General features: G+C 36.2%; 1 protein-coding gene across 2 annotated transcripts; it reads right to left on the reverse strand.

Annotated features, from left to right (window-relative positions):
- Positions 1-7,676: 7,676 nt before the first annotated feature.
- OSGIN2 (oxidative stress induced growth inhibitor family member 2) lies at positions 7,677-28,940 on the reverse strand. 2 transcript variants are annotated; one of them, XM_029223153.1, is made up of 6 exons: positions 28,712-28,940; positions 20,944-21,051; positions 15,469-15,605; positions 14,723-14,914; positions 12,097-12,188; positions 7,677-9,680 (listed from the first exon to the last, which is right to left on the reverse strand). In XM_029223153.1, exons 2-6 carry the CDS (start codon positions 21,008-21,010, stop codon positions 8,645-8,647), a joined length of 1,524 nt encoding a protein of 507 aa, XP_029078986.1. In that variant the 5' UTR covers positions 21,011-21,051; positions 28,712-28,940; the 3' UTR covers positions 7,677-8,644. The 2 variants fall into 2 exon arrangements, with proteins under 2 accessions (XP_029078986.1, XP_029078985.1); XM_029223152.1 differs by having other exon boundaries at positions 8,589-9,680; positions 20,944-21,098; positions 28,712-28,903.
- Positions 28,941-72,089: the final 43,149 nt, after the last annotated feature.

Genomic DNA, 72,089 nt, shown 5'->3' on the forward strand with positions numbered 1-72,089 from the left:
CGTTAATTGGATTGTTTGATTTTTGCTATTGAGTTCTTTATATATTTTAGATATTAATCCCGTATCAGATATATGTTTTGCATATATTGCATATATTTTCACCCATTCCATAGGTTGCCATTTCATTTTGTTGGTTTTCTTTGACATGCAGAAGCTTTTTAGTTTGATGTAGTCCCACTTGTTTACTTTTCTTTTATTGGCTTTGCCTTTGTTGTCAAATCCAAAAAAAACAAATCATTGCCAAGACCTATGTCAAGGAGTTTACCTCCTATGGTTTCTTCTAGGAATTTTATGCTTTCAGGTCTCACAGTCCAGTTTTTAATATATTTTGCCTTGATTTTTGTATATGGTGTAAGATAATGGTCCAGTTTCAGTTTTTTACATTTGGCTGTCCAGTTTTCCTAGCACCATTTATTAAAGAAACTATCCTTTCTCCCCCTTTTTTTTTTTTTTGGCGGTACGCAGGCCTCTCACTGTTGCGGCCTCTCCCGTTGTGGAGCACAGGCTCCAGATGAATAGGCTCAGTGGCCATGGCTCACGGGCCCAGCCGCTCCACGGCATGTGGGATCCTTCCGGACTGGGGCACGAACCCGTGTCCCCTGCATTGGCAGGTGGACTCTAAACCACTGCGACACCAGGGAAGCCCCTCCTTTCCCCATTTTATATTCATGGATCCTTTGTCAAAAATTGACTGTAAATGCATGGCTTTAAATCTGGGCTCTCTGTTATGTTCGATTGATCTATGTGTATTTTTATGCCAATAATGTACTGTTTTGATTGATATAGCTTTGTAATATACTTTGAAATCAGGAAGTGTTATGCCTCTAGCTTTGCTCCTCTTCTTTCTAAAGACTCCTTTGAATTTTTAAGTTTTTTGTGGTTCCATACAAATTTTACAATTATTCTATTTTTGTGAAAAATGCCACGGAATTTTGATAAGGATTGCACTGAATCTGTACACTGCTTTGTGTAGGATGGATATTTTAACAATATCAACTATTTCAGTCCCTGAGCTGGCTTAATTAATGCTGGCTTCATAAAACAAGGTTGGAAGTGTTCCCTTCTCTTCAGATTTTTGGACTCACTTGAGAAGGATGGGTATTAACTACTCCTTAAATGTTTTGTAGAATTCACCAGTTAAGACATTTAGTCCTGGACTTTTCTTTGTTGGGAGATTTTTGATTATTGATTCAATCTCCTTAGTAGTAATTGTAATTGTTTATCACAGCAGGGTATTGAAATCCCCTACTGTTATTGTATTGCTGTCTCTTTCTTCAAATCTGTTAATATTTGCTTACATATTTAGGTGCTACTATGTTGGTTGCATAAATATTTATGTTTGCTATATCCTCTTGTTGGATTGACCCTTAATATTATATAATGACCTTCTTTGTCTTGTATTATACTCTGGATAGAAGTCTATTTTGTCTGACAAAAGCATAGCTACTTCTGCTTTCTTTTCATTTTCATTTACATGGAATATCTTTTTCCATCTCTTCACTTTCAGTCTGTGTGTATCCTTAAAGCTAATGTGAGTCTCTTGTAGGCAGCATATAATTTGGTTTGTTTGTTTATTCATTCGGCCATTTTACATCTTTTGATTGGAGAATTTAGTCCATTTACATTTAAAGTAGCTATTGATAGTGTGAACTTACTATTGCCATTTTGTTTTCTGACTAATTAATTTCTGTAAATTGTTTTCCAGTTCATTTGTTCCTTCTTATCTTGTTCTCTTCCTTTGTTTTTTTGTTTTTGTTTTTTGTTTTTTTTGCGGTATGTGGGCCTCTCACTGTTGTGGCCTCTCCCGTTGCGGAGCACGGGCTCCAGACGCGTAGGCTCAGCGGCCATGGCTCACGGGCCCAGCCGCTCTGCGGCATGTGGGATCTTCCCGGACCGGGGCACGAACTCGTGTCCCCTGCATCGGCAGGCGGACTCTCAACCACTGCACCACCAGGGAAGCCCTGTTCTCTTCCTTTGTGATGTGATGATATTCTGTAGTGGTATGTTTAGATTCCTTTATCTTTTGTGTATGTACTATAGGTTTTTGCTTTGTGGTTTCCGTGAGGCTTACATAAAACATCTTATAGTTACAACAGTCTATTTTAAACTGATAACAACTTTGAATGCATACTAAGCTCTGCAGTTTTACTCTTCCCACCCCCATGTTTTATGTTTTTGATGTCACAATTTACATCTTTTTACCTTATGTAACCATTAATAAATTATTGTAGCTATAATTATTTTTTTCTACTTTTGTCTTTTAACCTTTATACTAGATTTTTAAGTGATTTACTCATCACCATTACATTATTCTAAATTTAACTATATTTATCAGAGATTATATTTTCATATGTTTTTCTGTTACTAATTAGCATCTTTCTTTTCAGCTTGAAGAAGTCCCTTTAACATTTCTTGTAAGGCCAGTTGAGTGGTGATGAACTCCTTTAGCTATTGCTGTCTGGAAAATCTCTCCTTTGATTCAGAAGGACAGAACAATTCAGAACGTTGCTAGGTGGAGTATTCTTGGTTGGCAAGTTTTGTTTTTTGGGGGTTTTTTTGTTTGCTTATTTCTTAGCAATTTGATTATATCATTACATTCCGTTTTGGCCTGCCATGTTTATACATGGTTTATACATGATAGTATATTTAGAAAATCCTAAAGATGCCACCAAAAAAAACCTATTAGAACTACTAAATGAATTCAATAATATTTCAGGATACAAAATTAATATATAGAAATCTGTTGCATAGGTTTCTTTTTTTAATTAATTACTGATGAAAGATATTGAAGATGATACAAGCAAATGGAATTATATACCATGCTCGTAGATTGGAAAAGTTAGTATTGTCAAAGTAACCATACCACCCAGAGCAATCTACAGATTCAATGCAATCCCTATCAAATACCAATGGCATTTTTCACAGAATTAGACCAATAATTTAAAACTCTGTATGGAAACACAAAAGACCTCACATAGCCAAAATAATCTTGAGAAAGAACAAGGCTGGAGGAAGTCTTATGCTCCCTGATTTCAAACTATACTACGAAGCTACAGTGATGAAAAGTTTTATGGTACTGGAACAAAATAGCCCGGAAATGAGCTCATATTTCTATTATCAATTAATTTATAACAAAGGAGGGAAGAATATACAATGGGGAAAAGATAGCCTCTTCAATAAATGGTGTTGGGAAAACTGGACAGCTATATGCAAAAGAATCAAACTGGGCTACTTTCTCCCACCATATACCAAAATCAACTCAAAATGGATTCAAAACTTAATAACACTTGAAACCATAAAAACCCCAGAAGAAAACACACGTAGTATGCTCTTTAACATTAGTCTTTCCAGTATCTTTTGGTGGAGATATGTATCCTCAGGCAAGAGAAACAAAAGTAAACAAACAACTGGGACTACGTCAAACTGAAAAGCTTTGGCACAGCAAAGGAAACTGTAAACAAAATGAAAAAGTTCTACTGAATTGGGAGAAGATATATCTGATAAGGGATTAATATCTAAAATATACAAAGAACTCTTAAAACCCAACTTCAAAAAAAAACAAACCAATTGAAATAGGGGTAGAGGACCTCAAAAAGACATTTTTCCAAAAAAGACATACAGATGCCCAACAGACATATGGAAAGATGCTCAACATCACTAATCATCAGAGAAATGCAATCAAAACCACAATATCACCTCACATCTGTGTCAGAAGGCTGTCATCAAGACAAGTAACTAGTGTTGGTGAGCATGTGGACGAAGGGAACCCCCTTGCACTCTTGGTGGGAATGTAAATTGGTACAACCACCATGGAAAACAGCATGGAGTTTCCTCAAAAAATTAAAAATGGAACTACCATACAATCCAGTAATTCCACGTCTGGGTATTTTTCCAACAAGAACACTAATTCAGTTAGATATATGCACCCTTGTGTTCCTTGCAGCATTATTTACAATAGCCAAGATATGGAAGCAACCTGTGTCTATGGTGTGTGTGTGTGTGTATGTACATATATATATAATTCAGTCATAAAAAAGAATGAAATCTTGCCATTTGTGACAACATGGATGGACCTGGAGGGTATTTTGCTACATGAAATAAGTCAGAGAGAGAAAGAAAAATACCGTATGGTTTCACTTATATGTGGAACCTAAAAAACAAATGAACATATATTATTAAACAGATTCCTAGATGCAGAGAACAAACAGGTCATTCTTACAGTGCAGGGGGCTGGGGGATGAGTGAAATAAGTGAGGGAGATTAAGAAGTACAAACTTCCAGTTGCAAAATAGAGTCATGGGGATGAAATGGACAGCATTGGGAATATAATCAATAATATTGTAATATCTTTGTATGATGACAGATGGTAACTAGACTTGTCGTGCTTATCATTTTGTAATATACAGAAATATCAAATCACTATGTTGTGCACCTAGGAAAAAATAAAAATTTTAAAATGTGTTTTGGTATTCTACTTTACTGCCTCTATTGGCTTTACAGCCACACCTTATAAAATTCTCTAGTTGCTGTAAGGAATACATTTATTGCAGTTTACGTTAAATAACATACCACTTCCAGTGTAACATATACATCTTATAAATGTGTACTTCCATTCATCCCATTACTTATAATTATCACGTATTTTACTTCTACATGTCCTTAGTTCTTAACTTCTGCTTTAAATTTTCTTCTGGTTAAACACTGTCATTTTCATTTTAATAGTCAATTAGATTTTAAATAATTTAAGGAATTAGAAAAATAATTTAAAATTTTCATTTCTGGAATTTCTTTCCTTCATGTAGATATATGTTTCACCAGATATCACTACCTTCAATGTGAAGAACCTCCTTTAAGATTTCTTGTAGTGCATATCTCCTGGTATCAGATTTTTTCAGTTTTCATTATAGGATATTTTCACTGGATATAGAATTTTAGTTTGACACCCTTTTTTAAACTTCAGCACTTTAAAGACATTGTTCCACTGTCTTCTTGATTACATTTTTCTGGTAAGTTGTTCATTCTTATTGTTCACTGCTATGTGTCAAACTCTGACTGCTTTTTAAAATTTCTCATCTTTTTCAGCAATTAATCAGTTTCCTTTTATTTATCCTGTTTACATCTTGAGTTTCTTGGATCTGTGAGTTTTTATTTTTTAAATCAAATTTGTAAATTTTTTAATCTTTATTTTTCCATATATATTTTTCTGCTCCCGTCACTCTTCCTCTCCTGGATCCAACTATACAGGTTAGACCATTTGTTATTTATCTCATATGTCAGGGTTTTTTTTCTTTTTTTAAATAGTTTTGCTATCCTTTAGTTTGAGTAGTTCCAATTAACCTATCAAGTTCATTGATCTTTTTTCTACAGTGTCTTGTATATTTTTATGCCCATGTAGTGAATTTTTCATTTAAGAATGTATTTTTCAGCTGTAGAATATATGGGTTTGTCTGTTTTTGTTGTTCTGAAACTCACCACCTATTCACTCAATGTAAACCTTTTTCTTTAATATTTTAAACATTTATATAGTAGCTTTTAAAGTGCTGTCTGCTATTTGTAACATCTGTGTCAACTCTGGATCTTTTTTTTTTTTTTTTTTTCGTTACGTGGGCCTCTCACTGTCACGGCCTCTCCCGCTGGTGCTCCGGACGCGCAGGCCCAGCGGCCATGGCTCACGGGCCCAGCCGCTCCACGGCATGTGGGATCCTCCCGGACCGGGGCACGAACCTGCGTCCCGTGCATCGGCAGGCGGACTCTCAACCACTGCGCTACCAGGGAAGCCCTCTGGATCTACTTTGATGGCTTTTTTCTCTGGTTATGTCACACTTTCTTGTCTTCACACCTAATAATTTTTTATTGCATATTGTATATTGTGGATGCTGTGATGTTGCTAAGGATCTGGATTTTGCTGTCTTCCTTTAGAGAGTGTCCAGTTCTGTGGTGGCAGGCAGTTAATTTACTGGCAAATACGTGTGATTCTGTTGAGGACTGGTTTTAGAGTAATGTGGATTTATAGTAACTATATTCCCAAGGGTTGGCCTGTTTGGGGTCTCAACTGAATGCCTGGCTTTTTTTTTCTTTCTTTCACTTTAAAAAAAGATAAAGTTGAACAAAGTTCACATACTCAGACTGCTTAAAACACAGAGCCGTGACTAAATCTTATTTTTATTGTATTATTTTCAAAACCCCAAAGAGGTTCTGCTTTTTAATCATTCTTTCAAGAGCTAGACTTTTGAGGGATGAAAGAGATGCCCACATCATGGTATGACTAGTAAAAATATTTAGTGCTTTCCTCCCTCCCTGAATAGGTAGTTGATACTGATGAATAATGAAAGATTTGGAATTATGGGACAGAAATTGATCAACTTAAGAGTACAAGAGTATATTACATCAGAGGATAAGCTTTAATGTTACATGCAACATAGGACAGCTAGGTCTGAGAGAGAATTGAGAAATGTGAGGTTACTAAAAATGAAATTATTCACCAGGTTTATTTAGGGCCTTTAGGGCCCTTCTGAAGTTTTATTTTCCTTGAAGTCTTTTTGTGTGTGTATGTGAATACTCTCATCGCAAAAATGCTATTGGTTGGGTAAAAGCAAACTTTTGAGACACAAGGGGATGTCAACAGTTTTTATCCTTCCCTAGAAACCATCTTTATAACAATGTCATTTTCAATTTAGAATCGACATTAAGAAAAACATCCAATCCAACTCATTCAGAACTCAAAAGAACAAACAAGAAAGTGCTCAATCAAGTGCATGAAAGGATGTTATACCATATCAATAGGTGTGAAACTAATCTGAAAAAGTTACCATTATAAAAACTGGGTAAGTCATTTCTAAAACCAAGTTAATCATACATGACAGTTATCAAGAGTGTAAGAATTCATCTGAAACAGCTAGTTGTAGATGTCTATTCCAAACAATTCTATTTTAAGGTGAATTATTATTCTGTAAGCACATAACATTGCAATAACATGAACAGAAAAATACTTTTAGTCCATTTTTTAATACTAAAAAAAAAAAAAAAAAGAGGGACTTCCCTGGTGGCACAGTTGTTAAGAACCCACCTGCCAATACTGGGGACATGGGTTTGATTCCTGGTCTAGGAAGATCCCACATGCCACAGAGCAACTAATACTGTGCGCCACAACTACTGAGCCTGCGCTCTAGAGCCCGCGAGCCGCAACTACTAAAGCCCACGCACCTAGAGCCTGTGCTCCGCAACAAGAAGCCACAGCAATGAGAAGCCCACGCACTGCAATGAAGAGTAGCCCCCACTCACTGCAATTAGAGAAAGCCCGTGTGCAGCAACGAAGACCCAATGCAGCCATAAATAAATAAATAAATAAATAAATAAAATAGAAATAGACTTTGAATAAACACATTCCAGGTGAAATAAATTTTACCAAAAAAAAAAAGTAACAGAAGAAGACTTCAGAAATTCAATTTGCCATGGAGAACTTCACAAGTAACACTTATCTTGTCTAATACTAAATTTCTGGGGATCTGCATGAAAACACAAGACATTAAGCACACCTAAATATAAATCAAGATAGAACATAATTCAATAAATAACCAAAGGATTAAATGCTATGTCATCTCCAATGAACAAATTTCAAAGTAATCATCTTGAGAATAGAAAAGACAGGTTTTAACTTTTTCAATTTTAATGTTTAATAATTCTGGTAATACTCAAAAAGTATTGCAATATTTTAAGTACTTATGCCCAAATATCTTAAGTTTCAGTGACAGAATTTAACTCAGTGTTCACAAAGGAATAAATTGTTCCATTCAAAATTTATTGAACTGCAAATTAAGTATTATGCTAGTTAACTAGAGAATATATGTCCAAAAAATATCTCAGCAGGTTCCTGGATGTCTCAGTATATGCCAACATTATTGGACTGTTTAAATTAGAAGCTGAAACGATGAATTACCTGTCAAGGTTTCAACAATAAAAAATTTTAAAAGCCCATATTTGTTAATAAATTAGATTTATACAATTGATAATTTCAAAATAAATAAAACCTGAGTAGTATATGCCCTCTATTTCCACCCACCCTCAGCATCTATCTGTACCTTTACATCCCATTTTCTTTTAGACCAGTGTTCTCAAGCCTTAGTAAGCATACATATTCCTTGAGGATCTCATTAAGATGTAATTTCTGATTCAGTAAGTCTGTTGTGGGTCCTGAGAGTCTACCTTTCTAACAAGCCACAAATGAAGCTGATGCTATCTTTGAACCACCCTTTGAGCAGCAAGGTGACCCAATATATAAAGTGAGGGAAACCTCTGGCCTAATGACTGTGGTTTTATAGATTCAATGCTGTCATATTTTGTAATCAAACATAAATAACCAACAATGATCACAAAAAATAAGTCTTGGAAGAAAAGAATGTTTTAGTTAAGTGAGAACTTAAAGTATACCAAATTGGCAGTGCTTCTATTTGTCTGACAATTGACACCTTTGATACATTATAATGTAATCAGGACACCAAATTCTGGTAACTTTAAAAAATAGTTACTATAGCTTGAGGCTCTCTCAGTTAATTCAAGTTCAGAAAATTCAAGCCAGTACACTGTAAAACCACTATTAAAAATCTTTAATGGTAAAGTGTTCATATAAATTACTTGTAAACCTGCTCTAAGCTATCCCATCTCCTCCTCCTCTTTCAACAAATAAATGCTGCTTTTTTTTCTTCTGTCTTGTAGCTAAACAGCGTGTAACACCCAGTGCCCCTCCCTTTAAAAATCGAACAAAATTGTCTCCAACCAAAGGACCCAATGCAAAAAGGTTGGCTTCTTTAACACACTCATATGTATATGCATCTATTTCCACAGGATTACCCTTACATGTGATTGGCTGGCTTGAGTTGTGGCCCAGGTAACACCCTTGCTCCTTCAGAAAGGACAGATTGGGATGAGAACCTATCAATACTACTGCTGCAGAGAGCTTAAATATTTTCTTTAATCCAGAGATATTTTGAAGAATGCATTTCATGTCCGACTTAAAGGAAAGCACATGGTGCTCAGGAAAACTGGTATAATCAGATAAAAGATTTGAGTCTAAAGAATATGACTGAGTACACATCATATGATAGACTTTATGGTATTCTGGATAAAGCTTTTTGGGAAGCTGTTTGAAAATTAAGCTTGGATCAGTTACTCGTCTGCGAAATACATGAATCACAGGGACATTATTGTTGTAAGCACACAGTACTGCATCAGCTGCGGTAAGCCCAGAACCTACAATTAACACTGGATCCACTTTGCCACACAACTGTCCTTTGCTTATAGCGGCTCCAAATTCAGGCATTGAATGAAACACAAAAGGAAAATCTTCCCCATCAATTTCCAAACGGCCAGGAGAATCCAATGTTCCAGTTGCCAGAGCTACATTTTCAGCAAAGAGACAGAAGGGAATATGGGAACCATCTCTTATTCGCTGATAACCCCTGATTTCCCAGTTTCTCTTGGTAAATTTTGACTTCTCTATCTGTAAATGCTGTGTTGAAATATCTCTGTCTTGACCATCATTATCAACTTGATCTCTGTAGAGTCTTGATACAGAGGTAATGTAAGTATTCTCTCTGAAATTCTTCTGAAGACCCATGACTTTTACATAATGTTTATAGTAGCGAGCTATTTCCTCTGGCATAACTCGATCCCCTTTTAGGTTCCTATAAAAAGAAAAGGAAAAATATTCTATGAGGATAATACTTTTAGTTTCCATGATTAGCACTTCTCCATCTAGTAAACTATTACATCTTTTTAATTCCTCCGGACTGTCCAAGCTTACCATAACACTTTACAAAGAAAGAAAGCCTTTCCTTTTCTTTAAAAATGTTAATAAATTAGTTTATCAATGGAGGAAGTCCCATGAGGGTAGAGATTGTATTTAATGCATCTTTGTTTCCCCAATGCCTTGTATAAGTATCTGTTCAGATTAGCTGCCTTTATCAATAAACTTTTATTAAATAAATGGATTAAAATGTGGATATCTGAAAATTAGACTATTTTAGTCTATGTCACAATTGTAATCTAAATAATTCAGTCTATAGCTATACTATTCAGTCTGTATTCTATTTAACTATTGACTGAATTGTTTACAACCACTGAGATATTACAGGTCTGACTGCAATACATATACTTCTCAAACATAATATCTAGACACGATTTTTAATAAGTTGCTTTCTGTTTTCCTAATGACCAAAAATAATTCAGATCAGTCTTTTGCTGAGCAAAATCATATTTAAGTAGGTAACAGTTCTCTCTCTGTGTTTTCCTACTCATAAAGAGATCCATAAATATAAGCTGCTCTTTATGAAAAAAGCACGTTAATACATCTTTTATTTTCCACTTGAAATTTAAAGCAATGGGCGTTAGTATCCTTAAACAATGCCCCAATTAGAAGTAAGTAGAAATAAAAACACCAAATCAGGGAATTCCCTGGCGGTCCAGTGGTAAGGACTCCGTGCTTTCACTGCCGAGGGCCGGGGTTTGATCCCTGGTTGGGGAACTAAGATCCCATAAGCCATGCAGTGGGGCCAAGAAAACCCAGAAAAAAACACCAAATCATTTCACATAATTCAGTGTAACTTGTAACTGGAAGAAGTTCAAAGTTTAATGACTATAATAAGTAAGATTTAGAATGTATTAACTCTCAATTTGTACAGAAACCCTATGTAATAGTTACTATTATTATTATCTTCATTTTGCAAACTAGGAAGTTGATAGCTAGTTTAAGTTATTTGACCAAGGTCATAACATTAGAAGGTACAGAGTCAGGATTTAAACCCTGCCAATCTCTAGAGGTCTAAGAGTCTTAACACTATGCAAGGGCAGGAACTAAAGCTAATATTTATCACAAGATTCATTTTCACATATTACTTAAACACACAATATGCTCAATTTAGAAGAATGAACACTCTGGTATGTAAATCATAAAGCTTTCTTTCCCTTTCTTACCCACATCATAAAGGGAAAAATATGTTGAGCAATTTCACTTTCTTACTTATGAAAATCAAGAACTTGTACAATTTGCCTGATTTTGCAACTTAACATTTCAAACCCATATAAAATTCCTTTTTAAAAACCCAAAAGTCATATTTGAAAGGTTTAAATTTACTCTGGTCTAAATTTACTTTCCTTAAATCTTCTTAAATTAAGGATAATTACTGTAGATTAACATGGTTTCTATCTAGCAGAAAGTCAAGCATTCAAACATTACAGCCCTGTTCTAACAAAGGTTGAGTAACTTCCTGCTTTAATTTATTGTTTCTGGCAGCAGTCAAAGTAGAGTAGATTCTGTGTATTAGTAGTTCCTATCTATAGGAATGAAAATGGCTTGAAAATGATAGGGCTTTTCATATTTCTCTTTTTAAATTTTGGGTTCTTTCTCCCAAATAAATACAAAATAAACTTTTATTCTTTCAAGTTGAGATTTTCATATTTTCTTTTTTTTAAAATTAATTTTCATTGAGGTATAGTTGTTTTACAATGTTGTGTTAGGGGATTTTCATATTTTCTATTCTCATATTTTAGTATTCTTATTAAATATTTACCTCTACAGCCAAGTAGGCAATCACATCACGGATTCTATTTTATTCCATCATTCTAAATTATTCATTATATATATTCTGGTTTCTCTTCAGATCATATAAATCTTAAGTTTTTTAAAATTATTCATTATATATACTCTTCTACTCTGAAAAGTCAAATACTTTAGGTATGTATACATGAGATATGCATACATGAAGTTATATATCCATTCATAAAAATAAGTTATATATATCCACTCATAAAAATAAGTAAATAAGGAAAGGATATGTAGGTGGACAAGAAAGTAACAAAACAGAGTGGTTTAACAGGAGAGTGGGATAAAACTATGATTAACAATCTGTAGACAAGCCCTTACTTCTGTGTGCTTAGTTTTATAAAATCTAAATAGAAACTAGCTCATAACCACTGCTGCAAAGAGGTTTTATTTGAAAGACACATGCATCAATATTATTCATCTAAGACAGATCACAGCTAGTTTGAGATCTGCTGACAGACTCCCATTGTACACCAAAATTTTAATAGTTTGATCTTTACCTTCGTTTGCTAGATACCCAATCTTTAAATTTAAGTCCAGGTAGCTCCATCCAATTTCCAAAGCTGATTGTCAACATCGAGCCTTCCATATTCTATTTGAATAAAAAATGTACTATCAAAAAACACATTTTTTCAGTAACAAGGTGTTTTGTTTTTTTTTTTAACCAAAGCCATCTCATTTACTATAATTAAGTCTGGATAAGCAGAGCTCTAATAAATCCTAAATGGTTGTGTAAATCACCTCTGGAAATTTATTCCAATTAACTTTAAAATATTTTCAACACTTGGTAGTATCTATATTCCTTCTTTCATGTAACTATATATTTATAAATCAGATTTACAATATTACCCAATGCCTATAATCAACATAATTAGATGCAGAATATCGTGTTAGAGGAGCAAATCAGTATTTTCATTTTAAACAAAAGGGGAAAAGGTCATTCATTTCTAACACTTTAAATGTCTTTCCATTTTAATATTATTAACAAATCTTTTTTTTTTTTTTTGCGGTACGCGGGCCTCTCACTGCTGTGGCCTCTCCCGTTGCGGAGCACAGGCTCTGGACACACAGGCTCAGCGGCCATGGCTCACGGGTTCAGCCGCTCCGTGGCATGTGGGATCCTCCCGGACCGGGGCATGAACCCGTGTCCCCTGCATCGGCAGGCAGACTCTCAACCACTGCGTCACCAGGGAAGCCCAACAAATTTTTTTAAATGGGCAGCAAAATGGCTTCCCCCCCCAATCAATTATGATTGTGAAGTCTAAGCTTGTTTCAATAGAGCAGGCATCGCTTTCTAAAACTAGGGAAATAAGTAAGTGGTTGCCTGATTAAGAACAGACTCACTGCTGAGGCTAATGCTGCCTTTAAGGAAGTGAGCCCCTTCAAGCTTGCCCTACTTCTACTTTGCTCAGTACAAAGCAAGAAAAGCCCAAGGGCCAAAAGCACCTTTCCCAATGACCTCAACGATCTCTTTCAACCAACTCTTTTTGGCTATGCCTTCTTTTATCTGAACCCTTCTTGCCCTGTTTCTACACAGCCCAGTATTGGGAATGGGACTTGTTATTATTATTAGCTAACATTTACAGAGCACTTGCTATGTGCTACGGCTTATAAAGTCATATTATTTGTGACAGTACAAGATCACCACAGGAAGAGAATGCAGCAAGTTGCCACTGCTTTGAAGCAGGCTGGGCCTGATACTAGGATTAGAACCAAGTTTCAGGTATATATCGCTTTAGCACTGATTCAAATATGTTTTTAGTAATCAAGGCTTATCCATACTTTAACTTTCCTAAATGTAAGTGGGAGAAATGAAGTAACAGAGATCAAATATTGCCTGCACATTTTTCCAAGCAGAAAATATATATGTACAATAAAACCTCAGGAATTTATAGAAGGTTCTCTAAAAACTTAAACAATATATTATGGCTTTTCCAATAAATGCAGTTTTATTAAGAATGCTACTTATTAACAAAGCAAATATAAACATGTAAGCTAAAAGGCACAGATATTTTGATAGTTGCTATCCATTACTATAAAGGTAATTAAGATGAAAAAGTCAGTGATATAATCTATAAAGTCCCCAAATACTCTGAAACAATCGTTTGATAAATGTAAACAACTTTTAGCCATATAACATTGCACTAATATAGGAATATCCAACTGAAGTTTATACTAAAGATTTGATATTTAAAGTTAAAATTCCCATGAAGTCTTTATTTCATAACATAGCAAAAATTATTTAACATTTATTTGTACAAGTGAGCACTCACCACACACTAGACACTGTACTAACTGCTAAGGACACAGGAGTGAAGAATAATTATTAGTTGCTGCCCGCTAATGAAATATGCTGAATCTTTATGTTGATAGTCCTCTGGTTTAACCTCTGCTATGGACTGAATTGTATCTATCACCCCCCAAATCCACATGCTGAAACCCTAACCCCCCAACGTTATGGCACTTGGAGATGGGGCCTTTGGAAGGTAATTAGGGCTAGATGAGGTCATGAGGCTGATGCCCTCATAACAGGATTAGTGGCTTTACAAGAAGAGAGTTCACACTCTCTTTGCTACATAAGGATATGCAAGAAAGCAGCTGTCTGCAAGCCAGAAAAAGAGCCCTCACCATAAACTGAATCATCTGGCACCTTGATCTTGGATTTTCCAGCCTTCAAAGTGTGAATCTGTTGTTTAAGACACTCAGTCTATGGTATTTTATTTTAGCAGCCCAAGCAGAATAATACAAATTTTTTTCTTTTACATTTTTCATTTAAGATCTTGAAAATGTAGGGAAATAATACATATTAGAATGAAATACTGTGTGAAATTTTGTAAACTCTACAATGAATAAATTAAAAATGTTGTACTATGCAAAACATCTTGAAATATTTTCTGTATAATTCTTAGAGAAACACTTATTGTAAGACACTATCACTAATCAAATTTGGCTTAATTTCTACTAGTAATTAATTCATATTTATCCAAACACATTAAAATTCTCAGATAAAGATGTGGTAATCATCATATATAATATTATATCATAATGTTTAAGAATTAAAATGGTCTTATCAAGATGACATATAATAATTCACATTCACTAAAATGCTAAGGAAAATATACTCACATGCCAAGCTCCACCAGGTGGACCTTTACCAAGAACTAAGTGAGGGATATAATGATGCTGTTCTAATTTCCAATGCAAAATGGATGGATAATCATACCCAAAGTCAGCATCTGGATGAAGAAGTGCGTCGAAAAGTACTGCAACAGGATTGGATGATCGACCCTCAAGGCCCTCAGACAAGTACTCTAAGTCCTGAATTTTTTTTTTTAAAAGAAAGAAAAAAGGCAGATAGAATTTGGAAAAACAAACAAAAAAACTCCAGCTAACATAATAATAGTGAAGACCATTATTGTAATCCAGCATTTCCCATAGAGTGTGCTACAAAACACTGACATTCCTTGAGATCTTAATAGATTCTCTGGTCAAATAAGTATGGGAAAAGGTTGGGTTTCAAAAAGCTAATCAGATCATTTTACTATAAAACTTGAAGATGCCTTTAATATGCTAGTATGCCTTACTATGTCTACCATGACACTCTAATAATAAAAAGCAGCATTTCCCAAACTTACCAGAGCATAGAGCACCTATTAAACTCCATCAGAAAATAATTTGTGAAATTCTGCTCTAATTAATTCAGGAAAATAAATGGAAGCAACTCAGCAGAATATATTTACAATTCTAAAATTAAAATGTTAGGTGTTACTTAGAAGAAAAGGTTTTCAGCTAAGAAATACAATGCTTATATAGTAGAAAACTAACCTTGTCTCAGTATAAATTTAAAAGCATCAACATGTGAAAAATAATACCTGATCAACAATGGAAAGATGTCTCGCTTCTTCTAATTTGCTATGTAAGATTGTGTTTGGATGTATTGCTTCTGATGATAAATATGGTCTGTAGCCTGACAGCATATAAGAAAGGCAGATTCCTGAGGGTCCATTTCCTATTAAAAAAAAAAAGGTGGAGAGGGGTGTATCTTGCATCTTAATACTCATGTTCTTTGGCTTTACTGTTTCACAGATGGTTTTTCTCCTTCACCAATTCTTCTTTCTCTAAACTCTCAAAGCCAAGTATTTACAAGAGAAGATTTTTGTCTTCTCTCCTATTTTCTTTTGGGAGTCTCACCTACTCAAAGCTTCAACTCTCTATGCTACTAACCCTCAAAATTAGATATCTAGGCTGACCTCTTACCCCAAAAATATATCCCAAATTTCCATATGCCACTTCTTCACCTCACTGAACCACTAATAACTTAATCACAATGTGTTCAAAAGCAAATTCATGAGTTCTTCCATTTTGGTGGCCTCTCCTTTAAACCTCATTCCTTTGCTGGTATGATACTTACCAGGAAAATCCTAAGTTAATCAGGTTCTGGTTTAAATGTATTTTGTCACGTATATCCATTCAGTTGTCTTTGTTATTCTCACTCATATATTCTCACTCAGAAGACAAAAATCCCTTCTTGTTTCTCTTCAAGATTCACCTACTTCAAATCATTTCACATTCTACATTCAAATGAGTTCTCATAACAGAGTTCTCATTATGTTACCCACGCTATGTTACCCACTCTACCCAAAGCCCTTCATTGCTTGTTTCTTCTATCCAGTGTTCTCCATGTTCTGGTCTCAACCATCTTTCAAGTCCCACCTCCTAATAATTTCCCTCCTGTATTTCTATATCCTTTACCCCAAACCAAACTGGATTTTTTGTTGTTGTTGAACTCCAACAACTACTTTGATTTCTGTAGTTCTTTTAGTCTGGGTTGCCACTTCTCTATTATATCCATCTACCAAAAATTTAATCTATCTGGGACAACTGTAAGCCATCAGAAAAATATCCTGTTCCTTATCTAATATTTTGCCCCAAATAAAATAAGCTCAAAGATATAAACATGAAAAGTAACATCATAATATTAGGAAAGAGGTTACTATTTCTACTTATAATGCTGTAGCAAGAAGCCTTTAAGTACAACACAAAACTCAAAAGACAGAAAGGAAAATAAACCATTTGACTTCATAAAATTTTTTTTTTAAATGGCAAATACTGGGAGTTAAGATCTGAGGTAAAGAGCTAATTTCCTTGAATCAAAAAGAAAGAGACAAAACTAAAGAAAAGTCATAATACCAACAGAAATAGAAAAAAACATTTGAGAAAATCCAACACTTATTCATGTAAAAACTCTCAACAAACAACAGAGGGGAAATTCCTTAACTTGACAAAGAGTATCTACAAAAATCCTACAGCTAACATCATAATTAATGGTGAGAAATTAGGGGGGTTTTCCCTCTAAGATCAAGAAAAGGATGTCTCTTCTCACCATTCCTACTCATCACACACCTTAATGGAAATCCTAGCTAATGCACTAAGACCAGAAAAGGAAATTAAAGGTATACAGATTGGGAAAGAAGAAACAAAACTGTCTTTGTTTGTAAATTCCATGATTATCTATGTCAAAAGTCCCAAAGAATTGACCAAAAAAACTCCTGGAAGTAACAAGCAATTATGTTGCATGAAAAAGGTTAATATATACAAGTCAATTGCTTTCCTACAGACCAGTAATGAACAAGTGGAATGTGAAATTAAATACACAACCCCACTTATATTTGCAAGAAATACCTGGGTATAAATCTAACAAAATTCACATAAGATCTAAATGAGAAAAGCCACAAAACTCTAATGAAAGAGCTCAAAGAATATCTAACTGATGGAAAGCTATTCCATGTTCATGGATAGAATGATTCAATATTGTTAAGATATCAGTTATTCCCAACTTGATCTACAGATTTGATGCAATCAAAATAAAAATCCCAGCAAGTTACTTTGTGGATATTGGCAAACTGATTCTAAAGTTTAAATGGAAAGGCAAAAGACCCAGAACTGCCAATATAATATTGAAGAACAAAGTTAGGGCTAATACCATCCAACTTCATCTTACTGTAAAACTACAGTCAACAAGACAGTGTGGAAATGAAAGAATATATAAATGAATGGAACAGAATAGACAGCCAAGAGATAGATCCTCACAAATACAGTCAACTTATTTTTGACAAAAGAGCGAAGGCAATGCAATGGAGAAAGGATAATCTTTTCAACAAATGGTACTAGAACAACTGGACATCCACATGTAAAAAATGTGAATCTAGATACTAACTTTATATCTTTACAAAAATGAATTAAAACAGATTATAGACCTAAATATAAAACATAAAATTATAAAACATCTAGAAAATAACTATGAGAAAATCTAGGTGACGTTGGGTTTGGTAATGAGTTTTTAGACATACCACCAAAAGCAAGATCTATGAAAGAAAAAAACTGATATGCGGACTTCTTAAAATTTATGCTCTGCCAAGTCACTGTTAAGAGAATGAAAAGGCAAGTCACAGACTAGGAGCAAATATCTGCAAAACATGTATTTGATAAAGTACTTGTTTCTAACATATACAAAGAACTCTTAAATCTCAACCATTAAACCACCAACACAATCAATTAAAAAGTAGGGAAAAGCTCTGTACCTCAAGGTATAGAGATGGAATATAAGCATATGAGAAATTACTCAACATTGTATATCATTACAGAACTGCAAATTAAAACGAGATACTACACACCTATCAGAATGGCTAAACCCCAAAACACAGACAGTATCAAATGTTTCCAAGGATGTGGAACAACAGGAACTCTCATTCATAGTTGCTGGGAATGCAAAATGATACAGTCACTTTGGAAGACAATTTGACAGTTTCTTAAAAAGCTAAACATAGTCTTACCGTATGACCCAGCAATCACACTCCTAGATGGGTTGAAAACTTAATGGCCATGCAAAAATCTGCACATAAATGTTTGCAGCACTTTACTCATAAATGTCAAACACTGGAAGCAACCAAGATGTGCTTCAATAAGCGAATGGGTAAACTGAAACATCCATACAATGCAATAGTATCCAGTGATAAAAAGAAATGAGTATCAAGCCATGAAAAGACAGAGAGAGGGATCTTAAATGCATATTGCTAAGTCAAATAAGCCAGTCTGAAAAGCCTGCATACAGTGATTCCATATATATGACATTCTGGAAAAGGCAAAACTATAGAGATAGTAAAAGATCAGTGGTTACCAAGGTTTGATAGTTGAAGGAAAGGATAAATGGGTGGAACACAGGAGGTTTTTAGGGCAGTGAAACTATTTTATATGATGTTATAATACATGACATTATACACCCAGCAAAACCCATAGAACTGTACAACCCAAAGAGTGAACCCTAATGTGCACTATAGATTTTAGTTAATAATAATGTATAAAAACAGTGGTTCATCAATTGTGACAAATGTACCACACCAAAGCAAGATGTTAATAAAAGGTATAAAAGGGGGTTGGGAGAGTATTTACAGAAATATTCTCTGTAATTTGTTTCATTTTCCTATAGACTTAAACTGCTCTAAATAAAGCCTATTAAAATAAATACTGACTATACAAAAAATAGTGGGAGTTAATATCTCAAAGAATCAAAAAGAAATAACACTCAAAAGACAATACAAAAAGAATACAAATAAACAGTTCATAGAGAAATATATACACAGGCAGAATGTGCCCCAACTCCCAAAGATTTCCCATTCCTAACCCCAAGAACCTGAGCGTGTTACCTTACAGAGAAAAACGACTTTGTAGATGTGATTAAATTAAGGACCGTGAGCTAGAGAGAGTAGCCTGGATTATCCAGGTGGGCCCAATCTAATCACACAAGTCCTTGAAAACGGAGACCCTTTCCCACCTGTGGTAAGGAGGAACCATAACTATGAAAGGTTAAAAGAGAAACAACACTGCTGGCTTTGAAGATGCAGAAGGGGTCCAGGAGCCAAGGAATACTAGCCTCTAGAAACTGGGAAAGCAAGGAAACATTCTATCTACCCTAGAGCCTCCAAAAGGAATGCAGCCCTGCTGATACCTTGATTTTAGCCCAGTGAGACCACTGTTGGACTTCTGTTCTATAGAATAGTTAAATACATTTATGTTGTTAAAGCCACCAGGTTTGCGGTAATGTGTTATGACAGCAACAGAAAACCAATTACATACATTAAGGAAATTAGCCCTTTATTATGATCATCTGGCAGTGCTACTGCCAGCAATAATAGCCCTATATACATGAGGTTAAGCTACGCTTTGGCTAGCTGAGGCAAAATAGGAACAGATTGTTTTGGGGGAAGTAAGGTGCAGATGAAAGTAGTTTTTCCTTTTCTGACCCTGCCATAGCCCAACTAGAACAAGAAGACATAGGTTCCTTTGCCTATGGCAATACATCCAGGATGGAAAACCAGGGTTGGATATAAGTGGGAAATGAACGTGAGATTTAGTTTCCAAGATATCTTGGATGAGAAATACTGCAAACACTGTCAGCTCCCCTAGAGGGGAATCTAGTGTAGAACTATCTTGCTTTCCTTCCTTCCTTCCTTTACTGAATCTCCTATGGAGAGATGTCAATATGCCAGACAGAGCACAGGACTTTCCTCTCCATTAACTTGAAACAAGTCAAAGAAACTAAGGAAGTTGTATGCCATCAAGGTACATTATGTCCCATAATTCCTTCCTTTGGCTTGGTTTCACACTATAGTACTTGTCCAACTTCATGAGTTTGAATATTAAAGATACATATGACAGGTAATTAAATACATGCAATAAAACAAAATAATAAAATTTTATAATTTTGAATTAGGTTTTATTAATAACAATTTTTAATCTTATATACCTATCTATTGAGGTGGTACAATAGAAATATAATAGTAACATATGGTTAAAATATTATAAACCTAACTGTAGAGTACTATAATGTTCTTTACTAACTGAGCACTGACTACTAACTTGCACAGGTTACTCAACTACTGAGTTTCCCTGTCTGTCCATACCCTACAACCTCAGAGGGCTATAGGGTTTTAAGGCATAATCCAATAATGTACACAGAATGCTCTATACAGGGCTCTAATAACATTGGTTATCATCATTATCATGACACTGTCATATAAGTAACACAACTAATAGACTACTGATATTTTAAAATAATAGAGTAATATCAACCCTTCAATGAAAAAATGTTATATTCTAACACAGAATCTAATACCAGATCAACCAATTCCTCTCTCCAAGGATTTGGTTATTGGTTATTTAAAAATATTAAGCAACCTAAGAATACTTTTCAATACAATCCTAAGGACTTATGCTATGTAACTGTGCATTTATAAAAGTAGTAAGGATCAGAACTGTAATTTTAAGAGATAAAATGCAATAAAACTTACCTATTACTACCACAGGCAAAGTCACTGATGAATCTTCAAGTAAAGAAGTTTCTTCAACTAATGGCATAGCTTTAACTTTTCGCCCCAAATTATCACCAAAATATTGCACTAAGGAATTAAAAATCTCTCCTTCAGTTTCAGGGTCACTATAGTTTCTTTTAAAAGGAAAATATGGAACAAAAACAAAACAACAGATATACAGTCAATATAGCCTTTATAAAAATCTGTCTTTATTCAGATTTTATTTAGGCCATAAAATATTCAATAGTTCCATAAAAGGAGAAAAGGAAATCCTTTTGATTAATGCTTTCAAATTAGTACCTTAGCCACGTCAATGTACACCACTTTGCTAGAAATCCTAAATACAGTGGTCCCTCGGTATCCAAGGGGGGTTGGTTCCAGAATCCCACCCTCACTCCCCAAATACCAAAATCCATGGATCCGCAAGTCCCTTATATAAAATGGCATACTATTTGCATATAACCTACCTACATCCTCCCACATAGTTTAAACCATCTCTAGATTACTTATACCACCTAATACAATGTAAATGCTATGTATGTAGTTGCCTGCATGCAGCCAATTCAAGTTTAGCTTTTTGGAACTTTCTGGAATTGTTTCTTTCCCAAATATTTTCCATCTGCAGTTGGTTGGATCCATGGACGCAGAACATATTGATATGGAGGGCTGAATGTAGCTGCTCATGTCTCTTTAATGCCTTGAAGGCAAGTCTTAAATAAGAAGCTATTTTTAATGACCAAAGACATAACATTGTATTAGGGATTTTTATAATTCTGAGATCTCCTAGGACTGGAAAGTTTCTCCTTCACTTTTTTCTCATTAATAAAAAGATGAGTACAACAGAGGTAGTATATTTGGGAAAAAACAGTCACATAATATTTTAAGGAAAAGTTACTGAACTTATATATTACAAATGGTGCATTTTGGTAAAAAAAATAAGGTTTATACATCTTATTCTCAAAGAGATACTGAAAAATGCAAAGATCTTAACGTTAATTTCCAGTCTACCTTCTTTCCCAACTGCCTCCCTAGAAACTAGTTTTGTCGTTCTGACAAGCTCATGTAATAAATGGAGTATCCTTTGAACACAGTTAATGTTTTGCATTATACTAGAGATTACTTCAGAACAGAATTCCTGAATTATTTTTCATTTTCATATAGTCAGAAACAGGCCAATGTCTGAAAATATTAAACAGTACTGACCAGTGGGTGAGTGTGCTTATTCCTATTCCTAAAATGATAAACATGGGAATGGATCAGTTATTTCACAGGACTCACTGATCCTTGGGCGAGGATGACACATGGAAAGAATTAGGCAGAGACCAAAATTTCTCCTTCCCTATAACCTTCCAAGTTCCCGAACCACCCCAGGATAGGGCAGAGTTCCCCAGGATACACTGATAGATTTCCCACCCCCAGTAATTGGGCTCCCCTAACAATACATGGCCCCTTTTGGCCAGAACTGATACCCTTTGGATATGGCTACTTAGGAAAGCCCCTCCTCACATTGCAAGCCTGCCCCTGAAAGAAGTCTTATGCTCAATCCATCCCTTCCAGAGCATTCCAACTCCCACCACTGATCAGATCCAGATGTACTGGCTGTCTTGCCTTCTGCTTCTTGACAACTGAACTCAACAAGAGTATATTATACTTGAGCCTGTCCCTGATATTTCTCCAAAGTGTGTGCCCAGGACAGGTTCCCCAGCTTCCTTTGGATGCTTCTGATTAATCCTTTTAGGTATCCAGGCCTCATTAATATTATGGTGGTTGTAAAGGCCACAGTTCTTTTTCAGGAGATGCAGACATCATGGCCAGTCTCCTCCTGACATCCCTATCTCAAACACTGTTGCTTCCATATATATAACCTGGAATTTAATTAATAAAAATGATCATCACTCTAAGATTCTGATAATTAAAAAGATGTCTCCTTCTTCAAACCCTAACAAATGTTTCACATTAATAAAAGGGCAGATATGCTGGGGGTTAGAGTCAACTTGAGACTATATAAATATTAAACTAGATACTTGAATATTATCTGATATCCTGTACACTCTGAGAGCAAACTGATAATCCTCTGAATGACTGAATGAAGGTACTTTAGCAGTTACTACCATATTTGATTTTATAAGCAAAACTCAATGATCTAAAATGCCTTGGTCAGTTTAAGTCTACAAATAAACGCTGTGAAACAAATATTTAATATTTAAATTCCTTAAGAACAAAAAAATCATGGCTAGAAGTGTTGGCTTAAACTCCGAATCACTTTTACTTAAAGGTACAATAGAATTCATTTTTTTAATAACTTATTAAGAAGAATTTAATATTCGAAGTCAAGATGTCTCAAGAAACCTTTTTTTTTTTTTTTTTCCTGGCAGGCCTCAGAATTTTAATATAGCTATCAATTCTATAAATTGACTATACATTTTGTTTTGAATTTTATTTATTTTTGTACAGCAAGTTCTTATTATTTATCTATTTTATACATATTAGCCAATCCCAATCTCCCAATCATATATGTCAATCCCAATCTCCCAATCATATATGTCAATCCCAATCTCCCAATTCATCCCACCACCACCAACCCCCTGACTATACATTTTACAAGGATCTTTCATTACACTGGACTAGTCTTCTCAAATAATTGGTTTATACTTAAGAAAAAAGAGGTTAAGACAATTAGAAATAAAATGCCTCCTCTGTTAGGCTTCTATCAAGAAAGACAAAGTTTTCAAGAGCTCAAAAACATCAGAAAAACAACAGATCATCTGATCAGGCCTTAAACCAAGGTAAATAAATAGAGGGAACTTGGTAATGCTTTGGAAAAAAAAAGACCTTTAATGAGATATAATTCACATATAAAATTCACCCTTTTATTTATTTTTTTTGGCGGCACCACTTGGCATGTGGGATCTTAGTTCCCTGACAAGGATTGCACCCACGCCCCCTGGAGTGGAAGCACGGAGCCTTAACCACTGGACTGCCAGGGAAGTCCAAAATTCACCCTTTTAAAGTGTACAATTCAGGGTTCTAAGTAGTCACAAGGTTTTTCAATCACTACCAATAACTTCAGAGAAATTTTATCACCCCAAAAGTATATGCTGCACCCCTTAGCACTCATTCTTCATTCTTCCCTCCCTGCAGCCATTGGCAGCCACTAATCTACTGTCTTACTGATGCCTACTCTGGAAATTTCAAATAAATGGAACTCCTCATACATTATGTAGCCTTTTGTGTCTGGCTTCTTCCACTTAACATGTTTTCAAGGTTCACCCAGGTGGTAGGATATATTGGTACTTCATTCCTTTTTATGCCTGAATAATATTCCATTGTATATTACCCACTCACGAGCTGATAAACATTTGGATGGTTTCCACTTTTTGGCTATTACAAATACGCTATGAACATTCATATATAAATTTTTGTGTGGATAAATGTTTTCATTTCTCTTAGGAGTGCATGCAATGGCTGGGCCGTAAACTCTATGTTTAACATCTTGAGGAATTAGCAAACTATTTTCCCAAGTGTGCATCATCTTACATTCCCACCAGTGATATGAGGGTCCCAATGTCTCCACATCCTCACCAGCATGTTATTTTTTGTGTTTTTTAGTTTAGCCACTCTAGTAGGTGTAAAGTAGCATCTCATTGCAGTTTTGATTAGCATTTCCCTAATGACTAATAATGTTAAGCATCTTTTCATGTGCTTACTGGCCATCTGTATATCTTCTTCGGAGAATAATTCAAATTATTTGCCCACTTTCCAACTGGGCTGTCTTTTTTATTGTTGAGTTAAAAAAATTCTTTATATGTCCTGGATACAAGTCCCTTTTTGGATATATGATTTGTAAATATTTTCTCCCATTTTGTGGGTTGTCTTTTCACTTTCTTTATATTGTCTTTTAAATCACAAAAGTTTTAATTTTCGATCAAGTCCAATTTATTTTTTTCTTTTGTTGCTGTACTTTTGGTGTCATATCTAAGAAAGCACTGCCTAATCTAAGATTACAAACCTGTTTTCTTCTATGAGTTTTATAGTTCTAGTTCTTAAATTTAGGTCTTTCATCCATTTTGAGTTAACTTTTATATATAGTATGAGGTAGCAGTCCAACTTCATTCTTCTGCTTGTGAATATTCATCTGTCCTGGCATCATTTGTTGAAAAGACTGATATTTCCCTTTTGTCTTGGGATCCCACAGAAATCAACTGACAACAAATGAAGGGAATTATTTCTGGACTCTCAATTCTATTCCATTGATCTATGTTTATCTTTATGCCAACGTAACACTGTCTTGATTACAGTTTCTTTGTGGTAAGTTGTAAAATTAGGAAGTGTGAATCCTCCAACTTTGTTCTTTTTTCAAGATTGTCTTGGCTATTCTGGGTTCCTTGTAATTCCATGTGACTTTTAGGATCTGCTCATCAATTTCTGAAAAAAAAAAGGCAGCTAGGATTTTGATAGGATTACACTGAATTTGTAGATAAATTCAAGGAATATTGCCATTATTGCCATCTTAAGAATACTAAGCTTTTCAATCCATGAAAATGGGATTCCTTACCATTTATTTAGGCCTCCTTTCATTCTTTTCAATGTTTCTAGTTTTCAATGTACAAGTTTCACATTTCTTCTGTTAAATTTATTCCTAAATATTTCATTCTCTTTGATGCTAGTATAAATTGAATTGTTTTATCAATTTCATTGTCAGATTGTTCATTGTAAGTGTACAGAAATACAACTGATTTTTGTATGTTGATCTTGTATTCTGCAATATCACTGAATTCATTTACTAGATCTAGTAGGTTTTTTTTTTGTGTGTGGGCCTCAAGCAATTTGACACTAGTCTCTCCCAAGACTCAAGTAGAGTATATAGAGCCAAAGTTTTAGCTTATCTTAATTCTCCAGAGTATACGTAATTTGTTCTGATTTTCTACTAACTGGTCATAGGTATAATCTTTGTGTATATAATCCATAATATTGGTATAAACTATTTGTAATAAACTTGCATGGTACTTGATAAATACTGGTTTAACACAGGCATGAAAAACTGAATCAAGAGAAGAAATGAAAATAAGGTTCACTGAATTTACATAAAGCAACAATGAAACAAAGACCTATTAGTAAGTATTCTTTCTAAAAAATTCAGAGTCTAAACTATAAATTTAGTATTGCTGTACATATTTTACAGTATATGCATACTATATGCATACTGTGTTCACAGGTCTATGAACAGTGAAAATTTCCACTGCAGATATCCAATTTGCTGAATGTTTGTTCTATTTAAAACAAGTATTTGAGTAATAAAAAAATCTACTTTAAAAAAATCTACTTTTCCTTTATTTGAGGCAGTAAATTGGAAAATATAATTAAATTTTAGGAAATAGTAAAGAACAGCACTTTACACATATGCAGAAATAGTTACCTTATTCTTAGGCATCAAATTAGAAGACTATTTGAAATTTCAGATGATTTTAGATGCCTTCCATGTTGTGTTTTTGAAACATTATGGTCCAAAGACTCAAAACAAATTTAAAAGGATGGCACAGACATAATATTTGAATAACAAAACACTTTTCTCACACCTAGCAATACTTTTCTAAATGATCCTTCAAAATGAAATGCTTTACTACCTGAGTTTAGTCTTTGGAAGCATGAGCTTAGATTTTTACCAAATTGATACTACCATAAGAAAAGAAGGTTCTAAAGTCACAAAGGAAGTCAGTCACACTCTTTATCTTCTAGAACAGGAAGTATGGAAGTTTTCTTCCTTGGAAAGTTAGGAGACAGTTCTCTCACAATATTTATTCTTTCAGATATAAGGCAAGATCCAAAATGTAGACACTGTCACAATTGGTTTTAAAATGTGTTCCTAATGAAATTACTCAAAAAAAAAAATTGTGCTAGTAAATTATAAACCTTCTTCTAAGGAAATGTTTTAATTATTAAATAAACGTTTTCTTTTTTAAATTTTAGATAAGATAGAGCTGTTTACACAATGGAAATATGGTTTATCAATCACAATTTTTATTCTTTGGCTAGCAGGCTTGTTTTCCCTTATCCCTCAAGATCAAAATATAGCAAATACATTGTTTTCACCTCCTCCTCCACATTTCTGTACAAGGACGTAAGCACATGATATTTACTACCTAGGGTTAGTTGAACACGTATGAATCCCAAGCTGTGTCCTTAGAATTCAACTGTACCAAAAGGTGTCAAAAGGCTTTTGGACAGTACTTTCTATAAAAAGCATATTATTTTCTCAGGGGCTTCAGTTTAACAAGTTTTCACTAAGCAAACTTGTTTTCTAAAGTTCTCCAAAGTGGATCTGATACTCTCAAATCACTATCAAGTAGGTAACACACAAATTTGCCTAGAATTTAAGATCCAGCAGTTTATTACATAATTTTTAATATCCAGAATTTAGAGACTCCTACAAAACTCACTGAGAAGGTAGGCAAGCCTGGACTGCTGCTCTAGTTCAACAGGAATTCTGAATCTTTTCTGTGCCTTACACTCCTTTTGCAATTTGGTGAAGCCTCTGGACCTCTTCTTTGAATAATATTATTAAATACATAACAGGATTTACAAGGAAACTAAAAAGTAAACTTGGAATATGTTTTTATGTATTCCTCTATTGTATTAAATAACAAGTTCAGTGATGTAAAATAATTACTGTAATCTTGAAGAAATAAATAAACAGTATTTCTAGGTATCTGCAACAATTAATGTGGTATGAAAATATTTGTGATTTCTATTGATGACAAAGCCACAAATACTACTGTGATTTACTGCTTATATTCACAGTTGAAGAAAAGAGATTTTGGTTAAAGTTGAGTGAAAATTCCTGGTACCTTTCTTTACATCCAAGTTCACTGGCCACCTAAAGTCTATATATGCAGCCCAATTTAAGAACTCTGATCAGAATTTCATATTTTACAAAAGAAGTTTTGCATATCATTATTCTAGCACATTCGTGTATATATAAGGCAAGGCACTTCACTAAAGTCTTCGCTAAGCTTATCTTTTCTTCACCACAAGGTTAAAACTAGTTTCAAATTGCTTTCAGTCTTTCTCTCCATAACTGAATGAAATGTTGGCCAACTGTGCTAGATCTAGTACATAAACTTTTATTTTAAAATGTATTATCCGTATCACCCCTAAAAACGTTCCTCATAATGTTAGTCTAGAATCGCGACATTTTTCAAATTTCTACAATATATATGACTTACAATGACTGACATCTTAAAAGTCAGAAACGTATTTGTAGCTAAAACATCACATTTTAAACATAGCTCCCTGCCTCCCTTCAACCCAGTAACTTAGGTTATTAGATTTTTTTTTTAAGAAAAAAAAAATGTTTAAGGTGTGTGGGGGGCTGGGAGAACCTCACAACCCTTCACTAAAACTTTGCACTACTTTTAAGTCTCAGTTCGCCGTAACCGACTAGATCCGGGCCTAGCCGGTCCCGCAGTCCCGTGACTAGTACGGTCCAGGGAGAGGAAAAGGGGACAACAGAGGAGAGTCCCCCAGAGCCAGGAGCCAAGGCGGGGAACCTCGACTAGACAGGAACCAGGAGGAAGCAGCAGCCGAGGCGGGAGGCCTCTGCAATTCAGGCGCTTGCCTTCCACCCCCGACCCGTCCCCGACTCCCTAACCCGCGCGGCCTCTACCCATTTCGGCCCCTGCCCTGCCGCAGGGCGCCGCAGCACTCTAACCTCCGCCTGCCCCCTTTTCTTCCACGGTGGAGAAGTCACCTGAAATGACCGGCCAGGGAGCAGCGGCAGCACCACACGGGCATGGAGCGCGGCGCACGGGGCGCCCGAGCGCGACCGCCACGGCCACCTCCCTCGGCGGGGTTGCCCGTTCAGGACGCCCGCCCGGTTACGGGGTCCTCGGGGCGCCCGCGCCCCGCGCCTAGCCGTTGCAGCGGCTGCCGGAAACTGCGGTTTAGCAGCCGGCCGGGCTTTGGAGCACCCAAGCCCGCTTCAGGAAAGCGGCTTCCGCTCCTCGACTAGTGGCAGCAGGACGCCGGCGGCCTATGATCTCTGGGCGCCGCGAAGGGGGCGGAACGGGGCGGGGACGCTGCGACGGCTGCGGCGGAGGCGGGCGGGCTTCTCCTCGCAGGTGCGGAGGCGGTGGCGGCGGGCGAGGCCCGGGATTGGTGGAGCCGCGGCCAGAGCGAGGGGCCCGGCCTGAAGAAGTGTTGGCTGAGAGGGCGGGGGGCCGAGGTAGTCCGCCCACCAGACGGCTGGCGGTGGCTACTGGGGCCCGGGCCTCGGCCTGCGCCCTGCGGCCCCTCCGCGTGCTCCCGACCTGCGGCGTGGGAGGTTGGCGAGGCTGGGAGGATGTGCGTCCTGAGTGCCGGATGACAAGGGGAAGAGGAAGAGCTACTAACCTCGGTAGCGGGACGGATAGGGGGAAATCCCTGCGTGCTGCGCGGCCTCTGCGACCCGAGCACCCCAGTGTCTCCAGAGTCGGTCCACGCGGGCCTCTCACTGAGGACGCCCGGCAAGACCGAGATTCCCGCTCGACGAAAACCACTTTGGCGCCTTACCTCGCGCTGGCCTGGGCGCAGACGCCCGGAGCTTGCGCGCGCTTTTCGTTCTTGACCCTGCCTCACAATCGCTTGAGAGAACTCACCAAACCATGGGTGCCCGGGCCCCACCCCAAGGGTTCTGATGGGGGAAGTCTGGCTTTCCGACTGAGGCCCCCCTTCCTTAAGTGGCATCGCTGGTTAAAAATACAGGTGCTCAGCCCCGCCCCAGATTCACTGAGTACCTTTCATGGAGGGGGAAAGGGCAGGGACGTGTATTTTTTAAGTCCCTCCAGGTGGTTATAATGCAAGAAAAATTAGAAAGTACCGAGTAATGAGTGTCCCTATTCGGTATTTTCAAGAAATGAAGGGGGGGAAAAGACCTGGGAGAAGTGATTAATTGCATATACTGTTATATAGAGATGTCTTTCTATCCCTCTTTCCAAAGAGCGCTAATTATTTTTGCAGTTAAAATCTGGGCTACGTAAGTTTCTGGTTTTAAATAATTTTTTAAGTTCTCAATTTTTGCTGAATGTTGTCATTGAACAAACTTGGACTTAGCAGGTATTTTAGAGTCTGTGGAGATTAAAATGAAGTTTTAGGACTCAGACTGACTCCAGGATTATACAATCTAAAATAATATATTCATTCCTACATATACACTTATATTCATGTTACTCTAATGTTTATTTTAATGTTTCAGAAATTGAAGCATAATTTTCTGTTGATATTCATAACATTATCCTTTTAAAGGAACTAAATTCGTAATAGCTATGCCAATCCAGAGAATTGAAATATTTAAAACTGTAAGGTTTATGAGTACTTTGTATAACTTTTTCTTTTCTTTATGGCTTTGTTTTCACTTTGAGTATCTTGTGGTATTTTCAGATGAATTAATAAAGTGAGCATATCAAATTTTAGCCTTAAGCAGATGTGTATTTAAACCTCCGGAACTTGCTATCATGGTTTACCCTTGATAAGGGCTAATGATTAAACCAGGTCACAATAACTACATAGAGGATTTTTCTTATAGCAAATGGGGCACATCAGAATTTTTGTTTCTGTTTTTTGAAATTGTAGGGTGAGGTGCTATTTAAATATAAAATCCAGGTTTGATGAGGTCATGGAGCAACAGACTCAGATACTGCTGGTGAGAGTGTAAATTAGTATGTAATCCAAACTCCCCCATTTGCATAATAGACTCTCATTCCTCCTTTCAGCACATGCAGTAGCACATTTAGGGTGGAGCTTATCTCACACTATCAACCATTCCAAAACAACCCTCCTTACTGGTGTATAATATACCAGTATTTTATACATTAAATTATAGTATAGTAGTTAAAAGGACTGTCTATTGGAATCTTCACTGTGCTAGCAGTGTGATCTTGGACAAGTTACTTAGCATTTCTGGGCTTTGATTCCTCATCTGTAAAATGAGATAATTAGTTCATTGGTTATAAGAATTAAATTAAAAAATACTTATAAAGCACTTACCACAGTACCTGGTTCATGTTAATAAATATTAAAATAAATATAAAATATTAAATAAATATGAAAATAAATACTTTTCATTATTATCAATAATATTGTAAAATATTTTCACATTTTCTAAAATCAGGAAGTATGTGTATGGATTGAAATGTGCTCTCCCCCACTCCACCCCAATTCATATATTAAAGCCCTAACCCTAATGTGACTGTATTTGGAGATAGGGCCTGTAAAGAGGTAATTGAGATTAAATGAGGTCATGAGTGTGGAACTCTAACCCAGTAGGTTTGGTACCTTAGAAGAAGAGGAGCGGTCTCTTTTTGCCAGATGAGGACACAGGAGAGGGTGGCAAGCCAGGAAGAGAGCTCTCACCAAGAACCAAATCAGCAGCCTCCTTGGTCTCAGAACTTCCAGGCTCCAGAATTGTGAGAAAATAAATATCTGTTTAAGCCACCTACTGTATGGCGTTTTGTTTTGGAGCCTGAGCTGACAAAGATAGTATGTTTTTGCATTTTCTAGAAGCAAACAAAAAATTGTAATGGAAATTATTCAAAATAAACTGTTGCATTTTGTATACTAGGTAAACCTGTCAATGTACCATTTCATATGCTTGGTAGTATAAGACTAAGTTTTAGAGGGGTTTAGAAAACATTCTAGAAAAACAGTTCCTCCTTTTTTGAAACTCTGGGAAGTTCAGATACTGTTCAGATTTCTTTATCCTCAGGCCCACTGACACTTTTTGCTACAGAGAATTACCTCTGTTTAGCTGCCAATTTGGAATTCTCATCAGCTCTATTCTCTATCTAGATAGCAAATTTTTAAAAAATGCTTCCCTGACTACATGGGAAATTGGGGACTTACTGGTGCTGGGGACTTAAGATAAAGTTTGTTCCTGCAATTTGAACTCAGGGGATTAGAAAATTCTATACCAAGAAGGCTGCTTGCTAAAACTACAATTTATTTTTGTGGCTATTGTAGCAGTCAGATTCAGTTGCAGAGAACAGAACTCATAAAGTTCACTCTAGCTCTTAAGAATCACTCTTAAGAGTTGCTTTCGGAGAGGAACCAAGATGGCGGAGTAGGCAGACGTGCTCTCACTCCCTCTTGCAAGAACATCAGAATCACAACTAGCTGCTGGACAATCATCGACAGGAAGACACTGGAACTCACCAAAAAAGATACCCCACATCCAAAGATGAAAGAGAAGCCACAATGAGATGGTAGGAGGGGTGCAATCACAGTAAAATCAAGTCCCATAACTGGTGGGTGGGTGACACACAGACTGGCAAACACTTATACCACAGAAGTCCACCCACTGGAGTGAAGGTTCTGAGCCCCACGCCAGGCTTCTCAACCTGGGGGTCCTGCAACGGGAGTAGGAATTCCTAGAGAATCAGACTTTGAAGCCTAGTGGGAATTGATTGCAGGACTTCAACAGGACTGGGGGAAACAGAGACTTCACTCTTGGAGGGCACACACAAAGTAGTGTGTGCGTCGGGACACAGGGGAAGGAGAAGTGACCCCAGGGGAGAATGAACCAGACGTACCTGCTAGTGTTGGAGGGTCTCCTGTGGGGGAGGGAGGGGTGCTGTGGCTCACCGTGGGGACAAAGACACTGGCAGAAGTTCTGGGAAGTACTCCTTGGTGTGAGTCCTCCCAGAGTCTGATGTTAGCCCCACCAAAAAACCCAGGTAGGCTCCAGTGTTGTGTTGCCTCAGGCCAAACAACCAACATGGAGGGAACCCAGCCCCACCCATCAACAGTCAAGTGGATTAAAGTTTTACTGAGCTCTGCCCACCAGAGAAACAGTCAGCTCTGCCCACCACCAGTCCCTCCCATCAAGCCTTTTAGATACACTCATCCACCACAGGGCAGACAGCAGAAGCAAGAAGAACTACAATCCTGCAGCCTGTGGAACAAAAACCACATTCACAGAAAGATAGACAAGATGAAAAGGCAGAGGGCTATATACCAGTTGAAGGAACAAGATAAAACCCCAGAAAAACAACGAAGTGAAGTTGAGATAGGCAACCTTCCAGAAAAAGAATTCAGAATAATGTTAGTGAAGATGATCCAGGACCTCCGAAAAAGAATGGAGGCAAAGGTGGAGAAGATGCAAGAAATGTTTAACAAAGACCTGGAAGAATTAAAGAACAAAGAAACAGAGATGAACAATACAATAACTGAAATGAAAACTACACAAGAAGTAATCAATAGCAGAATAACTGAGGCAGAAGAACGGATAAGTGACCTGGAAGACAGAATGTTGGAATTCACTGCTGTGGAACAGACTAAAGAAAAAAGAATGAAAAGAAATGAAAACAACCTAAGAGACCTCTGGGACAACATTAAATGCAACAACATTCATATTATAGGGGTCCCAGAAGGAGAAGAGAGAGAGAAAGGACCAGAGAAAATATTTGAAGAGATTATAGTCAAGAACTTTCCTAACATGGGAAAGGAAATAGCCACCCAAGTCCAGGAAGCACAGCGATTCCCATACAGGGTAAACCCAAGGAGAAACAGGCCAAGACACATAGTGATCAAACTGGCAAAAATTAAATACAAAGAAAAATTCTTGAAAGCAGCAAGGGAAAAATGGCAAATAACGTACAAGGGAACTCCCATAAGGTTAACAGCTGATTTCTCAGCAGAAATTCTACAAGCCAGAAGGGAGTGACATGATATACTTAAAGTGATGAAAGGGAAGGACCTAAAACCAAGATTACTCTACCCACAAGAATCTCATTTGGATTCGATGGAGAAATCAAAAGCTTTACAGACAAGCAAAACCTAAGAGAATTCAGCACCACCAAACCAGCTCTACAACAAATGCTAAAGGAACTTCTCTAAGTGGGAAACTGAAGAGAAGAAAAGGACCTACAAAAACAAACCCAAAACAATTAAGAAAATGGTCATAGGAATGTACATATCAATAATTACCTTAAACGTGAATGGATTAAATGCTCCAACCAAAAGACACAGGCTTGCTGAATGGATACAAAAACAAGACCCATATATATGCTGTCTACAAGAGACCCACTTCAGACCTAGGGATATATACAGACTGAAAGTGGGGGATGGAGAAAGACATTCCATGCAAATGGAAATCAAAAAGCTGGAGTAACTATACTCATATCAGATAAAATAGACTTTAAAATAAAGAATGTTACAAGAGACAAGGAAGGACACTACATAATGATCAAGGGATCAATCCAAGAAGAAGATAAAACAATTATAAATATATATGCACCTGACATAGGAGCTGCTATGTCAATACATAAGGCAACCTCAATACATAAGGCAACTGCTAACAGCTATAAAAGAGGAAATTGACAGTAACATAATAATAGTGGGGGACTTTAACACCTCACTTACGCCAATGGACAGATCATCCAAAACTAAAATAAATAAGGAAACAGAAGCTTTAAATGACACAATAGACCAGATAGATTTAATTGGTATTTATAGGATATTCCATCAAAAAACAGGAGATTACACTCCCTTCTCAAGTGCACATGGAACATTCTCCAGGATAGATCACATGTTGGGTCACAAATCAGGCCTCAGTAAATTTAAGAAAATTGAAATCGTATCAAGCATCTTTTCTGACCACAACACTATGAGATTAGAAATGAATTACAGGGAAAAAACGTAAAAAACACAACCACATGGAGGCTAAACAATACGTTACTAAATAACCAAGAGATCACTGAAGAAATCAAAGAGGAAATCAAAAAAAAAAAACCTAGAGACACATGAAAATGAAACCACGACGATCCAAAACCTGTGGGATGCAGCAAAAGCAGTTCTAAGAGGAAAGCTTATAGCTATACAAGCCTACCTCAAGAAAGAAGAAAAATCTCAAGTAAACAATCTAACCTTACACCTAAAGGAACTAGAGAAAGAAGAACAAACAAAACCCAAAGTTAGCAGAAGGATAGAAATCATAAAGATCAGAGCAGAAATAAATGAAATAGAAATAAAGAAAACAATAGCAAAGATCAATAAAACTAAAAGCTGGTTCTTGGAGAAGATAAACAAAATTGATAAACCATTAGCCAGGCTCATCAAGAAAAAGAGGGAGAGGACTCAAATCAATAAAATTAGAAATGAAAAAGGAGAAGTTACAACAGACACCACAGAAAAACAAAGCATCCTAAGAGACTACTACAAGCAACTTTATGCCAATAAAATGGACAACCAGGAAGAAATGGACAAATTCTTAGAAAGGTATAACCTTCCAAGACTGAACCAGGAAGCAACAGAAAATATGAACAGACCAATCACAAGTAATGAAATTGAAACTATGATTAAAAATCTTCCAACAAACAAAAGTCTGGGACCAGATGGCTTCACAGGTGAATTCTATCAAACATTTAAAGAAGAGCTAACACTCGTCCTTCTCAAACTCTTCCAAAAAATTGCGGAGGAAGGAACACTCCCAAACTCATTTTATGAGGCCACCATCACCCTGATACAAAAACCAGAGAAAGATACTACAAAAAGGAAAATTACAGACCAATATCACTGATGAATATAGATGCGAAAATCCTCAACAAAATACTAGCAAACAGAATCCAACAACACATTAAAAGGATCATACACCACGATCAAGTGGGATTTATCCCAGGGATGCAAGGATTCTTCAATATACACAAATCAATCAATGTGATACACCATATTAACAAATTGAAGAATAAAAACAATATGATCATCTCAATAGATGCAGAAAAAGCTTTTGACAAAATTCAACACCAATTTATGATAAAAACTCTCCAGAAAGTGGACATAGAGGGAACCTACCTCAACATAATAAAGGCCATATATGACAAACCCACAGCCAACATCATTCTCAATGGTGAAAAACTGAAAGCATTTCCTCTAAGATCAGGAACAAGACCAGGATGTCCATTCTCACCACTATTATTCAACACAGTTTTGGAAGTCCTAGTCACAGCAATCAGAGAAGAAAAAGAAACAAAAGAAATGCAAATTGAAAGAGAAGAAGTAAAACTGTCACTGTTTGCAGGTGATATGATACTATACATAGAGAATCCTAAAAATGCCACCAGAAAACTACTGGAGCTAATCAATGAATTTGGTAAAGTTGCAGGATACAAAATTAATGCACAGAAATCTCTATTCCTATACACTAATGATGAAAAATCTCAAAATTATGGAAACACTCCCAGTTACCATTGCAACAAAAAGAATAAAATACCTAGGAATAAACCTACCTAGGGAGACAAAAGACATGTATGCAGAAAACTATAAGACACTGATGAAAGAAATTAAAGATGATATCAACAGATGGAGAGATATACCATGTTCTTGGATTGGAAGAATCAGTACTGTGAAAATGACTATGCTACCCAAAGCAATCTACAGATTCAATGCAATCCCTATCAAATTACCAATGGCATTTTTTATGGAACTAGAACAAATCATCTTAAAATTTGTATGGAGACACAAAAGACCCTGAATAGCCAAAACAATCTTGAGGGAAAAAAAACGGAGCTGGAGGAATCAGACTCCCTGACTTCAGACTATACTACAAAGCGACAGTAATCAAGACCATATGGTACTGGCACAAATACAGAAACATAGATCAATGGAACAAGATAGAAAGCCCAGAGATAAACCCACGCACCTATGGTCAACTAATCTATGACAAAGGAGGCAAAGATATACCATGGAGAAAAGACAGTCTCTTCAATAAGTGGTGCTGGGAAAACTAGACAGCTACATGTAAAAGAATGAAATTAGAACACTCCCTAACACCATACACAAAAATAAACTCAAAATGGATTAGAGATCTAAATATAAGACCGGACACTATAAAACTCTTAGAGGAAAACATAGGAAGAACACTCTTTGACATAAATCACAGCAAGATCTTTTTTGATCCACCTCCTAGGGTAATGGAAATAAAAACCAAAATAAGCAAATGGGACCTAATGAAACTTCAAAGGTTTTCCACAGCAACGGAAACCATAAACAAGACGAAACAACAACCCTCAGAATGGGAGAAAATATTTGCAAATGAATCAACGGGCAAAGGATTAATCTCCAAAATATATAAACAGCTCCTGCAGCTCAATATTAAAGAGACAAACAACCCAATCCAAAAATGGGCAGAAGACCTAAATAGACATTTCTCCAAAGAAGACATACAGATGGCCAAGAAGCACATGAAAAGCTGCTCAACATCACTAATTATTAGAGAAATGCAAATCAAAACTACAATGAGGTATCACCTCACACCAGTTAGAATGGGCATCATCAGAAAATCTGCAAACAATAAATGCTGGAGAGGGTGTGGAGGAAAGGGAACCTTCTTGCACTGTTGGTGGGAATGTAAATTGATACAGCCACTATGGAGAACAGTATGGAGGTTCCTTAAAAACTAAGAATAGAATTACCATACGATCCAGCAATCCCACTAGTGGGCATATACCTAGAGAAAACCATAATTCAAAAAACACATGCACCCCAATGTTCATTGCAGCACTATTTACAATAGCCAGGTAATGGAAGGAACCTAAATGCCCATCGACAGAAGAATGGATAAAGAAGTTTTGGTACATATGTACAATGGTATATTACTCAGCCATAATAAAAACGAAATTGGGTCACTTGTTGAGATGTGGATGGATCTAGAGACTGTCATACAGAGTGAAGTAAGTCAGAAAGAGAAAAACAAATATCGGATATTAATGCATGTATGTGGATCCTAGAAAAATGGTACAGATGAACTGGTTTGCAGGGCAGAAGTTGAGACACAGATGTAGAGAACAAACGTATGGGCACCAAGGTGGGAAAACCGTGGTGGGGTGGGGATGGTGGTGTGCTGAATTGGGCGATTGTGATTAACATGTATACACTGATGTGTATAAAATTGATGACTAATAAGAACCTGCAGTATAAAAAGACAAACAAAAAAACAACTAATACTAAACTTTCTTTGGGTTATTTGTATGGAAATATGTTAATATAAATGTCTCAGACATTACATGAAATTTCTAAAAATCTTATATGTTCTTGATGTTATAAGTCATAATTCTAGTTATTACTTTAAAATGTATATCTCAGAAATAACTAAATTTCCTTGTCAATTGCATTATTATGAACGTTCCTCAAATCTTTATCCGAGGTCATTGTTAAGTCTTCTGTCATTTTCAGACAGTTCTGGGTGTACTCTGATGCTTTTGCAAAAATGTTCCTGTAAAAGCGTTTCATCTTCAAGGAATTCATGGAAAAGACTCTGACAAGTACAGGTTTCTGGTAACTGACTATACTGCTGAACTGAATGAATAAGTATTTTCAGAACTCTAATGGAAAACTGATGAATTCATAAAAGTGCTAACAAAAGATCAAGATGAAAAAAATTAATTACGTGGGGCTGAGTGAACTGATGATGATGATTATAATTTTTGTGACTTCCTGTTTGAATAAAAAAATAAAATCCCACAAGGACTCAGAGGCAAAAAATATACAAATCAATTTTCACTGCAAAATAATGGAGCTGTTACAGTGGAGGATTCCTGGACTGAATGTCAATATTATGACATAGTATGAGTGTGTTTCGTGTTTGGTAATTGCAATCATTGTTGCTTTTGTTGTGGTCATCCATTTACAATGCTTGGTGTCAGTTTATTTATCTCTTGTAAAAATAAAATACAGTGTGTGTGTGTGAAAAAAAAAAAGAATCACTCTTAAGAATAAGAAGAATTTTTACAGGATATTGCAGAAGCATAGGAGAGCTGAAGACACATAGGTAGAATTATGAGAAAAGTACCCAAAGTCACACTGCAAGAGCAGTTCACTATCAGGAGGGGGGAATTTTCCCCCTCTGCCCCTCTTGCATCCTTGTGGCTATACTAATACAATTGATACAAGACAGATCAACAGGAGAAAAAGAAACAAATTTTAATCATGCACATGGAGGTCTTGTAGAAATGGGTCCTAAGAAGTGGCTGAAGCAAGCAGCTTTTATACTTTTAGGCAAATAAACAATAAATTTGTAAGGAATTGATAGGACAAAAGAACTTAGGTTTTGGGTGTCCAATTAGTGAAAAATCTAAACAGAATTTGGGTTTGGGGTAGTAAATTAAAGTGACAAGTTTTGTTTATATAGGCTTCTCAGCCCCAAATTCCCTATCTTTGGTGAAAAGGTATCACTCTACCTCCAGATGCATGAGTGCACTTGTCACAATTTATTTCCTCTTTTCATGGAGACAGGAGAGTATTTTTTGTGTTGGCTGTTTAGTAACTTTAATTCAAAATAATCAGTATGCCATTGAGGCACGTTTTGGGGCTGCCTAACCTAGTACCCCAAACCACCAAGGGAGCTGCTGCCTATCTGTGACCAAGATGCTGCCTGCCTACTTGAAATCTTCAGCTACAGCTGCTCACTCTAGAACTACACCTGAAATGCAACCCTTTATTACTTTTATCCCTCTAACAAAGTAAGAACAGGATGTCAGGAACTTTGTTTCTCTGTTCACTATTTTATACTCCAGTACTGAGACCAGATATTTGTTTGTAGTAAGAGTGAACACACACCACCATAGGTGACACTCACTCACTGATTCAGGAGGACTGATGTTGGATAAGCCTTTAACTAAATGGAAGGGAGAAACATGACTTATGACTCATTTCTCTGTCTCACTGCCTATAAGGTTGACTTGTAGGCTATATTTGCATTACTACAAGATTAGAGCAAAGGAGAAATGTAGAGAACAGTAGTCAGAGACAAAATATGACAGAAAAGATAATTCATACAGAATTAATTGTGGTTTCCAACATGAATAGAAGTTCCAGAAAGAACAGTGAAAATGATTGGAGAAACTTACAAGAAAAAAAGAATTCAGAGCTAAAGGGAGATGTGAGTCTGCAAATGTATAGTATCTACTGAGCAGGAGAAAAGAAAAAAATCTATGTGTGGGCATATACAACTTAAGGATAGCAAGAATAAAGAGAAGATCCTAAAAGTGTCCAGAGAGCTAATACAGGTCTTCCATAAGGGAATTAGAATCAGGCTGGGAATAGACTTCTCAGCAATAGGAGAAGAGGTTAGGAGAAAAGCAATTCCCTGAAAGTTCCACTTTCCCAAGTCAGGGAAATGACTTTGAAGCTAGAATTCTATACCAAGCCAAACTATTGACAAAATATGAAGGCAGAATGAAAATGAAAACTAAACATAAACTGAGGAATCTTTATATCTCAAATACTCTTTTTTAGGGAGTTACTTGAGAATGTTGACTGGCAAAACAAGGGAACTGTCCTAGAAATTGGAACAGGTTGGCTCTATTAACAATAGAACTAATTCAGCAAAGCAATGAGGGCAACTTCCAGGGAACGACTGTGCAGCAGGCCTGAGAGCCACCCATCCAAATTGAAAGGAGACTACAGAGTTGTAAGAGAATTTTCTGTAGCAACGAAAGAGCCCCCAGATGTGAGAGTAAATGGAAGTGTTGGAGAACCTGTACTAATGATGGCATACAAATAGACCATTCAAAAAAAAAAAAAAGGCAGAAGTCTAGTAGGGTGGGGGTGTATGGCAAAAAGTATACAAAAAACATATATAGTCATAGAATACAACTTGGCCGGGTAGATGTAAGATATACACTGTTTACTGATTTTCACATTTATAGTCCACCTGTAGACAAATCAAGAATCCCTTAACTATGGCTACGAATCAGATTATAAATGTCATCCACGATAAGGTAAAAGAGAACAAGACATGAAGAGTAGGGTATGGGATACAATATTCTTGTTTGACGAAGTGAAGAGGTACTCCTTATAGTTGAAATAAGAAATACAAATTTAAGTATATTAGTTAACCTAACAAATGTAAACAATGGAAAAGCTAACAATAGTGATATAATTTATTAGGTATTGTAGGTCGGGGAAAATTGGAGTGGTTAATTTAGTAAAATCCTTACCTATTTTAGCAGAAAGTGAGTATGCAAGATCTAACACCGATACATCTAGAATGAACAGCATAAATATATAATTTAGAACTAGTAGGGTAACAAATGAGGTAAATGCGACTGCCACTGGGGAACGAGATTGGAGGGATCAGGAAAGGATGGGTTGGAGGCTTGGTGCTTTTTGTGTTCAGCCCACTTGAATTCATTCATTCATTTATATAACAAATATTTGTTGTGTGCCAAAAATATGCCAGACACATAAATGAAACAGATGAGTGGGGGAGACAGGGTATTTTCTACCACAACAATGCCAAAATTTGAAACTGAATATTAGGCAGCCTTGTTCTTAAAATGTTTTATTAGGCAATTGATGCCAACATGTTGCTCTCCTCTCCTCTTACCCTTCCTCTTACATTGTCATTCTGTATCACAAACTTTTCAGTCATCTGGCGCCCACACCCAGTCTTGTTTTTTGGTGTTGTGAGGAACTTATGAATGGGGCAGTAAAGGAGAACTCTTACCTCTCTTACCTTTCCCCTCCAATGGTACGGCTAGGAGAGGTCCCAGTATTTCTGTGGAGGGAATTTGTGGTTGTGGAGTTCCAGGTAGTTATTAGACATTGCAATGAGCTGAAGCAGCAAGGATGATAAGCATACTGAGCAGACTACTTTGGAGCCGGAATGAGAAAAAGGTGTCTCTTTTTTATATATACAGATACCAGAGTAGTGCATATAGAACCACCTGGGAGCACTTAAAAAGCTCAATGCCCAGGCAAAACCCCCTCCCTTCCCACCCTCACCACTACCAATTAAATTTAAAAGTCTCTGGCAAAGGGACCTCAAGCACATGATTCAAATCATTAGCATACAGTTCATAAGTGATTTCTGCACAATTGATTGAGTTAAAAAATTAGAGCTTCAAACCACTTTTCATTCTGATATTCATAATATAAAGTCCAAGAAAGAACAACACTCACTTCCTTGACCTTATAATACATAGTTATAGTGTAAATAGAAAATGTATAGCTTTTATTTCATTAATAAGGTTAATTCTGTAGTCAAAAGCCCCCCTCCCACCAACAAACATACTAGTTTACAGTTCTATTCTCACCTCTTACCCTCAGTGTCCCCATGCTGTTCTCCAAACATACCAGGCAAGCTCTCCTCCTTAGAATTTTTCACTGGCTGCTCCTACTGCCTGCAACACTATTTCCACCATATCCATAGGGCTAAGTCCCTCACCACCTTAGAGTCTACTCAAATATTACCTCCTCAATGAGGCTGCTGATGAAACAAAATTATTTTAAGGCAGGAAATAAAATTTAACGTGAAATTTTCTCTGCTGTTTGAGCCACTATACCTTCTCCTTAGTGTGCATTGTGCATCTGCATTATACAGTAACTAGATTCCCTACGAAGATGCAGGAATGCCTACACACACACACACACACACACACACACACATCAATTTCCTGCTGGCAGCAGCAAGGAAACTCCTTAGGAGATAGCATTCCCTCCTTAATCATGTAAGGTGTTATGAAAACCCACTACTCACTTTGTTGAGCTATGTAAACTGTCAATGTCACCTTGATGTTTAACACTTTGATGTATAACCCTTTGTCTCAAAAACTTATATAACTGTGCTTTGACCTCTAATGGGCAGAACAGTCCTCAGAGCTTTCTGAAAGACTATCTCCCTAGTTACAATATTCAGATTGGCTTGAATAAAATTTTCCATTTCTTTCTTAGATCGCTTATTGATTATTTTTTCATCAACATTTGCATAACATAGTTGGCAGGATATCAGAGATACCCACCAGAGGACACCTGGAGTCTACCCTGAACTGGTGTTTGGTATCAGCATGGGCCATTTGAGCCCCACTGACTTCTTGGTACTCCTCAGATGTTCCAGTGAGTTCTCCTGATATGTGGATCTCATTGCTTTTAAGTGATAAACCTAAAAATTTTATTTGAGCTATTTTACTTAAGACTTGGAGTCTTAAGTGGCACTGATGTATTTCCAAGGCAGGGACCTTGGGGGATCTTGGTGGGAGGTCAAGGGAAATATAGGTGTTGGTTTTTGTTAAATTTGGCTGAAACTGAAAAAAAAAAAAACCAAGTAGATATATGGTCTGAAAAAACTATTTGCTAGTGAAATGAGAGATTGAATTATTTAGCTCTAAAGAACAAGGGATGTTGGTTCCTTCCAGCCATAAGGTGTCCTCAGGTGACTGATAACCTAACAGATGTATCTGAGGATCAATCCTGTGACCTGCAGTAGTCCCACAGAGACCCCACTATAACCATTAAGTAAATACTCTTCCTCTAACGATGCATAAGATAAAGACTGATCATCCAGTGCTCCAAGCACCCACAATGGTTTTAGACTGTCAGAGGGAAAAACTATGACACCTAAAAGAGTTGAACCAACCCTTGGGGAGCTGGACTCAGATGCAGCACACATCCAATCCACCACACTGTCCTCAGAAAGTTGTTCATACCATATCTCATATCTAAATTAGGCTACTAAACTAATAATGGGAAATTGTGCCCCAAAGGACAATCAGCTCCCTGATGGACAGCCACCTAAGAGGATACTAGCTGGGTTTATGTATCACACTTAGCGAACGGATAACTTGCAAGTGCTTAGTTGGGAAGAGAGGGAAGTCTCGAACTGAAAATGGCCAAGATGGAACTCTTCTGACATTCCAAAACAGGCTTTGGTACACAGTTAGAGAAAGCTGGCTTGATGAAACACCTTTTCAGAATTCTGACCCTAGGAACAGAGCTTGTTTTCTTCTCCCTGTGCCTTGAGATGTAAAGGTTCTATCAGGGCTCTCAGGAATTTTTATCTTACTCTTATCTAGAGCATCTCCAATTCCTGAGACTAAGAAAAAGAAACGGGGCAGGGAGGGGGACTTTTTAACCTGAATCAGGAAGACTGTGAGATTTCTGTGTCTATATGTGTGTATGTATGTATGTCTGCATGTAGATAGATACATATAGATATGTCTTTACCTCCAGATGGTATTACCAAAATTAATTTGTAAAAGAGCTCTATTTAATTGGCTTAAATAAAATTGGCTTATATAAACACTCAGAAATATAAAAGAAACTAACCCAAAAGAATTTCAGGTTCATGTGATCTGGTAAATATTCAGTATTAAAGCAATATCTGGTATTAAAGTTAGTTTAAGTTTGTTGGTTTAATTAACACAAAGATATCTTTAGAGTCATCAATATTAAGTATAATAATTTCATTGTACCTAGGTTTACTAGAAATCAAATAAGATCTTGTTATATCTGTTGCAAAATTGTCAGCAAGAAAAATAACTTGGTATGATGAAACTTTTAAATAACTTAAATATAAATGAGACAAGAACTTTTTAGGTGAGCCCTTTAAGAATAATTATGTTTTAGGTATGTCTATCTAAAATAGTTTCTCCATATTTTTAGTAACTTGAAACTTTAGAGTTTTGCTAAATTAAGTGATGGGAATTCATTGAATATCCAGATCATTTCCTAAAAATTCCTGGAAAATTAATTGCCAAACAAGTTTAAGTTTACCTACTTTTGTCTTATTAGAGAAAAACTAGAGATGTTTGAGCTTATTGGACACATGTCTTGTGCCACAGTGAGGAAAGAAATTATGCTTTGAGAAAAATGTATGTTTCTAGAGGTTATAGAATATGTTCATAAGTTTGCCAATCAGGAAATGCTAGTATGACTAACAGTTCACAATTACTTGCTTCTTGGGTTTTGATAGAGATTAATTAAGGTTTTCAAGGTTAATATTATAATATATAAGTAATTAAATTTACTAGAAATAATAAGGGAAATATTTCAGTATTCAAGAAAAGGAGGATGTGTGTTTTCAATAAAAGAAGGTATGATAAATGGAAATGCATTCTGTTAAAAGAACAGAAAGTAATTATGTACTAAAGCTGGTTATTTCTAAATGGGAAAGAAAATAAGGAACAAACTAATACAGATATAGAAAGTTGTGGGAGGTTTGTGGAAAAGGAAACCTGAGAAAAGAGTTTTGTGCATGATCAGGACTGGCTAAAACTAGATTGAACTAAATAAGTAAATGTCTTTTGTTATTGAAAGTAAGTTGGTACAAGACTGAAGTTTGGTTTTCTCCCTCTGTAAAGAGAACAAAGTTTTCTTGGAATATTGAGCTGCTTTTATGGTCACTTTGATTATGTGAATAAGTATTGTTTTGCAGCACCCTATTATCTATTTGACCAAATGTTAAAACGTTTTTAAAATTTTTGACAAACTTCTTCAAATCAGATTCTAAATGAAATTCTTTTGACCTCTAGCTAACTTTGGGATATTTCAGAGGGTCCCTGAAGCATCTCAAAGAGAGATATTCAACTAATTAGGATATTTGATATGATAAATTAATGGGAAGCATTGTCAAATAGTGATGATAAAGCTTCTCAGGTTATATTGTATGGGTAAATGTCATTAATATAATGTTCTAGAAATTATATGAAATTTCTAAAATTGGATATGTCCCAGTATAATATTATCAGTCATAATTCTAGTTATTATCTTAAAATGTTTATGTCACAGCCATAATCAAGTTTCTTTGTCAATTGCATTGTAATCAAATCTTTGTCATTCATAGAGAGTTGTTTTACTCTGATACTTTTGCAAAAATGCTTCATCTTCAAGAAGATTCATAGAAAGGACTTTTTGACAACTACAGGTCTCTGATAGCTTTCAGGTCATACTGCTGAAACAGGTAAGAAATTTAAAAGTTCTAATGGAAACCCCAATGGCTTCTAAACTCTTAACAGATAATTAAAATCAAGAATTAGTTACATAGGACTAAGTGAACTGGTGAATATGGTTATAATTTTTATGGTTTTTGTTTGAAGTATTACTTTTAATCTTTGTTTTCCTGATATAAGTAAATCTTTCCCCTTACACTAATTGTGACTTACAGCAATTTGGTAAATTATATTTTTGTAATCAGAATTGAAAATTTTATCTTTTCTCTCTACCTGATCCCCCCAGATTTTGGAAACTCTTAATGAGTATTCTTATTTTATGGCAATATAGTTATTTCCATAAGATCAATAAGAATCTGTTCTCCTTATTAAAGGACATAATTGGAAACATTAGTTATATTACCATGGCTCTGACTGGAATGTCATATTTTGAGAATGTACATAGAATCAGATATGACCAGACAGCTTTAAAGAACTAAGGTGAACTTTATGGAGACATAAAGCCCCTTGGAAAAATTACTTGATACCCCATTTACAGGGTTCTCAGAAGCCTTACCAGGTAAATGAGGAAGGCCACCTCTTGGCAGGCGAAAGAATCTCAAGATATTTTGGGGACCTTGAGAAGAGAGGAATTCACCCAAATCTGTAGATGTTGCAGGCGGAGTCTGATAGCAAGCTCTTGGTGTGGATTTCCTGGCCTTGAGATGCCTTTTAAAAGTTCAATCTAAGATTCCTTATGAACAGTTCTAGCAAAACCAAATTTAAAAGAGCCTATATGATCAATTAGACTTATGTAAATAAAGAGACCAAATTTATTGAAACCAGACTTATTTTGCAAACAGATTAGTCTTAATTTAGCTATATTTGGTGGAAATGAGGACAATTTTAGAGAAAAAATTATGTTTTAGCAATATGGTTTTGTGGATATTAAATTCTAACAGTGTTCTAATTGTCTTTGAGGTTCTATATTTACTGCCTAAGACTCACTTCCTGAATGGCTCCTCATTACTGTTACGTTATTGTAAAGTTTAATTGAATTATTAAAAGGACAGTCTAAGTTTGTTTCTGAAGCTTATCATAGTAAACTATTTTTGGATGAAGATCAGATGCCCCATGACCTGCAATCAGGAGATTATGCATGTTGGAAAAGACATCAAGTACAGGACTCTTTATAGCCACATTGGAAGGGGCCATATCAGGCATCCTCTCCTGAATGGACTGCAATTTCTATTTCTGACAACCAGCTTCGACTAATTGAGACCAGCAGTACCAGACCAGGACAAGAAGAAGACGACATCTGAAGGAGACAGCTGACCCAAGATGCCGAACCAGGCCTGTGTACTTGTTACCTTGATGGTTGCTCACACTTTTGCTTATGAACCAAATGTGTTACTTTCTTGGGCTCAATCATATGCATTTCAAAAATCAGTCCAATTTCTGCGTTTGTGGACAATTACCTGCGTCTAGTACTCCTGGGTTACTTTGGTGGATTTCTCCTCTCCAAGGCTCTAATTGGATGGCCCTTAGGAAATTTATTCTAGAAGAAAGGGCTTATAGTTCTGTTGGGGCCATTATTGATATTTCTAGATGGGACCCTCCTCACTTGGCCAGTTAACCATACTTGCTCTGACCATGGCCATAAATATGGATTTTTTTTCCTTTTCTAAAAATTTTTATTGAAGTATAGTTGATTCACAATGTTGTGATAGTTTCAGATGTACAGCAAAGAGATTCAATTATACATATATATATATAAATATATATATTCTTTTTAAAATAAATTTTTCATAATTCTCTTCCATTATAGGTTATTACAAGATACTGAGTATAGTTCCCTGTGCTATATAGTAGGTCCTTATTGATTATCTATTTTATATAGTAGTAGTGTGTATATTTTATTTTATTTATTTTTTTATTGGAGTATAATTGCTTTACAATGTTGTATTAGTTTCTGACATACAATGAAGTGAATCAACTATATGTATACCTATGTCTCCTCCCTCTTGGACTTCCTTCCCACACACACCCCCCATCCCACCCATCTAGGTCATCACTGAGCACTGAGCTGAGATTCCTGTGCTTTATAGCATATTCCTGCTAGCTATCAATTTTATGCATGGTAGTGTATATATGTCGATCCTAATCTCCCAATTTGTCCCACCCTCCCCTTCCCCTCCATGTCCACATGTCCGTTCTCTATGTCTGTGTCTCTATTCCTGACCTGCAAATAGGTTCATCTGTACTATTTTTCTAGATTCCGCATATATGCATTAATATACAATATTTGCTTTTCTCTTTCTGGCTTACTTCACTCTGTATGACAGACTCTAGATCCATCCACATCTCTATAAATGACCCAATTATGTTCCTTTTAATGACTGAGTAATATTCCATTGTATATATGTACCACATCTTCTTTATCCATTCATCTGTCATTGGGCACCTAGGTTGTTTCCATGTCCTGACTATTGTAAATAGTGCTGCAGTGAACATTGGGGTACATGACTCTTTTTGAATTATGGCTTTCTCAGGGTATATGCCCAGTAGTGGGATTGCTGGGTCATATGATGGCTCTATTTTTAGTTTTTTAGGGAACATCCATACTGTTCTACACAGTGGCTGTATCAATTTATATTCCCACCAACAGTACAAGATGGTCCCTTTTCTCCATACCTGCTCCAGCATTTATTGTTGTAGATTTTTGATGATGGCCTTTCTGGCTGGTGTGAGGTGATACCTCATTGTAGTTTTGATTTGCATTTCTCTAAGGATTAGTGATGTCGATCATCCTTTCATGTGCCTCTTGACCATCTGTATGTTTTCGTTGGTAAAATGTCTGTTTAAGTCTTCCACCAATTTTTAATTGGGTTGTTTTTTTGATATTGAGCTCTATGAGCTGTTTGTATATTTTGGAGATTAATCCTTTGTCCGTTGCTTCCTTTGTAAATATTTTCTCCCATTCTGAGCATTGTCTTCTCGTCTTATTTATGGTTTCCTTTGCTGTGCAAAAGCTTTTAAGTTTAATTAGGTCCTATTTGTTTATTTTTGCTTTTATTTTGGTTACTCTAGGAGATGGGTCAAAAAAGATCTTGCTGTGGTTTATGTCAAAGAGTATTTTTCCTGTGTTTTCCTCTAAGAGTTTTATAGTGTCTGTTCTTGCATTTAGCTCTTTAATCCATTTTGAGTTTATTTCTGTGTATGGTGTTAGGGAGTGTTCTAAATTCATTCTTTTACATGTAGCTGTCCAGCTTTCCCAGCACCACTTATTATAGAGGCTGTCTTTTCTCCATTGTGTGTTCTTGCCTCCTTTGTCATAAATTAGGTGACCATATGTGCATGGGTTTATATCTGGGCTTTCTATCCTGCACCATTGCTCTATATTTCTGTTTTTGTGCCAGTAGCAAACTGTCTTGATTACTGTAGCTTTGTAGCATAGTTTGAAGCCAGGGAGCCTGATTCCTCCAGCTCTGTTTGTCTTTCTCAAAATTGTTTTGCTATTCAGGGTCTTTTGTGTTTCCATACAAATTGTTAAATTTTTTGTTCTTATTCTGTGAAGAATGCCGTTGGTAATTTGACAGAGATTGCATTGAATCTGTAGATTGCTTTGGGCACTATAGTCATTTTCACAGTATTGATTCTTTCAATCTGAGAACATGATATATTTCTCCATCTGTTTATGTCATCTTTGATTTCTTTCATAAGTGATTTATAGTTTTCTGAGTATTGGTATTTGCCTCCCTAGGTAGGTTTTTTCCTAGGTATTTTATTCTTTTTGTTATGATGGTAAATGGGATTGTTTCCTTAACTGTCTGATCTTTTGTCATTAGTGTATAGGAATTCAAGAGATTTCTGTGCATTAATTTTGTATCCTGCAACCTTACCAAATTCATTGATTGGTTGTAATAGTTTTCTGGTGGCCTCTTTAGGATTTTCTATGTATAGTATTATGTCATCAGCAAAGAGTGACAGTTTTACTTCTTTTCCAATTTGTATTCCTTTTATTTCTTTTTCTTCTCTGATTGCCATGGCTAGGACTTCCAAAACTATGTTGAATAAGAGTGATGAGAGTGGACATCCTTACCTTGTTCCTGATCTTGGAGGAAATGCTTTCAGTTTTTCACCATTGAGAATGATGTTGGCTGTGGGTTTGTCATATATGGCCTTTATTATGTTGAGGTATGTTCCCTCTATGCCCACTTTCTGGAGAGTTTTTATCATAAATCGTTGTTGAATTTTGTCAAAAGCTTTTTCTGTATCTATTGAAGTGATCGTGTGGTTTTTTTCCTTAATTTGTTAATATGGTATATCACATTGATTGATTTGCGTGTATTGAAGAATCTTTGCATTCCTGAGACAAATCCCACTTGATCATGGTGTATGATCCTTTTAGTGTGTTGTTGGATTCTGTTTGCTAGTATTTTGTTGAGGATTTTGCATCTATGTTCATCAGTAATAATGGTCTGTAATTTTCTTTTTTTGTGGTATCTTTGTCTAGTTTTGGTATCAGGGTGATAATGGCCTCATAGAATGAATTTAGGAGTGTTCCTTTCTCACAAATTTTTGGAAGAGTTTGAGAAGGATAGGTGTTAGGTCTTCTCTAAATATTTGATAGAATTCACCTGTGAAGCCATCTGGTCCTGGACTTTTGTTTGTTGGAAGATTTTTAATTACAGTTTCAATTCATTACTTGTGATAGGTCTGTTTATATTTTCTAATCCTTCCTGGTTTAGTCTTGGAAAATTGTACCTTTCCAGGAATTTGTTCATTTCTTCGAGGTTGTCCATTTTATTGGCATATACTTGCTTGTCATAGTCTCTTATAATCCTTTGGATTTCTGCAGTGTCAGTTGTAATTTCTCCTTTTTCATTTCTAATTTTATTGATTTGTATCCTCTCCCTTTTTTTCTTGAAGAGTCTTACACCAATGGACAGATCATCCAAACAGAAAATAAATAAGGAAACACAAGCTTTAAATGACACAATAGACCAGATATATTTAATTGATATTTATAGGACATTCCACCTGAAAGTGGCAGAATAAACCTTCTTCTCAAGTGCACATTTAACATTCTCATCACATCTTGGGTCACAAATCAAGCCTTGGAAAAATTAAGAAAATTGAAATCACATCAAGCTTCTTTTCCAACCACTACACTATGAGATTAGAAATCAATTACAGGAAAAAAACTGTAACAAACACAAATACATGGAGACTAAACAGTGTGCTACTAAATAACCAAGAGATCACTGAAGAAATCAAAGAGGAAATTTTAAAAATACATAGAAACAAATGGCAATGAAAACACAATGACCCAAAACCTATGGGACACAGCAAAAGCAGTTCCTAGAGGGAAGTTTATAGCAATTCAATCTCACCTCAAGAAAGAAGAAAAATCTCAAATAAATAATCTAACCTTACACCTAAAGCAACTAGAGAAAGGAGAACAAAGAAAACCAAAAGTCAGTAGAAGGAAAGAAATCATAAAGATCAGAGCAGAAATAGATGAAATAGAAATGAAGAAAACAATAACAAAGATCCATAAAACTAAAAGTTGGTTCTTTGAGAAAATAAACAAAATTCATAAATATGGATTTTATTTAAAATTACTCAAGCTCAATCAGAGCAATGAGCTAAATTTCAGTCAAAGAATATAACTTCCCAGTTATTGGGAGGGACCCCCCCTTCAATTATGGCATGGGTTTATATGGCTAACACCAGGCTATGGTCATTTAAGTTTAAAGGCCCTTATATTCAGAACAGTTAAATCATACTGAGGATAATCAGCCTAATAACACTAGGAAATTGGGCTGAGTGCCTTATGAACAATGCCAATACGTCATTACCCTTGAGAAGCAGTGACTGGTTTGGAACTGATTGGTTGAGATGACCAGGAAAATATTAGGTAGTTCCTAGGAGGACCCGATGGATTTATGGAGCAAATTTACAGCGTTGGTTCTTCCCAGGTTGGTTAGAAAGATGCACAATTGATTTCTCTTGGGCTCAAGATAAGCTATGGGCAATACTGAAAAGAGCCACTGCCACTCTACCTTTAATGCAGGCACACTGTGTTCAATCATTTTTCCAATGGTATGATAATTTGGCCATGGTATTTGTTCCTTCACTTGGAATAGAAGACGTCATTACTCACATAGAGGCTTTAACCAAATTTATTCAGCAACCTTTGAATTATAATAATCAAGCCATTAATTGCTCAATTCAGAAGTTTCCATTATAAGAAAAGCAGTCCTATGGGATCACATGGCCCTTGATATTCTCACAGCTTCCCAAGGGGGAACTTGCCTCTAATACATACTAAATATTGTGTTTTTGTATCTTCTGAGTCTTCTAATGTAACCCACCTTATGATGTTTATGAAAAATAAAATTTCCACTCTGAATGATTCGCTTCCCAGTTTAGGGGGAAAATGGGTTGTTTCAGTTTTTAAGAAATAAATCAAAATTTATTTATTTGGTTTAAATATTGATGCTTTTTTGGGATAAACCTATCCAATCAGCAAATATGATTACAGATGTCCTTTGCACCTAATCATCCTCTTCAATACCTTTCTGCGCATTAAATCAGAGAAAATTCTAAGATGCCTGGCAAAGTTATTTTTGGAAAGGGACCCATTTTCTACATTTTCCTCCAGTTACTTCAGAGTTTCAATTTATGTCACCACATAGGATAATTTCATAAGGACACTGACATTATTATTTCACTTTAAAATGTAATTTCATTATTTTGCTCCTAACTTTATTCTCCTTTAGTTTTAAAAGACTATTTGGCCTCCCCAATTAATAAAATGTTTTATGATATGGAAGTTATTTTGTATGTATATTCATTGTTAAAATGCGTCTTGACATGGATCTCAGAGTCATAAGAGGTAACTAAGAGTCTTATTTGGAGATTCTTATTCTTATTGAACTTTCAGGCCATTTTGCCTGTAGATTTATTTCCTATAGATTTGAAAGAAAAAGCTGTAATATCAAATACATCACAAATCAGATTATTTGGGAAGAAGACTTAGACTTTCCAACATTATATAATTTATTCTAAATATGTTTCAATGGTAAAAGAAGAGGAACTAGTAACCTGGCATTTTAAGGCATTCAAAGTTATACAACTATTTTAAAATAAGACAAATGCCCTAAATTTATGTAATAGTGGTATTCTCAGATAATAGTATTATTAAAACAACTATCATTTATTCTTGTTCTCAATCTTAAAACAAATTATAAATCACAGAAATAATGGCATTAATCATAAATGTGAACATAGTTCTTCTTAAAAATTTTTTAGAATATATACTAGTAATGACATAGTTAAAATAATCATTTGATTGTCTAATTGCCTATTTAACTGCTATAACTAGAATGTTTGATTGGATTGTTCTTTTGGGGGAGTTGCCAGGGAATGTGCTTATTTGTGTGCAATTTTATGTTAATTTATGAACTGCGATAAAAATCAAGAAAACTAGGGCTTCCCTGTGGCCCAGTGGTTGAGAATCTGCCTGCCAATGCAGGGGACACGGGTTCGAGCCCCGGTCTGGGAAGATCCCACATGCCACGGAGCAACTAGACCCAGGAGCCACAACTACTGAGTCTGCGTGTCTGGAGCTAGTGCTCCGCAACAAGAGATGCCACGACAATGAGAGGCCCACACACCGCGATGAAGAGTGACCCCTGCTCGCCACAACTAGAGAAAGCCCTCACACAGAAACAAAGACCCAACGCAGCCAAATAAATAAATAGCGTTCCCTTTAAAAAAAAAAAAAAAGAAAACTAATGCTAAATATTTTAGAAATTTAGTGTGGTATACAGAGTTCAGAACTAGGGTTTGGAATTAATTTCCTTAAAAGAATGTAGAACACATCTAGCTTCTTTGTGCAATTCCAAGGGGAAATTTTATTTCCTGTTTAAAAATATATGGATGTAAGAGTTAATCTCCAAAGTTAACTAACAAGACACCAGAGCTTTAGATAAAAGAATTAAAAGAGATTTGAAATCTACCTACTCAGTAATTTTTTTTTCTTATGAGTATATATTTTATTTGCAGAAAGATTCTGTTTGGCTGTTTTTTACAAATCTGTCTGCTCTTATTTAAAATACTCTCTTATTCTTTCACTGTGATTTATATTCCTTCCTTCCTTATAAATATTTATTTCAAAGTATCTTTCAGAGTAGATTATAACCTTGGTGTGTATATTCTTCTATTTGTTGTGTCTGCTAATACTTTCTCACAGTGATTCATTTCCTCAAGTAGATTATAATCTCTAACTATAAATTCATCTGCAGTGGGGGTTGATTTGGTGGCTTATGCTGCATACTCAAGATGTAGCCTCTTAACCACAGCCCAGTTTCAAATTTGCCTCTACTTAGACTGGATGGGTTTCACCATATCTAGATCAGTTTTCATGAAAATATCTTAATTTAGAACCATTTGAGCCAAGCAGACAAAATGAATTTGGACTCTACAGCTACCCACTGGCTGAGGTACTGGCTTCTTTTCCACCCAAGCTTCCTTGCAGTTTCCTAGGCAGGGTTAGTGGCTGATGTTTTTCTGTTTCATGGAAAGGTCAGCTCCTTATGACTCCTGGTCATATACAGGAAGTTTATAGTTAGGTCTTTTGGCCAAAACCCTACTCTCAAGCATAATACTTGCTGTCAACATGTTCATTAACCAGGAAAACCTTACCATTTATCATTTAAATCATAACACTTAGAAACTTGGGAGGGGGTTTATTATTAATTCTGCAGAAGCAGCAGGTGCAAAGAAAGCCTATCTTTAGAAAACTGTAACCAAGCAGGACCCTATGGGGCCTTCCCGGGACAGACCCTTCCCCCCATGTCCTCTGCCTGTTTCTTGTTTGTAGAAAAGCTGTAGTCTTCCAGGCCTCCCCTGAGTCACAAAATCCCGGCTCAAGAATGAATGATTGAAAGGATGTGAACGTATAGTGACAAAAGTAGGAGATGGGCCAGAAGAACTGGTAACAATTTAAATAGTAAATAAGCCATATGGAAGTATAGAATCTTTAGTTTCTCCCTGAAGTACATAGATAACAGTATTTGAAGCACATTCCTGAGTTATTTTATAGATACTAAAACCCCCACCAAACGGAAGAAGTTAACTACATGATGACCATGAGCACATAACCCCAGACCAGCTGGAGCCTGAGGCTTGGTAATGTTAACCCCTGTGACACCACCCTTTTACCTCACCATTAACCAATCAGAGATTGTGCACGAGCTGAGCACACACACTGTGACCCCCCTCCTTCACCTTGCCTTTAAAAATGCTTCCTTGAAACCTATCAGGGAGTTTGGTTTTATAGAGCATGAGCTGCCTGGACTCCTTGTATGGCACCTACAATAAACGCTGCACTTACCTTCGCCACGCCCCAGTGCCAGTAGCTTGGCTTTATCACATGTGGGCAAGCACACCCAAGTTTGTTTTGGTAACAAAGCCAGTACATATATGGTAAACCTGCACTCACGCTAAGGTGGAAGCTATTTTGTCTTTGCTCCTGCCCACCAATTACAGTCCCTCATTTTCTGTTCCTTTATTTCTAAGTCTGGAAATTTTCCTGGTAATTTATAGTTTGACAGTACATCCAAAACTTCCATTGTTATACTTGGCCCATGCATTTTGTATTGGAATAGGTCCTTCCAGTATCAACTTTTTCTGATATGTTAACCTAAATTTTATTAATTTAATAAATTAACCTTCTTAACCTTTCATTATTTCACTGCTCCTTGTGAGTTCCACTTGAGTTTATTAGCTACTTCCTTACCATTATCACTACATTTACTTGAATGATGGATACAAAGATGATAAGTAAAGAATTTCCCCCTTTTTCTCTCCCTGGAAATAGTTGGCAGAACTTTGTGTAATATTATATGCTTTCTGAATGTTCATCATTCCTAGGTTAAAGTAAAATAATTCTTTTATTTCTTTCAAAGGGATCAAACTGGTACTTTGAACTTAAATTCACTACTGATATGTATAATACTTAATAAAACTACTTTATTATTACTTGGCATCCAATTATGGCCAGTAAAACTACTTTGGGAGTAGAATTTACATCTAACTGCTCATTACTCAGAATCAGGGCTCCATTCTACAAGAGTAGGACTAGCAAAAGCCAAGAATGTTCTAAATAGACGGAAGTGCCAAGAAAACTAGCAGAAAATGCTAGGTGGACAAGCTCAGCATGTCATCAGAGCCCACACTTCTGCTGAGTTTAGATATACATGGCACAGCCACAAATTCAATGAAGGCAAATGGATCATGAGCTCTTAGAGAAGAGGTAATAACATATTGGAACTGATGCATTATGTTACACCTACTCTTAGTACCCTATTTGTTGTTCATTCTTTAAACATACGTCCCTTCCTTCCAACATGATAATCTGTTTATCTCTTTAAGGTTTTATAGGTCCAGAAGAGCACTGAGGACTGCCAAGGAGAAACTTGGTGCAAAGGCAGAAGCTGGCAGTAAGCCTCGATTAATGTAACTTGGCTTTATTACAACTCTGGTAAACTACCTCCTCTACCTCTTTCACTTCTTTGGCTCCAACCTTTCCCTAGCGACCACAATACAGCTTTTCTTCCTATGTTATATTTCCATCAGCCACACTCCTAATTGCCAGCCCATTCTGATGGATTTTGTTCCGCAAACCTTTTTACTTTCTTACACTGAGGAGTGGTCTGTAAACCCTGTGTGGTTTATTGATGCCTTAAACTTGTGGCTTCATCTTTTGAAGGTCTATTTTAGAGTCAAAATCTGGAGGAAAATAGAGTTAAAATTTTATTTTGACAGAAGAAAATATTATGCTCTTTTTTCTTGCATAGTCTTTTGATTATATGAAACGTATTGTATTTCTGATCATGTCAATACAGTCACTACTCTGATTTTAACAATATGTTAACCTGAACATTGAAAGAGAAACGTTAAATCTAATGCAAGCACACAGAAATGACATAGAAACACATTGGTGGAGCAGAAGCAAGAAGAACTACAACCCTCCAGCCTGGAGAACAAAAACCACATTCACAGAAAGGTAGACACCATGAAAAGGCGGAGGACTATGTACCAGATGAAGGAACAATATAAAACCCCAGAAAAACAACTAAATGAAGTGGAGATAGGAAACCTTCCAGAAAAAGAATTCAGAATAATGATAGTGAAGGTGATCTAGGACCTTGGAAAAAGGATGGAGGCAAAGATGGAGAAGATGCAAGAAATGTTTAACAAAGACCTAGAAAAATTAAAGAACAAACAAACAGAGATGAACAATACAATAACTGAAATGAAAACTACACAAGAAGGAATCGATAGCAGAATAACTGAGGCAGAAGAATGGATAAGTGACCTGGAAGACAGAATGTTGGAATTCACTGCTGTGGAACAGACTAAAGAAAAAAGAATGAAAAGATATGAAGACAGCCTAAGAGACCTCTGGGACAACATTAAACGCAACAACATTTGCATTATAGGGGTCCCAGAAGGAGAAGAGAGAGAGAAAGGACCAGAGAAAATATTTGAAGAGATTATAGTCAAAAACTTCCCTAACATGGGAAAGGAAATAGCCACCCAAGTCCAGGAAGCACAGCAAGTCCCATACAGGATAAACCCAAGGAGAAACACGCCGAGACACATAGCAATCAAATTGGCAAAAATTAAAGACAAAAAAAATTATTAAAAGCAGCAAGGGAAAAATGACAAATAACATACAAGGGCACTACCATAATGTTAACAGCTGATTTCTCAGCAGAAGCTCTACAAGCCAGATGGGAGTAGCATGATATACTTAAAGTGATTAAAGGGAAGAACCTACAACCAAGATGACTCTACCCACAAGGATCTCATTCAGATTTGACAAAGAAATCAAAAACCTTACAGAGAAGCAAAAGCTAAGACAATTCAGCACCACCAAACCAGCTCTACAACAAATGCTAAAGGAACTTCTCTAAGTGGAAAACACAAAAGAAGAAAAAGACCTTCAAAAACAAACCCAAAACAATTGAGAAAATGGTCATAGGAACACACATATTGATAATTACCTTAAACGTGAATGGATTAAATGCTCCAAACAAAAGACACAGGCTTGTTGAATGGATACAAAAACAAGGCCCATATATATGTTGTCTACAAGAGACTCACTTCAGACCTAGGGACACATTCAGACTGAAAGGGAGGGGATGGAAAAAGATATTCCATGCAAATGGAAATCAAAAGAAAGCTGGAGTAGCAATACTCATATCAGATAAAATAGACTTTAAAATAAAGAATGTTACAAGAGACAGGGAGGAGACTACATAATGCTCAAAGGAGCAATCCGAGAAGAGATAACAATTATATCTATCTATCTATCTATCTATCTATCTATCTATATATATATATATGCACCCAACATAGGAGCACCTCAATACATAAGGCAACTGCTAACAGCTATAAAAGAGGAAATTGACAGTAACACATTAATAGTTGGGGACTTTAACACCTCACTTACACCAATGGACAGATCAACCAAAATGAAAATAAATAAGGAAATAGAAGCTTTAAATTACACAATAGACCAGAGAGATTTAATTGATATTTATAGGACATTCCATCAAAAAACAGGAGATTACACTCCCTTCTCAAGTGCACATGGAACATTCTCCAGGATAGATCACATGTTGGGTCACAAATCAGGCCTCAGTAAATTTAAGAAAATTGAAATCGTATCAAGCATCTTTTCTGACCACAACACTATGAGATTAGAAATGAATTACAGGGAAAAAACGTAAAAAACACAACCACATGGAGGCTAATCAATACATTACTAAATAACCAACAGATCACTGAAGAAATCAACGAGGAAATCAAAAAATACCTAGAGACAAATGACAATGAAAACACGATGATCCAAACCCTATGGGATGCAGCTAAGAGGGAAGTTTATAGCTATACAAGCCTACCTCAAGAAACAAGAAAAATCTCAAATAAGCAATCTAACTTTACACCTAAAGGAACTAGAGAAAGAAGAATAAACAAAACCCAAAGTCAGCAGAAGGATAGAAATCATAAAGATTAGAACAGAAATAAATGAAATAGAAACAAAGAAAACAAAAACAAAGATCAATAAAGCTAAAAGCTGGTTCTTTGAGAAGATAAACAAAATTGATAAACCATTAGCCAGACTCATCAAGAAAAAGAGGGAGAGGACTCAAATCAATAAAATTAGAAATGAAAAAGGAGAAGTTACAACAGACACCACAGAAATACAAAGCATCCTAAGAGATTACTACAAGCAACTCTATGCCAATAAAATGGACAACCAGGAAGAAATGGACAAATTCTTAGAAAGGTATAACCTTCCAAGACTGAAACAGGAAGCAACAGAAAATATGAACAGACCAATCACAGGTAATGAAATTGAAACTGTGATTAAAAATCTTCCAACAAACAAAAGTCTGGGACCAGATGGCTTCACAGGTGAATTCTATCAAACATTTAGGGAAGAGCTAACACTCGTCCTTCTCAAACTCTTCCAAAAAATTGCGGAGGAAGGAACACTCCCAAACTCATTTTATGAGGCCACCATCACCCTGATACAAAAACCAGAGAAAGATACTACAAAAAGGAAAATTACAGACCAATATCACTGATGAATATAGATGCAAAAATTCTCAACAAAGTACTAGCAAACAGAATCTAACAACACTTTAAAAGGATCATACACCATGATCAAGGGGGATTTATCCCAGGGATGCAATAGTCTTCAATATACGCAAATCAATGTGATACACCATATTAACAAATTGAAGAATAAAAACCATATGATCATCTCAATAGATGCAGAAAAATCTTTTGACAAAATTCAACACCATTTATGATAAAAACTCTCCAGAAAGTGGGCATAGAGGGAACTTACCTCAACATAATAAAGGCCATATACGACAAAAAAAAAGAAAAAGAAACACATTTGTGGATTTCACCTATCCTACATAATAAATCACATGCTCAGGAACATTCTAACAGATGTCACTGTTCTCTTTACTGTCTTTGACTTCTTTGCCTACCTGCAAAGATTAGGACTCCTTGACAGTAAGTCAATTCATGGTCTGTTGAACAAATGTTTTCTAGTTACTTTATCTCAATACCTGCTTGTTTGCCTTATGCTGCCCAAATCAAATTATAGATGTTATCCCTTGTCAAAAATATGTCTTAAGCCTTAGCATAGCATATGTGGTCCAGTTTAACTGCTGCTTAACCTCTTATTCTTAACCCTCCAGTGAATTTCAAGTCCTAGTAGTTACAGCAGTACACCAAGTTACTTCTTTTCTTGAGCCTTTGTGTCTGCTTTCTCTCTGGAATATCCTTTATTTTTTTACTGGTTAGTATTCCATTATATGAACTACCACAACTTATTTACCAGTTGATGGACATTGAAGTTGTTTCCAGTTTGGGGCTATTATGGATAAAAATTTTAAAATAAAACTGTTAGAAATCTAAAAAAGAGTAGATATATGTATATGTATGACTGATTTACTTTGGTGTACAACAAGAAACTAACAAAACATTGTAAAGTAACTATACTCCAAAAAATGGACAATACCAGGTGTTATTAAGGATACTGAGCAACTGAAACTCTCATGCACTGCTGTTGAGGATGCAAAGTAATACAGCCACTTTGGAAAACAGAAGTTTCTTCTGAATGTAAGGATACTCTTACCATATGACTCAGTAATTCCAATCCTAGGTATTTCCCAAAATGAAATGAAAACTTCTCTATAAAGACGTGTCTGCAAATGTTTATAGCAATTTAACTTTTTTATAAAAATAGTTTTATTAGATTATTTAATAATTAGATTTTTACAAAGTCATTCTCCAAAACTTTAATGTTTTGACCACCATTTGGCAAATTGGCATTTTATTTTTTGAAAAGCCTCTCAAATTTGTATGGGCTAATTAAAGCAGAGATATCTTATTTATTATTATTATTAATTTTTTTGGAGTATAGTTGCTCTAGAATGTTGTTAACATTGTGAAGGGTCTGTGCAAATGTAATAGAATTAGTACTAGTAGCAGTAGTAGCAGAAGCAGTAGTAATACAAGTAGTAATTAGCATTGGTCAGCATTCAAATGTGCTGCCTCAGGAAGGTCTGAGCTTCCTGCCTCCTGAGGTAATATTAAGGCAGTGGCTGGACAGCCCTTGGCATGTTATGGAAGAGAATCTGTTGGATGTAACTTCAACTATCTGGTCTCTAAAGTTCTTTCCAAGTCTAAGTCTCTGTATCTTTGTTATCATTAAATCACTGTATGCGTTTTCTGGTCTCTTGGCAATTTACTACAGTCAGTACCATAGGAAGCAGGGACACAATGTAAAATAAAAGGTAGTGAGATATTTTAAGTATTGTCATTGTATCATTGTTCATTTAATTCCTATCACCTCCTTCACACAGTGTCAATGAATGTCAAATAGTTTTCAGCATTAGTCACTTTCAGGAACTCTGATCTTTGTTAAAGATTAGGCATGGATTTAAATTGTAGACACACAGCTCACATCCTGGAATTCTTGGGAGGAAAGGTTTTCAGAGTCACTGATATTTTTCATAATGTTCTTATGCTGATAGACTGCTCTAAGTCAGTAATCAAGCAGTAAATAAAAAGCATAAGCTAAAATGCATATATTTGTAAAAGTATAATTTTTCATAATACCTGAATACATGGACAATTAAGAGGGAAAACAGAATATTTCAGAAATGTGCAGTTTAAATGATTTATTTTTTAAAAATTCCATAAGGAACAGGCATTTTGGGTTTATCAAATATCTGGAAAGTTTTATAAGCATTTATAGTTAAATAATTTTCAAACATATTTAACTAATAACCCTCATCTTTTAAAAATACAGAGTAATTCCTGGTCATTATAGAAAGTTAAGAAAATGGGTATACATTTCTATAAAAAGAAGAAAATGAGAGTTATAAGAATCATACCACTAAATGTAACCACTGTTAATATTTTTGTATATTCTATTCTATAATATACTTATATGTACCCATATAAATACATAATAAAATTATAGATACATGTACATTCTTTTAAAATCCTGCTTTCAAAAAATATTCTTCAAAGAGTGCTTTTTTTTTAACATCTTTATTAGAGTATAATTGCTTTACAATGGTGTGTTAGTTTCTGCTTTATAACAAAGTGAATCAGCTATACATATACATACATCCCCATATCTCCTCCCTCTTGCCACTCCCTCCCATCCTCCCTATCCCACCCCTCTAGGTGGTCACAGGGCACCAAACTGATCTCCCCGTGCTATGTGGTTGCTTCCCACTAGCTATCTATTTTACAATTGGTAGTGTATATGTGTCCATGCCACTCTCTCACTTTGTCTCAGCTTACCTTTCCCCCTCCCCATGTCCTCAAGTCCATTCTCTACCTCTGCATCGTTTACTCCTGTCCTGTCCCTAGGTTCCTCAGAACAATTCTTTTTCTTTTTGTAGATTCCATATGTATGTGTTAGCATTCGGTATTTGTTTTTCTCCTTCTGACTTACTTCACTCTGTATGACGGACTCTAGGTCCATCCACCTCACTACAAATAACTCAGTTTCATTTCTTTTTATGGCTGAGTAATATTCCATTGTATATATGTGCCACATCTTCTTTATCCATTCATCTGTCGATGGACACTTAGGTTGCTTCCACGTCCTGGCTATTGTAAATAGAGCTACAATGAACACTGTGGTACATGACTCTTTCTTAATTATGTTTTTCTCAGGGTATATGCCCAGTAGTGGGATTGCTGGGTCATACGGTAGTTCTATGTTTAGTTTTTTAAGGAACACCCATACTGTTCTCCATAGTGACTGTATCAATTTACATTCCCACCAACAGTGCAAAAGGGTTCCATTTTTTCCACACCCGCTCCAGCATTTATTGTTTGTAGATTTTTTGATGATGGCCATTCTGACTGGTCTGAAGTGATACCTCTTTGTAGTTTTTTTTTTTTTTAATTGACAAGCATTTACTTAGCTCACAGTTTACTGGTATGCAGGGCCCAGTGAGCCTTTCTTCTGGTCTCTGCTGGGCTCACTCATGTGTCTACAGTTGACTTCTAAGCTAGCTAGGAACCGGCTGGTCTGGGATGGCTTCAGTTGGGATGCTTTCTCTTGTTTCATGTGGTCTCTCATCCTCCAGTGGGCTGACTGTTGTTCACATGGGATCTGGTTAGGGTTCCAATAAGAAACTACTCTTTGTAGTTTTGATTTGCATTTCTCTAATGATTAGTGATGTTGAGCATCCTTTCATGTGTTTGTTGGCAATCTGTATACCCTCTTTGAAGAAATGTCTATTTAGGTCTTCTGCCCATTTTTGGATTGGGTTTTTTGTTGTTTTGATATTAAGCTACATGTGCTGCCTATACATTTTGGAGATTAATCCTTTGTCAGTTGCTTCATTTGCAAATATTTTCTCCCATTCTGAGGGTTGACTTTTCGTCTTGTTTATGTTTTCCTTTGCTGTGCAAAAGCTTTTAAGTTTCATTAGGTCCCATTTTTTAATTTTTGTCTTTATTTCCATTTCTCTAGGAGGTGGGTCAAAAAGGATCTTGCTATGATTTATGTCATACAGTGTTCTGCCTATATTTTCCTCTAAGAGTTTTATAGTGTCTGGCCTTACATTTAGGTCTTTAATCCATTTTGAGTTTATGTTTGTGTATGGTGTTAGGGAGTGTTCTAATTTCATTCTTTTACATGTAGCTGTCCAGTTTTCCCAGCACCACTTATTGAAGAGACTGTCTTTTCTCCAATGCCTTCTTTATCAAAAATAAGGTGACCATATATGCATGGATTTATGTCTGGGCTTTCTCTCTTGTTCCATTGATTTATATTTCTGTTTTTGTGTCAGTATCATATTGTCTTGATTACTGTAGCTTTCTAATATAGTCTGAAGTCAGGGAGCCTGATTCCTCCAACTCCATTTTTCTTTCTCAAGATTGCTTTGGCTGTTCAGGATTTTTTTGTGTTTTCATACAAGTTGTGAAATTTTTTGTTCTAGTTCTGTGAAAAATGACATTGGTAGTTTGATAGGGATTGCATTGAATCAGTAGATTGCTTTGGGTAGTACAGTCATTTTCAAAATGTTGATTCTTCGAATCCAAGAACATGATATATCTCTCCATCTGTTTGTATCATCTTTAATTTCTTTCATCAGTGTCTTATAGTTTTCTGCATATAGGTCTTTTTTCTCCTTAGGTAGGTTTATTCCTAGGTGTTTTATTCTTTTTGTTACAATGGTAAATTGGAGTGTTTCCTTAATTTCTCTTTCAGATTTTTCATCATTAATGTATAGGATTGCAAGAGATATCTGTGCATTAATTTTGTATCTGCTACATTACCATTTTATTGATTAGCTCTAGTAGTTTTCTGGTGGCATCATTAGGATTCTCTATGTATAGTATCTTGTCATCTGCAAACAGTGACAGCTTTACTTCTTCTTTTCCAATTTGGATCCCTTTTATTTCCTTTTCTTCTCTGATTGCTGTGGCTAAAACGTCCAAAACTATGTTGAATAATAGAGGTGAGAGTGGAAAACCTTGTATTATTCCTGGTCTTAGAGGAAATGGTTTCAGTTTTTCACCATTGAGAACAAAGTTGGATGTGGGTTTGTCATATATGGCCTTTATTATGTTGAGGTAAGTTCCCTCTATGCCTACTTTCTGGAGTTTTTATCATAAATGGGTGTTGAATTTTGTCAAAAGCTTTTTCTGCATGTTTTGAGATGAACAGATGGTTTTTCTCCTTCAAATTGTTAATATATTTTATCACGTTGATTGATTTGCTTATATTGGAGAACACTTGCATTCCTGGGATAAACCCCACTTGATCATGGTGTATGATCCTTTTAATGTGCTGTTGGATTCTGTTTGCTAGTATTTCGTTGAGGATTTTAGCATCTATGTTCACATGTGATATTGGGCAGTGTTTTCTTTTTTGTGACTTCTATGTCTAGTTTTGTTATCAGGGTGATGGTGGCCTTGTAAAATGAGTTGGGGAGTGTTCCTCCCTCTGCTATATTTTGGAAGAGTTTGAGAAGGTTAGGTGTTAGCTCTTCTCTAAATGTCTCATAGAATTTGCCTGTGAAGCCATCTGGTCCTGGGCTTTTGTTTGTTGAAAGATTTTTAATCACAGTTTCAATTTCAGTGCTTGTGATTGGTCTGTCTACATTTTCTATTTCTTCCTGGTTGTCTCAGAAGGTTGTACTTTTCTAAGATTTTGTCCATTTCTTCCAGGTATCCATTTTATTGGCATATACTTTCTTACAGTAATCTCTCATCATCCTTTGTATTTCTGTAGTGTCAGTTGTTATTCTACTTTTTCATTTCTAATTCTATTGATTTGAGCCTTTTCTCTGTTTTTCTTGATGAGTCTGGCTAATGGTTTATCAACTTTATCTTCTCAAAGAATCAGCTTTTAAGCATTTTATTAATCTTTGCTATTGTTTCCTTCCTCTTTTTCATTTATTTCTGATCTGATCTTTATGATTTCTTTACTTCTACTAACTTTGGAGGTTTTTTGTTCTTCTTTCTCTAATTGCTTTAGGTGTAAGTTTAGGTTGTTTATTTGAGATGTTTCTTGTTTCTTTTTTTTTTTACATCTTTATTGGAGTATACTTCTGCTTTATAACAAAGTGAATCAGTTATACATATACATATGTTCCCATATATCTTCCCTCTTGCATCTCCCTCCCTCCCACCCTCCCTATCCCACCTCTCTAGGTGGTCACAAAGCACCAAGCTGATCTCCCTGTGCTATGTGGCTGCTTCCCACTAGCTATCTATTTTACGTTTGGTAGTGTGTATATGTCCATGCCACTCTCTCACTTTGTCACAGCTTACCCTTCCCCCTCCCCATATCCTCAAGTCCATTGTCTAGTAGGTTTGTGTCTTTATTCCCATCTTATCCCTAGTTTCTTCATGACATTTTTTTTCTTAGATTCCATATATATATGTTAGCATACAGTACTGTTTTTCTCTTTCTGACTTACTTCACTCTGTATGACAGACTCTAGGTCCATCCACCTCACTACAAATAACTCAGCTTCGTTCCTTTTTATGGCTGAGTAATATTCCATTGTATATATGTGCCACATCTTCTTTATCCATTCATCTGTCGATAGACACTTAGGTTGCTTCCATGTCTTGGTTATTGTCAATAGAGCTGCAATGAAAATTGTGGTACATGACTCTTTGAATTATGGTTTTCTCACGGTATATGCCCAGTAGTGGGATTGCTGGGTCGTATGGTAGTTCTATGTTTAATTTTTTAAGAACATCCATACTGTTCTCCATAGTGACTGTATCAATTTACATTCCCACCAGCAGTGCAAGAGGGTTCCCTTTTCTCCACACCCTCTCCAGCATTTATTGTTTGTAGATTTTTTTTTTTGAGGTAGGATTGTATTGCTATTAACTTCCCACTTAGAACTGCTTTTGCTGCATCCCATAGGTTTTGGGTCATTGTGTTTTCATTGTCATTTATTTCTAGGTTTTTTTTTCTTTTTCTTTTTCTTTTTTTTTTGCTGTACACGGGCCTCTCACTGTTGTGGCCTCTCCTGTTGTGGGGCACAGGCTCTGGATGTGCAGGCTCAGTGGCCATGGCTCATGGGCCCAGCCACTCCGTGGCATGTGGGATCTTCCCGGACCGGGTCATGAACCCACATCCCCTGCATTGGCAGGCAGACTCTCAACCACTGCGCCACCAGGGAAGCCCTCTAGGTATTTTTTGATTTTCTCTTTAATTTCTTCAGTGATCTCTTGGTTATGTAGTAGTGTATTGTTTAGTTTCCATGTGTTTGTATTTTCTACAGGTTTTTTCCTGTATTTGATATGTAGTCTCATAGCATTGTGTTTGGAAAAGATACTTGATACGATTTCAATTTTCTTAAATTTATCAAGGCTTGATTTGTGACCCAAGATATAATCTATCCTGGAGAAAGTTCCATGAGCACTTGAGGAGAAAGTGTATTCTGTTGTTTTTGGATGGAATGTCCTATAAATATCAATTAAGTCCATCTTGTTTAATGTATCATTTAAAGCTTGTGTTTCCTTATTTATTTTCATTTTGGATGATCTGTCCATTGGTGAAATGGGTTGTTAAAGTCCCCTACTCTGATTGTGTTACTGTCAATTTCCCCTTTTATGGCTGTTAGTATTTGCCTTATGTATTGAGGTGCTCCAATGTTGAGTGCAGAAATATTTACCATTGTTATAGCTTCTTCTTGGATTGATCCCTTGATCTTTATGTAGTGTCCTTCTTTGTCTCTTGTAATAGTCTGTATTTTAAAATCTATTTTGTCTGATATGAGAATTGCTACTCCAGCTTTCTTTTGATTTCCATTTGCATGGAATATTTTTTCCATCCCCTCACTTTCAGTGTGTATGTGTCCCTAGGTCTGAAGTTGGTCTCTTGTAGAGAGCATATGTGTGGGTCTTGTTTTTGTATCCATTCAGCCAGTCTATATCTTTTGGTTGGAGCATTTAATCCATTTACATTTAAGGTAGTTATCAATATGTATGTTCCTATTACCATTTTCTTAACTGTTTTGGGTTTGTTATTGTAGATTTTTTCCTTCTAGAGAAGTTGCTTTAGCATTTGTTGTAAAGCTGTTTGGTGGTGCTGAATTTTCTTAGCTTTTGCTTGTCTGTAAAAGTGTTAGTTTCTCTGTTGAATCTGAATGAGATCCTTGCTGGGTAGAGTAACTTTGATTGTAGGTTTTTCCCTTTCATCACTTTAAATATATCTTTCCACTTCTTTCTAGCTTGCAGTGTTTCTGCTGAAAGATCAGCTGTTAACCTTATGGGGATTCTCTTGTATGTTATTTGTAGGTTTTCCCTTGATGCTTTTAATACTCTTCTTTGTATTTAATTTTTGATAGTTTGATTAATATGTTTCTTGGCATGTTTGTCCTTGGATTTATCCTTTATGGGACTCGCTTCGCTTCCTGGACTTGATTGACTATTTCCTTTCCATATTAGGGAAGTTTTCTACTCTAATCTCTTCAAATATTTTCTCAGTACCTTTCTTTCTCTCTTCTTTTTCTGGGACCCCTGTAATTCAAGTGTTTGTGCATTTAATGTTGTCCCAGATGTCTCTGAGACTGTCTTCAATTCTTTTCATTCTTTTTTCTTTATTCTGCTCTGCAGTAGTTATTTCCACTATTTTACCTTCCAGGTCACATGTCCTTTTTTCTGCCTCAGTTATTCTGCTCTTGATTCCTTCTACAGAATTTTAAATTTCATTTATTTTGTTGTTCATCATTGTTTGTTTGCTCTTTAATTCTTCTAGGTCCTTTTTAAATGTTTCTTGCATTTTCTCCATTCTATTTCCAAGATTTTAAATATGTCTTTGCTATCATTATGGTCATCTTTACTATCATTGTTCTGAATTCTTTTTCAGGTAGACTGCCTATTTCCTCTTCATTGTTTGGTCTGGTGGGTTTTTACCTTGCTCCTTCATCTGCTGTGTGTTTCTCTGTCTTATCATTTTGCTTAACTTACTGTGTTTGGAGTCTCCTTTTTGTAGGCAGCAGTTTCGTAGTTCCCATTGTTTTTGGTGTCTTCTCCCAGTGAGTAAGTTTGGTTCAGTGGGTTGTGTAGGCTTCTTGGTGGAGGGGACTTGTGCCTGTGATCTGGTGGATGAGGCTGTATCTTGTGTTTCTGGTGGGCAGGATGACCTACAGTGGTGTATTTTGGGTGTCTGTGACCTTATTATTATTTTAGGCAGACTCTCTTCTAATGGGTGGGGTTGTGTTCCTGTCTCACTAGTTGTTTGGCATAGGGTGTCCAGCACTGTAGCTTGCTGGTCATTGAGTGGAGCTGGGTCCTAGCATTGAGATGGAGATCTCTGGGAGAACTTTCAACATTTGATATTACGTGGAGCTGGGAGGTCCTGAACCAGTGTCCTGAACTTGGCTCTCTGAACTCAGAGACACAGGCCTCACACCTGGCTGGAGCACGAAGACCCTGTCAGCCACAGAGCTCTGAACTCCAGATCTCCACACTCTGGAGGACCTCCTTTGGATCTAAAGTGTTTTTAAAATACTTATTTATGTATTATTTATTTTTGGCTGTGTGGGGTCTTAGTTGTGGCATGTGGGATCTTTCCTTGTGTCACATGGGCTCTTCATTCTAGTGTGCAGGATTCTCTCTAGTTATGGTGTGTGGGCTTCTCATTGCGGTGGCTTCTCTTGTTGCAGAGCACTGGCTCTAGGCCCGCAGGCTTCAGTAGTTGTGGCTTGCAGGCTCTAGAGCGCAGGCTCAGTAGTCGTGTCGCATGGGCTTTGTTGATCTGCAGGACATGGGATCTTCCCGGACCAGGGTTTGAACCCGTGTCCCCTGCATTGGCAGGCAGATTCTTAACCAATGTGCCACCAGGGAAGTCCCCTTTTACATGCTTTTTATTCCCCAGTGTAGTGTAAATGTGGGTTGGTTCATAGAGTTAAGGTCTTTTTGTATCAAATCCAGTTGTCTGCAGAAAGCTAGCTCATCATAGCCATATATCACAGTTCTCTTCCTCCTCTCAAAACTGACAAGGAATTCTTTGAAAGAAAGAGGGTAAAGCAAATCATGCTGTGTCCTAATGGAGGCCACATGTTCACAGATTGTATTAAAAATCAGGCTGATCTTGGCATTAAGAAGGAAGTTCATTTAAGGTAGTAATTCCTTACCAGAAAAAGAAGTTCTTTACTTGGAATCAAACAATCTTCAAGTGATTTAAAGAACTTGAAGATGCAGTGTTGTACTTTCTGCAGAGAATGTTTTAAGAAAAACTAATTTGATTCTCAAAATGTAGACAGAGAAACACCATCTGGAAAAAAATTGGAATGGAAAAATTTTAAGATTATATTTCTCTTGTATTTTTGGAAAAATCAACCTAATAATTGGGTTACTAAGGCAGAGCTTAATGGCTAGGTAAGGTAGGTCAAAAACAAAACAATCCAAATGAAAACTTAGAAATGTGGTTGGTAATGGGAGCATGAAGCGCTAGGTGGGAGGGAAAGGGGGAGAGAGGGAGAAGGCTCAGAGTACTCCTTTCCCAAAGCCCTCAGAATGAGTCTTCTTCATTCCTCATAATTTGGAGGAGGTCTCTACCTCTAGGACAAGGACTGGGTTTACACCAAGAAAATGTAGGCATTTCCAAATAACTCAAATATGCTACACCCAGGCTCAGAGATTGCAGAGTTAATATTCTCTTCAAGACTTCTCTGTCGGATGAACCTTTAATGAGACATGGGATAATTTGGGAGTGAGATAAATGAAACCGCATCTTTGAAGGCTGCTATCCCTTACATATTATGTTAATTTGGCAAAAAGCAGTTGTAAGCAAGGATGTAGAGTATATGACTGGCATGATTCTAAGGAGTCAGTGCATGAGACTAAGGAACGGTCACATAATAACTAACACTTACAGAATACTTGTCAGGAACTTCTAAGAGCATTATATTTATGTATTAATCCATTTAAACCTCATAACAACACCAAGGAAAACTTTTTCATTATAAAATGTATTTTATTTCTAACCACATTATGCTAAATTATTTTTGCATATCAGTCATTGGACATAAATGAAGCAGTGGAAGGCCTAATACATCTAGGAAATGGAGGAGAGGGCAAAAAAATAGTTTTAAAAGAGTGGTAGATGACTGCTTAATGGGAATGGGAGGATGTGATCTGAACTTCTCAGAAAGGTACTAGGCTGCTCATTTACATTCTGAGAGCAGGTGGCTTTTTGGCCTTGGACAAGTGATTGGTGAGTGATTACTTTTTTACCCTCTACATTTAGTGCCTTCCTAAGACAGCTGCTTCTCCCAAGTTATTCCTCTATTTTAGAATGTTACCAGCTATTGGTTTAAAGGTCAGATAAGGAGTATCAACAATAAGCAAAAATGCTGACTTTTTCTTTTACTTAAAAACAGATCAGGAGATTAGAAAATGCTATTACATGGGGAGGAAATAAGAGCAAAAACTTAAAGCCTGACTGCTGTTCCAGAGTGCTTTACATAGATTAACATATTTAATACCTAATATAGCCCTATGAAAATCTTGAGTACAGCACAGGGAGGTTAAATCACTTACCCAAGATCACACAGTTCAGAAGTCATGCTTCTAATTCCAAAATCTGGATCCCCAATCCACACTCTCAACTACTATTTTCAGAGAACATCCATTCTACTTCCATCTGGTTGTGTACGGTTGGACAAGTCACTGCATTTCTCAATTTCTCTATTCTCCTTTCTTTAATTTACCTACCTCAGAAAGTTGTTGAGAGTGAGAAATGACATAGCATATATCAATGTATAAATAACATTACAGGGTATTGTTTTAAGCATAAAGCTCTAGCCGTTGTGAGATCTGTCTTTAGGATGAGTTATATTGGTATTTCCTTCCAGTACTGATGGAACTTCTAGTGCTGACCCTCTTTGCATCCTGCTTCAGAGCATATGGTTCAGGACGAGACTGGGGAGGTGAGCACTGGGCTGGACATCCCTTACTGCTTGGGTCTACTGAAGGTGGAATGGAAAGAAAGGTGACCGATGGTGCTGCAACAGTCACAAGGCCAGTTGGTTTATGCCTTGTACTTTTGGTTTAGTACTGTTCCCTGCTCTCCTTCTCCCAGTTCTTTTAAAATCAGTGGCTGCTACTACATCTGCCCTGGCACCCCTGACTGCTGGGGACCCTGCCTTCATGCTGCTCTACTCAGCCACAAGTTAGGGCTAAACGTTGGGGAGAGAGTACTCAGTTGTGAGGTTGAGGGATGTGTGGAGTAGGGCTAGAGGCAGGATAGATTTAGCTTTTCCTGCTCTTGATAATGGTTAACTGACCAGTAAAAAGTTAATCACAACAGTAAGTATATGAATCATAGAAAAATCACTTAAAAGTTGTTTAACAATTAGCATAACACTAAAAATAAACAAAAATTACAGAATACGTTTAAACGAGAATATTAGGCTAGACAAAAAGAGGGAAAAATTATCTTTACTTCTTTCTAGTCCTATGTCTTTTCAGTTATTGCAGCACTTCTGAGGGAGGAAATTAATTGTAATAAAATAATAATCAAACTTCCTGCCTGCCAAAGAAAAGATAAACCTTGAAGGCTTACATTTTTCATTTCTCTTAGAATTTAAAACTTTTGATAAACATTCTGATGATGAGATTATCTAAATTTTAGGTAGCATGGTGAATGAAAACCTATATTTATGTAATTCTTATTAAGGCCTAGAATTGATTTTTAAACATCTAAGAAAAAGCATAAACCCAATATTTTAATTTAAACAATTATTCTTTAATTTATTTTATTTTTATTGTTATACTAATTGTTAAATTGTAAATGATTGTTCTATTATTCACACGCTTACTGGTATGACTTTACTTTTG

Source organism: Monodon monoceros, unplaced genomic scaffold, assembly GCF_005190385.1.
Source record: "Monodon monoceros isolate NGI ecotype Baffin Bay Population unplaced genomic scaffold, NGI_Narwhal_1 Super_Scaffold_14, whole genome shotgun sequence".
NCBI classification, from domain to species: Eukaryota; Metazoa; Chordata; class Mammalia; order Artiodactyla; family Monodontidae; genus Monodon; species Monodon monoceros.

Bases quoted from the DNA above. Each gene is read 5' to 3' on its own strand.
- OSGIN2 (XM_029223152.1), bottom strand. From the start codon at position 28,755: ATGCCCGTGTGGTGCTGCCGCTGCTCCCTGGCCGGTCATTTCAG. The intron at 12,189-14,722 runs GTGAGTATATTT...TTATTCAAATAG, and splicing joins CACCTGGTGGAGCTTGGCAT to AATATGGAAGGCTCGATGTT. The intron at 9,681-12,096 runs GTAAAGATCAAA...TTCTTTTTATAG, and splicing joins TGGGTATCTAGCAAACGAAG to GAACCTAAAAGGGGATCGAG.